This window comes from Loxodonta africana, chromosome 13, assembly GCF_030014295.1.
Source record: "Loxodonta africana isolate mLoxAfr1 chromosome 13, mLoxAfr1.hap2, whole genome shotgun sequence".
Lineage (NCBI taxonomy): Eukaryota > Metazoa > Chordata > Mammalia > Proboscidea > Elephantidae > Loxodonta > Loxodonta africana.
This window is the reverse complement of record NC_087354.1, coordinates 66350426-66422514: the sequence shown is the minus strand read 5'-3', so window position 1 is coordinate 66422514 and position 72089 is coordinate 66350426. Positions and strand designations below refer to the sequence as shown.

Sequence of the window (72089 nt, the reverse complement as noted above, 5' to 3'; positions counted from 1 at the left end):
TTTGGGTTTTTACTGCTTACATTCTTAAGCTTTATGCAACTAAAAGCAGTACCTACATACATTATACTTACGTGTATGAGGTTATTGGTGGTTCAGTGGTTAGAATTCTCACCTTCCATTCTGAAGTCCTAGGTTTGATTCTCAGCCAAATACCACCCATCTGTCAGTAGAGGTTTACGTGTTGCTATGGTGTTGAAAAAGTTTCCACAGAGCTTCCAGATTAAGTGATCTACTTCCCAAAATTAGCCAATGAATACCACTAATTACAAGAGTCCCATCCACAACCAATCATGGGGACGGTACAGGCCCAGGCAGAGTTTCATTCAGTTATGCATGGGGTCTCCATGAGTTGGGGGCCAACTTGAGGGCAGCTAACAACATACATGTGTGTGTCCATCAGCGTTTTTTAGTCTCTTGCTCTTTCCATTTAGTGGCATGGAGCCATGATCTTTCTCTGTATGTTACTTCTGCTCCTCATGTGGAATTAGGGTGACCCCGAGCAGTACAGAGTATAATGCCCTAGTCTAGCCCCTGAGTGTAAAGCTTGAGATTCCTCATGAAAGTAAAAGCAAGCCCAGAAATCCATCATTCCTCTTCTAATAAACCTCGTCATTAGGTATTCAAAGGCCCCATGGTGCATAGGAGTGTCTTGAGGAGGAAAGTCAAGTCCAACTGACACCAATGTCTCTGACATGACCGTGGCGAAGGGCCCCGACTACTGAATGGAAGCTCATTTTGGAGAGTCACAGCCAAGAGGCAGAGTTGGAGGAAGTTCCTATTTCTTCTCGTAGCCACAGGTGCCTGGAGGCCTTGGTCCTTTGGGTGTAGACTGCATCTCCTTGGTATTATTCTTTGTGAATAGGCTAGCGCCCATCCACTTGTAGCTCTTTTAATTCTCTATTGCTTTCTGGGGCTGAGTTTTTATAAGCTCTGGCTCTGGAGGAGCAAGTCACTGATGGCTGATATGTTCTGGGTGAGCGATGTCTATAATACTTGTGTTGAGTTTTCTGGGACAACACCAAGAAGATGAAGAGCAACCCACACCCTAGAAGCTATCTCCTCAAGTCTGTTCTGAAGCTCTCTGGAAGAGGCACTATTTTCTACCCTTGGTTCTACCACTGATGCCAAAGTGTAGCCCTTTTACTAGAGTTCTTTATGGGGAAAGGCCATCCCTCAGCATTTAACCTCGTCACAGGGCCCTCATGCCCGGATAGTCCTGACTCTTACTGAGATTAAATGGAAAGAGAAAGAGACTAAAGCATGCCCAGAGGAACACACACACACACACACACACACACACACACAGAGTTCACACACAGGGCCACTTCTCAGACTGCACCCTCGCCCTGGCAGTCCTTGATCAGGGAAGTTCCCAGTGATTGCCTCACAACTTTTTTTGAGGCACTTGAAACACCAAAAGTCTGGTTACACCGCTCTCCCAGAATAACGGCTGGCTCACCCTACACTTAAGTGACTAAGCAAGGCCATTTAAGTGACCCTTCCCAGAACAAGAAAATTTTTTTTCAAAGCGATGCTGTCCTCCAGGACAATGGAGTCTATTCACACCATATTTACGTAAGTGAGGAGACCACTTAAGTGATTCTTACCCAAACAAAAATGATCTGCTCTACTGCACTTCCTGCCCCATGCTCGTTATACACTGAAGCAACCGCAAACTTCTGTCTTTGAAAAAGAGAAAAAAAGGGAAAGAGACGCTTGAATTTAGTGGCAAGCGGAGCATCAGTTTGTGAGGGCAGCCCACAACAGATGCAATGATGCTTCACTGGTTTACTTCACTCGCATCCTGTGTGTTAGCATCTCACATTCTGCCCATTAAGTGCAAAGCTAAATCCACCTATGCCTTTGCACAGTTCTTGGGAATTATGATAACTATGAAAAAACATATATAATAGCATATATACCGTTGTTGTTGTTGTATGCTGTCGAATTGGTTCCGACTTATAGCAACCCTATAGGACAGAGTAGAACTGGTCCACAGTGTTTTCTAGGCTGCAGTCTTTACAGGAGCAGATTGCCAGGTCTTTTCTTTCACGGAGCAACTGGTAGGTTTGAGCTGCTGACCTTTTGGTTAGTAGCCGAGCACTTAACCATTGCGCCACCAGAGCTCCCAGGGAGCTCTTAACCAAAAAAAACCAAACCTGCTGCCGTCGAGTCAATTCCCACTCATAGTCACCCTATAGGTACGACAGAGTAGAACTGCCCCACAGAGTTACCAAAGAGAAGCTGGTGGATTTAAACTGGCGAACTTTAGGTTAGCAGCTGAGCTTTTAACCACCCTGCCACCAGAGAGCTCTTCATGTGATTTAAATCCGTCCAGGGCTCTGCTGCATTTTGGAGTCACCTGGTGAGCATTCTTCTTTACCCTCCTCCTACCCCAGCCTAAATATTGACGGAGATGATTCCGGGTCTCATGGTTTCTGAGTCAGCAAGAGTGACTCAGAAATCTCCTGCTCCGTTGAAAGCTGCTCTGTCAGCCCAACCTGGGAGATTGGACCAATTGGATATTGCAGACCTACATTCTGCCTCTCTGCTTCCCAGTTGCGATTGCCTGTCATTTCGCCGTCAAACTTCATGCTCCCCTCCATAGCCCCAGACCACTACCACACCATAAGAGCATTAACCCAGTCACATCTGAGAAAGGGGATTAAATCCAAATTTACATTATTGTGGGGTGTGTTATTATGGGTTTTACTCTACTATAGCCCTATAGGTGTGTCTCCTCTACCTTAATCCTAAGCCCCTACTTCATAAGAGCAGAGGCAAATGAATATTTTTAAATTAGTGTAGGGCTTCCTTTACTCCATATTATAGGTTAAGTAATAAAAGTAATCCCACAAAAAAGCCAAATAGCAGGGGCAAGAATGTAAGTCAAGTGTGTTGATCCCATGAGTGATAAATCATGTCTTCTGATGGCTGGTACAAACACTTAGCTTTAAAGAGGAATGGGTGGCACCCTGCTCTTCAAAAGCTCCTAAATTCACACAAGACTAAATGGATGGTTTCTTAGAAGCCAAAGACAATTATCAGAAAAGCCCTTCATGAAGGAAATCTTTGAGCTGTGGCTGGCAGTAAGGGGTTTTGTCTGGACAGAGATTGCATTACATTATCACAGTAATAATTAGGCACAAAAATGTCATTTCTGTGCCAGTATTGAGACTAAAAATGTCTGGATGTTAATATAAATAGACATCAGGTTACAATATAAGGGGTTAAAAATATCATTGAGTTTGTGGGTGTTTTGTTGGCCAAGTAAAGACACTGAGCAAACACATATGCTATTCCGGGAAGCCACGGGCTACAAGAAATCAAAGCTCAAGTACAGAAGTACATGTGTTCTCTTCAGCCAGGGCGTGAAGAACAAGCGTATTTCTAAGCTGGCAAACCAAGCTTTGTTTGTTGGGAACACCGGATCCATGTCAGTACAGGTGCAGTCACAATTTTCCTCCAGGGACAGGGGTGTGGGAAAGAAAACGTGTTCCAGAGTGAGGAGTAGGTAAATGGAATGTCTGCTTATCACAGACAGCCTGTTTAATTAAAAGACACTACAGCGCATCCTGGTTAAGAGCTCAGCTGCTAACTGAAAGGTTGGCAGTTCAAACCCAAGCTGGGGCTCTGTGGAAGAAAGACCAGGTAATCTTCTCAAAGGTTACAGCCTAGAAAAGCCTATGGGGCAGTTCTACTTTGTTACGTGGGGTCACCATGAGCCAAAATTGACCCAGGACACCTGACAACAATAGTCCGACCTAAGAGTGAGGTTTCACACTCAAGTGGGTTTTGTAGCCAGAGATGATGGCAAATAATTTATTACTTTGTGGACTTTTTGAAAAGAATTTAAAATGAGGGCATTTTTGAAAAGAATATCAAAATGACTTTGTTTTTTTTCTGGTGCTCTGAACCATACGCTAGGTCTTAAGACCCAGAAATGAGAACTGGGGAATGTATCCCTTCGTCACAGCAAAGGGCGTTCTCTGTGTATCTTCTGTGGAAGATTAAGGTTGTCCTGGGAGGTTTGGGATGCCTCCTCCTTATTTCTTTCACCTTCAGTTATTCAAAAAATGGTGTATGCGGCAGTCAACACTGCAGTTGCACCATCGTTAGCTTTGTAGCCACCAGCTCTGGATTCCCAAACCAACTCAGACGACAACAAGGAAGTAAGGAGGGTTTGGCCTGTTTCTCAAGGATGTGGAGATATTGTCCTATCCAAAACAAACAAACAAAAAACTTCCCACTCTTTTATAAAAATTTAAATATATTATCTGCAAATAATTCCCACTAACTTCCAATTTAAACCACCACTTCAAAGTAATTGTCAACCAAGTCTACCAGCAAATGGCCTCCTGTGGCCTTCCAAAGGAAACATGACAAAGCTTTATCAAGCTCCCGTCAGGGTTCTGAAGCCAACCAAGGGCATTCTCTAGAGTGCCCCAAGAAAACTGGAAAATCAAAATAAACCCCATAAGTTATGATAAACAAATCTCAATACTCTAACTGCCTGTGAATAAGTAACCCAATCCACGTAACCATATTCCACTTTACGAACTCTTTTAGCCGTGCTGTTCAATTCAGCAGACTCAGCAACAAAACTCTGGGCCAGGTACTATGCTTGGTGAACAAGGCCCAGTATTAAAAAGGTATGTAACTTACTTTCAGGAGCCCTAGTGATGCAGTGGTTGAGAAGCTCGGCTGCTAACCCAAAGGTCAGCAGTTCAAATCCACCAGCCACTCCTTGGAAACTCTATGGGCAGTTCTGCTCTGTCCTATACGGTCACTACAAATTGGAATCGACTCAACAGCAAAGGGTTTGGTTTTCTCAGTTAACTTGCTCTAAAATATTTTTATGTTAAGCTACAGCATTTTAATTATGTTCTAATAGAAACCTGAATTCCAGAGGGAACAACTAGAGTTTATTTTGTTTTTTATACATTGAGATCAACAACCTACATCCTGCTAATGAGCATAAATGTCAGAAACACCAGAAGATCTCTGGTGTGTCATAGTGTTGATTGGCATGATGAATGTTAGATATCGGATCTCACCAGTGAAATTAAAAGTATTGAGGAAAACTACAAGACACACTATTGCAAGAGACCTACATAAGTGGAAATACATACCTTGCTCATGGATAGGGAGACTTAACATTGCTAAAATGTCTATTCTACCAAAAGCAATCTATGTTGTTGTTGTTGTTCGGTGCCATCGAGTTGGTTCTGACTCATAGCGACCCTATGCACAACAGAACGAAACACTGCCCGGTCCTGCGCCATCCTTACAATCGTTGTTATGCTTGAGCTCATTGTTGCAGCCACTGTGTCAATCCACCTTGTTGAGGGTCTTCCTCTTTTCCACTGACCCTGTACTCTGCCAAGCATGATGTCCTTCTCCAGGGACTGATCCCTGCTGACAACATGTCCAAAGTATGTAAGACGCAGTCTAGCCATCCTTGCCTCTAAGGAGCCTTCTGGCTGCACTTCTTCCAAGACAGATTTATTCATTCTTTTGGCAGTCCATGGTATATTCAATATTCTTTGCCAACACCACAATTCAAAGGCATCAATTCTTCTGCAGTCTTCCTTATTCATTGTCCAGCTTTCACATGCATAAGATGTGATTGAAAATACCATGGCTTGGGTCAGGCACACCTTAGTCTTCGGGGTGACATCTTTGCTCTTCAACACTGTGAAGAGGTCCTTTGCAGCAGATTTGCCCAATGCAATGCGTCTTTTGATTTCTCGACTGCTGCTTCCATGGCTGTTGATTGTGGATCCAAGTAAAATGAAATCCTTGACAACTTCAATCTTTTCTCCGTTTATCGTGATGTTGCTCATTAGTCCAGTTGTGAGGATTTTTGTTTTCTTTATGTTGAGGTGTAATCCATACTGAAGGCTGTGGTCTTTGATCTTCATTAGTAAGTGCTTCAAGTCCTCTTCACTTTCAGCAAGCAAGGTTGTGTCATCTGCATAATGCAGGTTGTTAATGAGTCTTCCTCCAATCCTGATGCCCCGTTCTTCTTCATATAGTCCAGCTTCTCGTATTTTTTGTTCAGCATACGGATTAAATAGGTATGGTGAAAGAATACAACCCTGACGCACACCTCTCCTGACTTTAAACCAATCAGTGTCCTCTTGTTCTGTCCTAACAACTGCCTCTTGATCTATGTAAAGGTTCCTCTTGAGCACAATTAAGTGTTCTGGAATTTCCATTCTTCGCAATATTATCCATAGTTTCTTATGATCCACCCAGTCAAATACCTTTGCATAGTCATTAAAATACAGGTAAACATCCTTCTGGTATTCTCTGCTTTCAGCCAGGATCCATCTGACATCAGCAATGATATCCCTGGTTCCACCTCCTCTTCTGAAACCAGCCTGAATTTCTGGCAGTTCCCTGTCGATACACTGCTGTAGCCGTTTTTGAATGATCTTCAGCAGAATTTTGCTTGTGTGTGATATTAATGATATTGTTCTATAATTTCCACATTCGGTTGGATCACCTTTCTTGGGAATAGGCATAAATATGGATCTCTTCCAGTCAGTTGGCCAGGAAGCTCTCTTTCATATTTCTTGGCATAGACAAGTGAGCACCTCCAGCCCTGCATCTCTTTGTTGAAACATCTCAATTGATATTCCATCAATTCCTGGAGCCTTGTTTTTCACCAATGCCTTCAGAGCAGCTTCGACTTCTTCCTTCAGTACCGTCAGTTCCCGATCATATGCCACCTCTTGAAATGGTTGAACATCGACTAATTATTTTTGGTATAATGACTCTGTGTATTCCTTCCATCTTCTTTTGATGCTTCCCGCATCGTTTAATATTTTCCCCCATGGAATCCTTCACTATTGCAACTCGAAGCTTGAATTTTTTCTTCAGTTCTTGAAGAAATGCCGAGCGTGTTCTTCCCTTTTGGTTTTCCATCTCCAGCTCTTAGCATATGTCATTATAATACTTTACTTTGTCTTCTCGAGACGCCCTTTGAAATCTTCTGTTCAGTTCTTTTACTTCATCAATTCTTCCTTTTGCTTTAGCTGCTCGACACTCAAGAGCAAGTTTCAGAGTCTCCTCTGACATCCATCTTGGTCTTTTCTTTCTTTCCTGTCTTTTCAGTGACCTCTTGCTTTCTTCGTGGATGATGTCCTGGATGTCCTTCCACAACTCGTCTGGTCTTTGGTCACTAGTGTTCGACACATCAAATCTATTCTTGAGATGGTCTCTAAATTCAGGTGGGATATACTCAAGGTCATATTTTGGCTCTCGTGGACTTGCTCTGATTTTCTTCAGTTTCAGCTTGAACTTGCATATGAGCAATTGATGGTCTATTCTACAGTCGGCCCCTGGCCTTCTTCTAACTGATGATATTGAGCTTTTCCATCATCTCTTTCCACAGATGTAGTCAATTTGATTTCTGTGTGTCCCATCTGGCGAGGTCTATGTGTATAGTCGCTGTTTACGATGGTGAAAGAAAGTATTTGCAATGAAGAAGTCGTTGGTCTTGCAAAATTCTATCATTCGCTCTCAGCATTGTTTCTATCACCAAGGCCATATTTTCTAACTACTGATCCTTCTTTGTTTCCAACTTTTGCATTCCAATCACCAGTAATTGTCAATGCATCTTCATTGCATGTTCGATCAATTTCAGATTGCAGAGGCTGATAAAAACCTTCTATTTCTTCATCTTTGCCCCTAGTGTTTGGTGTGTAAATTGGAATAATAGTCGTATTAACTGGTCTTCCTCGTAGGCGTGTGGATAGTATCCTATCACTGACAGCGTTGTACTTCAGGATAGAGCTTGAAATGTTCTTTTTGACAATGAATGCAACACCATTCCTCTTCAAGTTATCATTCCCAGCATAGTAGACTATATGATTGTCTGATTCAAAATGACAATACCAGTCCATTTCAGCTCACTAATGCCTAGAATATCGATGTTTATGCGTTCCATTTCATTTTTGATGATTTCCAATTTTCCTAGATTCATATTTCGTACATTCCAGGCTCCCATTATTAATGAATGTTTGTAGCTGTTTTTTCTCATTTTGAGTCGTGCCACATCAGCAAATGAAGGTCCCGAATGCTTTACTCCGTGCATGTCATTAAGGTCGACTCTACTTTGAGGAGGCAGGTCTTCCCCAGTCATCTTTTGAGTGCCTTCCGACCTGGGGGACTCATCTTCCAGCACTATATCAGACAATGTTCCACTGCTATTCATAAGGTTTTCACTGGCTAATGCTTTTCAGAAGTAGACTGCCAGGTCCTTCTTCCCAGTCTGTCTTAGTCTGGGAGCTCAGCTGAAACCTGTCCTCCATGGGTGACCCTGCTGGTACCTGAATACCAGTGGCATAGCTTCCAGCATCACAGCAACACACAAGGCCCCACAGTATGACAAACTGACAGACATGTGGGGGATTTATAAAGTGATCTATAAAAATATACAGTGTAATTCTGATCCAAATTTCAAGGACATTTTTTAATGAGATGGAGAAACAAATCACCAACTTTGTATGGAATGGAAAGAGGCCCCAGATAAGTAAAGCATTACTGAATAAGAACAAAGTGGGAAGCCTCACTCTACCAGATTTTGGAGCCAATTATACTGCCACAGTAGTCAAAACAGCCTGATACTGGTACAATAACAGACACATAGACCAAGGGAATAGAATTGAGAATCCAGACATAAATCCAACCTCATATGAGCAGCTGATACTTGACAAAGGCCCGAAGTCAGTTCAATGGGGAAAAGATAGTCTGTTTAACAAATGGTGCTGGCATAACTGGATATCCATCTGCAAAAAAATGAAACAAGACCCATACCTCACTCCATGCACAAAAACTAACTCAAAATGGATCAAAGACCTAAATATAAAATCTAAAATGATAAAGATCGTGGAAGAAAAAATAGGGACAATGCTAGGAGCCCTAATACATGGCATAAACAGCATACAAAACATTACTAACAATGCAGAAGAGAAACCAGACAACTGGAAGCTCCTAAAAATGAAACACCTATGCTCATTCAAAGACTTCACCAAAAGTGTAAAAAGATTATCTACAGACTGGGAAAAAGTTTTTAGCTATGACACCTTTGATCAGCGTCTGATCTCTAAAATCTACATGATACTGTAAAAACTCAACCACAAAAAGACAAATAACCCAATTTAGAAATGGGCAAAGGATATGAACAGGCACTTCATTAAAGAGGACATTCAGGTAGCTAACAGATACATGAGGAAATGCTCATGATCATTAACCATTAGAGAAATGCAAATCAAAACTACAATAGGATTCCATCTCACTCCAACAAGGCTGGCATTAATCCAAAAAACACAAAAGAATAAATGTTGGAGAGGTTGTGGAAAGACTGGAACGCTTATATACTGCTGGTGGGAATGTAAAATGGTACAACCACTTTGGAAATCAATTTGGTGCTTCCTTAAAAAACTAGAAATAGAACTATCATACAATCCAGCAATCCCACTCCTTGGAATATATCCTAGAGAAATAAGAGCCTTTTCACGAACAGATATATGCACGTCCATGTTCATTGCAGCACTGTTTACAATAGCAAAAAGATGGAAGCAACCAAAGTGCCCATCAATGGATGAATGGATGAATAAACTATGGTATATTCATACAGTGGAATACTACACATCAATAAAGAACAATGATGAATCCGTGAAACATTTCATAACACGGAGGAATCTGGAAGGCATTATGCTGAGTGAAATTAGTCAGTTGCAAAAGGACAAATATTGTATGAGACCACTATTATAAGAACTCAAAAAATAGTTTAAACATAGAAGAAAATAGTTACAAGAGTGGGAGAGTAGGGAGGGAAGGAGAGGAGTTTTCACTAATTAGATAGTAGATAAGAACTATATTAAGTGAAGGGAAAGACACACAATACAGTAGAGGTTAGCACAACTGGGCTTAATCAAAAGCAAAGAAGTTTCCTGAATAAACTGAACTCTTCGAAGGCCAGTGTAGCAGGGGTGGAGGGTTTGGGGACCATGGTTTCAGGGGACATCTAAGTCAATTGGCATAATAAAATCTATTAAGAAAACATTCTGCATCCCACTTTGGAGAGTGTTGCCTGGGATCTTAAATGTTAGCAAGCAGCCATCTAAGATGCATTAACTGGTCTCAACCCACCTGGAGCAAAGGAGAATGAAGAACACCAAAGACACAAGGTAATTGTGAGCCCGAGAGACAGAAAAGGCCACATAAACTAGAGACTACATTAGCCTGAGACCAGAAGAACTAGTTGGTGTCCGGCTACAACCGATGACTGCCCTGACAGGGAACACAACAGAGAACCCCTGAGGGAACAGGAGAGCAGTGGCATGCAGACCTCAAATTCTCCTAAAAAGACCAGATTTAATTTTTTTTTTTAGAAGGACCCCAGAGGTCATGGTCCCCAGACCTTATGTTAGCCCAAGACAGGAACCATTCCCAAAGCCAACTCTTCAGACAGAGATTGGACTAGACTATGGGATAGAAAATGATACTGGTGACGAATGAGCTTCTTGGATCAAGGAGACTATTGTGGGCAGCTCCTGTCTAAAGGAGAGATGAGAGGGCAGAAGGTGTCAGAAGCTGGCCGAATGGACACGAAAATAGAGAGTGGAGGGAGGGAGTGCACTGTCTCATTAGAGGGAGAGCAACTAGGAGTATATAGCAAGGTGTTTATAAATTTTTGTATGAGAGACTGACTTGATTTGTAAACTTTTGCTTAAAGCACAATAAAAAATTTTTAAAAAGTATTGACCATGCATGGATTAGTTACAAATATTTTAGAGACTGTCTCCACTCTTGCACGACAGGGGTATGAGAAGCAAAGACTTAGCCTTGACCATTAGAGGTAGAGTCCGAGCTTTGATCCCTAGACAGCCTCAGCCTAGCTCTTGAGTATGAAGACTCTTGGTGGCCTGATGAATATCACAGGAGTGAAAGATTTCTGCCTCTGGAGTGCTGTCAGTCCGCCAATGGTTTTCACAGCACCTACAATGACAGGAAGCTGGGATCACGTTAAGCTGCATAAGCAGCTTTGGACCTGCTTCATAATCAATATTTGTCTAATAAATGTTTGTATATGTGGCAGAATTGGGTTTAAGACTTGCTTTCATTATGACCTAGTGGTATGTTTGAAGAGTAACTAACCTTCACCCACCTCAGTCTTCTTTAATGGTTACTGCTATTTTCCAGAAGGAAACTAAGAAATGTATATGGCCAATTGCCTCAGACTAGTTGCAACACATAGACCCTACTTTCAAGGAATTCACAGAGAAGTTTCTACCGGCCTAGGTGCCACTCAGTTCAAGGCTGGGGAGCCCAGAGACCACCAGAGTTCCAAGAGACTGACCAACAAATGGCCACAGCCCTGGTGACGTGTGTGTGTGTGTGTGTGTGTGTGTGTGTGTAGAGATAGATAGATTAAAAAAAAAAAAAAAGTAGCTGCTATTGAGTCAACTCTGACTCATGAGAACAGAAGAAAATATTGCCCAGTCCTGCTTCATCCTCAGGATCTCCGACATGTTGTGGGTATTGTACCCATCCCATTTCACTGAGGGCCTCCCCCTACTTCCCCAACTGTGATGTAATTTTCTAGCAATTGATCCCTCCTGATGTTGTGTCCAAAGCAAGCAAGTCAGACAATATTCTGCTGGGATCCATAAGGTTTTTATTGGCTAATTTTCAGACGTATATCGCCAGGTCTTTCCTCCTAGACTGTCTTAGTTTGTAAGCTCTGCTGAAGTCTGTCCACCACAGGTGACCCTGCTGGTATTTGAAATAGCAGTGGCATAGCTTCCAGCATCACAGCAACAGTACAACAAACTGACAGATGTGTGTGTATAAAATATACATATACGTATATATAATGCATACAGGTATATACAATACATGTACATTTAAATGTATATCTACACATATGTAAGTAAAATATATAAATTTATGTAAATAGAAATAGAAATATACGTGCATATATATACACATAGACACAGACATAATTTTTTTTTAAGGTCAGTCCACTAAGCTTCCTTTAGTCAATAACTTACTAAAAACCATTTACTCAGCTTTTGTGGATCAGAAACATATATGTTGAAGAAAGCCATATATTTCCATATTCACTAAGAGATAATACACCGTTGTTTTAAAAATCCTTAGGGAGGGGGCCAAATGTTCAAGTATCAGAGGGGATTTCTCGGTGTCTAACAAATTTTGCTTCTGACTGGTAAAGAAATAATTCTGAATGGCAAGGGTAAAGGTAGAATGTCTTGTATCTCAATGTCTAATTCTCCTAAGAAACTCTTGGTCTTAAGTTATATTTTTGTTTGTTCACTTTTTTCCCCAACTGTAGGCTTGGGTGACTATATTTGCATTATGGTTGCCATCCAGGAAGTTGTCTCTTGGAATAAATTGCCTTTTGGCATGAGCGTTAATAAAGAAATGCAAGCCAAAATGCAAGCCTTTTTATTACACCAAAGATGCAAGCTTAATTATATAAGAGCCAGTAACCGCCCTTTGGCTGACTCGCCCTCTGGCTGAGATTGGTGGGGCATCATGGTCCTGCTACAAGCTGTAATTTACAGACTGTAAACTCCACTTCCCTCCATTTCCTTCTTCTTCTCCCACCCCATCAACCACCACAGTTTTAAATATAGAGGCTATCCTTTTTGGTCTTGCTTCTTAGCTTTTTTTTTTTTTTTTTCTTAGCTAGTTATAGCAAGACTCTCTTGATACCCAGCCAGACTTTGATGATTTTTTAAAGGTACCAGTTAAGAATACCATAAGTTAAGGCTAAATTTCTCCACCAGATGAGTGTAAAATTCTGCTGTTCCCTTTCCCATAAGTACTAAAATAAAGTCAAGAAGTCCCTTACTTCCCATCCCTAAAAACTACGTTTTGCTTCAAGTTGTTCTTTTTCCTAATGTAGTAGGAAGCCTATATTCACTTATCATGCAGTTTTCTGAACACGTATTCTATGGTGGGTGTTATATGGAGTGAACTAAAAAAAGAATGGTCCAGTTGCCATAGAGGAAATTCTGACTCATCGCGACCTCCTGTGTGTCAGAGTACAACTGTGCTCCATAGGGTTTTCAATGGCTGAGTTATTGGAAGTAGATTGCCAGGTCTTTTTTCCACGGTGCAACCAAGAGCTTAACCATTTGTACCACAAAGACACACACACAGACATGTATATGTGTGTATGTCTCCTCAAGAAGCTCACAAGTCTAGCAGAGGGAGCAGACCAGTTCATAAATAACTACCTTTGAATGAAACAATGTGATGAGTGATTATGACGTTATAGGTTGGAGCTTCCCAAGCCCTGGGACATCCAGTTTCTTCCCTTTAATGCAGCATAATATGGTAACTAAAATCATTAGCTTTGGAGACAGACCACCTGCCTTCAAATCTGAGCCTCAGTCTCCTCATTGCAAAATGAAGCTAATAGTAGTTTCTTTTTCACAGTGAATAAAAAGCTGTTAGCACAGCGTATGGCACATAATAATCTCTCAGTAAATGTTAGCTGTTATTTATTATTACTCATCTTTCAAGGTCCAATTCAAATGTGAAGAACTTGATGTTCCAGCCACATCTTAACGCTCCAACTTTATTTTTTGTAAATAAAAAATAAACAGTATGAATATATGCATAAAACACATTTAACTGTATTATATTATTTAATTATTTTAAGTTATTTCTTAAATACAAATATCCCAACCTTCTAAGTGCGTGGGCTGCAGTAGAAAGATGTATGAGAATACGAACTGACCAAGCTAAAAGAGGCCAACTGTCCATAAAAACAGGGCTGGATACTTAGTGAAATATGGTGGATTGGAAGTTACTTTCTCTCCCAAATGCTGCTACAATGATAACAAATGCATTTTAAAGTGAAAGAAACTCGAGAACAAATATAAACAACATAGACCTGAAGGGGGAGCTATTGCACACGAGAGAGTTGGAGAAATTTTGGGAAGACAAAGTAGATACAGGAATGGTGACTGACTTAGCTACAGTCTAGAGTGTCTATAGAAGGGAAAACTGATGAAAAGCAAGTCAAAGCTCTTAAAGGCTCAAAAGGACTTGGAAATGCTTGGTATCACAGATGGCAAGGAGGAGAAATGGCTGAAAATAGGGATATGGTTTAAAAGTTTGAAAATGGAGCAGTTGAGCCCTTGTGCAGACAGGCCACTAGCTCTTGGCACTCCCATCTGCTGAAAGGAGAACCAGGCCAAGGACCGAATGTGGGAGTTGCTCTAACTGCCAAGAATGTCAATCTCAACTTTATATTTGGGTATGGGAGAAATGACCACCAGGTGGGTCTATGGACCTAGTGGTCCCACTGTAAGCCAGACTTTGGCCGGGACTCCGTTTATTACTTGACTTCCCGAGTGCCCTCTCTCTAACAGGGGGCCATGATGATGCTTTGGGTCTCTGGTACCAATATCAACTTTAGCCCTATGTCCAATGAGACCTCATAATGCCTGGCTATTCCCTTGCAAGTTCATAAGGTTCAGAATAGTCTGTTTTTGTTGTTAGGTGCTGTCAAGTCAGTTCTGACTCATAGTGACCCTAGGTACAACAGAACGAAACACTGGCCAGTCTTGCACCATACTCACAAATCGTTGTTATGCTTGAGCCCATTGTTGCAGCCATTGTGTCAATCTATCTCATTGAGGATCTTTCTCTTTTTGGCTGACCCTCTACTTTACCAAGCATGATGGCCTTCTCCAGGGACTGGTCCTTCCTGACAACATGTCCAAATTATGAGAGACAAAGTCTCTCCATGCTTGCCTCTAAGGAGCACTCTGGCTGTATTTCTTCCAAGACAAATTTGTTCATTCTTTTGGAAGTCTACGGTATATTCAATATTCTTCACCAACACAGTAATTCAAAGGTGTCAATTCTTCTTTGGTCTTCCTTATTCATTGTCCAGCTTTCACATGCATATGAGGTAGTAAAAATCTTCAGGGACATCTACCCAGATGTCATCACCTCAGTGGCCAGAGAATCGAATTTTCCCAAACAGTGTTGTGACTGCCTTGGTTGAGTTTTCAACTATCTTTGACTTTTAGCCAGTCCGAATATCAAATCCTGGGCTTGATCTTCACTTTTATTTTGTGAACCCATTGCATGAAATGAGAGCCTCTTTGGAAGCTACCAAAGAGAGTCTGGTTTTTACACTTAATTTTCATTTGTTAAGTGCCTTCGGCTTTTCATTATCCATCTGTAGAGTTTCAGTGCAGTTTAGAAACAACCACCCAATTCCACTACCATTGTGCTTCTTGTTCTCCCAACACATTTCAAATGCCTGAATCATCTCATTGACCAGTGCATTTTCCTTTACTGGATATACCAGCTCACCACCTATGAAAGTCTGATCATTTGGACTTTAATCTTTTTCCAGAAGCTGTCTGTACACCAGATAACAGCAGGAATTGGCTCCTCATTACCAGCTAGATAGTAAGAGAACAGGCTCTGAAATCCATCTTACTGCCTGTTTTCTTGGATCACTTCTGGCATCAACTGTCACAGATGTCAGATGGACTTGGGGGTACAGAAATTTATCGGGGAGGAAAAATTGTGAAAGAAAAGGGGAAGAAGCCGAATTGGACAGGGAAAATATCAGACCACAGTGCAGGTATGAAAAAAATCTCTGCCAGCCCACCAGAAGCTCAGAACCAGAGATTACCTATTAGAGGAGTCCTGCATTGGGAGGAAATGGCTAGGTCCTTTTACCACCTCCTTACTGTACCACCTCCTTACTTGGTCATAAGGGAGCCCTGGTGGCACAATGGTTAAGCGCTTGACTGCTAACCAAAAGGTTGGCAGTCAACACCACACAGTGGCTCCACAGAAGGAAGACCTGGTGATGTGCTTCCATAAAGATGACAGCTTAGAAAACACTATGGGGCACATGGGGTCACTAGGAGTCCAAAATCGACTTGACAGCATCCAACAACAACAATTACTTGGTCATAAGCTAGGAGCCGCCCAAGAAGAATGTGAGCTCATTCACCCTGCTTTGCTCAATCATTGTCTGGAAGCTGCCCCAAGAAAAGCATTGACCTTGGCTTCAACGCTGAGCTGGATCCTGAAGGAGCTAGCTGCAGTGAGTCCTTTCTTGAAGGGGGATCTAAGCCATACTTTACTTTGTCTGCCACTATGCAGTCCTTATCCTGAGTGTATATTCTAGTGAGGGAAACAGATACACAGGCATATGATTTCTCTTCATTACGGTATGCACAATGCACAGGGTCAACTCGGCAGAGCTAAGTGGAAGAGTGAATGGGTGGGATAGGCTGGGAGTGAAAAAATGCTCCCAAAAGACTCTTACCTGCACTGAATACCAACCACTAGGGTCTTAATCATCTTCTCATCCACCTTAGTTCGCATGTCGACTTGAAAGACTGAAATAAGACCATTCTGTATGGAATATGTGTATTCACAGAGGGTCAATTTATCTTTTGATCCCCAAATGAAAATAACTAAAATGATGCTTGGCATCTTCCAACCACAAACGGTGAAGTATTTAGCCAAAGTGGAAACTAATTTGATTTTTCATGGAGTTATAAAAGAAAGCCAAGAAAATGTCTTCGTGCTGGATGCTGTGCCCTTACTCAATTTTGAGGGTTTAATAGATTTCTAACAATCATCAAAGAAGTATTTACTGAGTGCCTATGCTTGGCATAGTCTTTACAACAGAAAGACACTTTAACAAGGGATGTATTTTGAGTTTGGAATAGTCAATAAATCACTCTAACTTCTAGATAAACTATCAACTATAAAAACTCTTGATCCATTCCTTCAAAACACAACTGTTAGAATTACTATAAATTTACTTGACCTTTTCCGTTCATTGGAATTTTTAAATTTCAGAGATAGATAGAACATAATTTAGTTAGAAAAAAAAAAAGAATAGTACAGAAATAGTAACATATTATCTCTTCTTTAGATGGAGAGTACCAGTTTTGTGATTTCCCAGATTTTTCTGGATAACTGTTCTGAATATCATCATTTCAATCTAAGCACAAATTCAGCAATTTGCTTCACCTAATGCTTGTGAAAAAATCACCAGGCTTAAGCATTAAAATCTATTTTACCTGTAGATCACAATTCTGTTCAATGACATGTTTTATCATTGAATAATTACAATATAATCCACCAAGATAAAAGACAACTAAACTCTACTATGTGTCTAACCTTAAGTAGCTACTATCAAGATCTCTTTGGATTGAACTCTTAAATGACCTTGAAGGATTCCTCCTAGAATATGCTGTGAAGAAATCATTCTCATGATTCCCAGATTTATTTTCTCTCCCAATTTACTATATAGAATATATATTTTATATAATATATTAATATATACATATGTGTACATATAATAAATTATATGTATGTATATATACTGTACAGAATTTTTTCTAATCTATTGTACAGAATATATATTCGTATATTATATATATACATATATTATATATTACATAAAATATATATTTATAAATATAAAAATATATGTGGCTATGAATACTCATTCCTTAAAGATTATGGATAATTTTATAAAATCTTAATGGATTCCAGGCTCCAAAAAAAGGTCTAAAATGTTTGACTCTTGACCTTTCTACAGTAACAATACTTTCTCTAAGTCAGCCAGGGTACCACAGCGAGTTTCTTCCCAGAACCTCTGAGAAAATGCCTCTAAGAGTCAGCCAGTGCAATGGAAACCAGCTATTATTTTCTTAATCATATAGTCAACAATAAGAATTCCTTGGCTTTGAAGCTTCTACTTGACTTTAAATGGTGTGGCCTTTGTCAAATGGTGTGCAAGAAAACTACTGCAATTCTGTAGGGCCACATGTCCATCTGGGTTTGATTTAGTTAATCTATCAAGTACTTGTGAGCAATTTTTTCAGTCTCATGGTTTTGCTTCTCTTACTTTTCAAGTAACTTTTGTTTACTTAGGCAGATGTTGCAAATTAGCTCTAAAAATATTGCAAATGAGGGAAAGAAATCCTTTAAAGTAGATCTGAGTCTAATGTGAATTTTATTACTGACTCACAAAGACAGACCGATCTCAGGATTCTGTGCAAGTCCCCAAGAAAAGATTTTCTTTTTAATTTAAGGATTTTCCCTTCTCCCTCTCTTCCCTCTCTTGCTATGCAGTGTTGCCGCTTCACCTTTGGGCACCCAGGAAATATAGATTTTGAGCTCAGATTGGCCACAGAAAATGTGAGCACCCTTATCCTTTCCCAGTCTCTCCAGTTGCTCCATGTCTTAGTTACCTTGTGTTACTTTAACAGGAATACTGCAAATGGATTTTTTTTTTTTTCCAGAAATTTATTTTCTCACAGTTTAGGAAGCTAGAAGTCTGAAATCAGTACACCAGCTCTAGGGGAAAACTTTCTGTCTCTGTTGGCTCTGGGGGAAAGCTTGTGTCTTCAGCTTCTGTTTCCTGGTTCTTTGGAGATCTCCCTGTGGCTTGGCATCTATCTTCCCCCATCTCAGTTTGCTTAATCTGTTTCTTTTATATTTTGTAACAGACTGACTCAAGACAAACCCTACCCTAATCCTCTCTTATTAACAATGAAAACCCGTTCTCAAATGTGAGCCACAGGAATAGAGGTTAGGATTTACAACACATATTTTTGGGGGACACGATTCAATCCATAACACTCCATTAAACAAAAACTCTACTCTGAAAGAAATACTACTAAAACATTCACTTAAACTTCCAGGAGTATTTCATTAATTAGGTGTGTGGATCAGCTCATTAAATTCACCGCAAGGAGACATCAATTTATAACACTTAAACCTAGCCAGTTAAGACATTTTAAAATACTGCTTTGAGAATGCACTTTTGAACAGAAAATATTTTTTAATCATTATGCAGAGAATATCTTAGATGTTCTTTTCGTTTTAGTCAGGAATGAACTATGAAAATAACAAACAGAATACATTGTTTCTCAGTAACCTCATCATTCACATATTTTCAACCATCTACATTTTGCTGATGATTCTTAAACCTTCCCCTCATTTCCTAAAGCTCAACACTTATTTCTGCAAAACAGTCCAGCCCCATATTTTCAACTGTTTGCACTACAACTCCACCTGAATAGAACTCATAATAAGTACTCTAACATGCATCTTTATACCATTTATCAATTATACCATGTCCAAGAATGTACAAGGTATTGTGGCATTCTGGAGTTATAAAGTGGAATGTATTGGATAGTGACATTTATATGAAAATATACACAGAAAATGCTTTATAATGGTAACAGTGAAAAAATGGTAATAGTGGTTGTAATTGCTGTGATGGAGTTAGTGGCTAACTCTAAGTCTGCCCCCTTCAATTTTTTAGAATAACCACATATTAAAATTGAAATTAGCATAGCAGCACTTATGAAAATACCTTACGAGGCGAGGGCTTAGTTACCAAACAAACTTAGAAGGCGCATATTATTTTATTAAAAACACGGTACACCTTCCAATTTCGAAACATGCTGTAAAGCTACATTAATCAACACAGTATGATACTGTTATAAGAATAGACATCTAGACTAATGGGTAGAATTGAGAGTCCAGAAGTAAACCCATACGTCTATGGTCAATTGATTTTTGACAATGATGCTATGTCCACTCAATGGAAAACAAATAGTATCTTCAACACGTGGTGCTAGGACAACTGTATTTCCACATGCAAAAGAATAAATTTGGACCCATACCTCACACCATATACAAAAATTAACTCCAAATGGATCAACAACCTAAGTATAAGAGCTAAAACCATAAAACTTTTAGAAGAAAACAGGAGTAAATCTTCAGGACCCTGTATTGGCAATGGATTCTTAAATTCTACACCAGAAGTATGAGCAACAAAAGAAAAAAAATTGATGAATTGGACTTTATCAAAATGAACAAATATATATTTGTGCATCAAAAAACTTCCTTATCAAAGTGAAGAGACAACCTACAGAATAGGAGAGGATATTTAGGAACCACATATCTGATATGTGTTTAATATGCAGAATATATAAAGAAATTCTACTACTCAAAAACAAAGAGACAAACTAGCTAATCAAAAAATGGGCAAAGGACTTGAATAGACATTTCATCAAAGAAGATATACAAATGACCAATAGCGCATGAAAAGATGATCAATGCCATTAGTCACTGGGCAAATACAAATGAAAACCACAATGCAATAACACCTCACATCCATTAGAATGATTATTACAGGGGTGGGGGGAGGGGAGCCCCAGAAAACAACAAGTGTTGGTGAGGATGTGAAGAAATTGGAACACTTGTGCATTGCTGGTAAGAGTGTAAAAATGGTGCAGCTGCTATAGAAAAGAAGTTTAGTGATTTCTCAAAAAGTTAAACATAGCATTACCGTATGACCCAGAATTTCCACTCCTAGGTAAAGCAGGGATTCAAACAGATACTTGTACATCACTGTTCATTGTAGCGTTATTTACAATAGCCAAAAGATGGAAATAACCGAAGCGTCCATCAACAGATGAAGGGATAAACAAAATGTGGTATAGGCATACAATGGAATATTACTCAGTCATAAGGAGAAATGAAGTCCTGATACATGCTACGATGTGGATGAACCCTGATACATGCTACGTTATTCTGAGTGAAATACGTCAGTCGTGAAAGGACAAATATTGTATGACCCCACTTTTATGAAATATCTAGACTAGGCAAACGCATAGACCAAAGTTTATTAATGGTTACTGGGGTTCAGGGGGCGGGGAAATGGGGAGTTATAGCTTAAGGGGTACTGAGTTTCTGTTTGGGGTGATGAAAAACCTTTGGAAGTAAATGGTGGTGGTGTTTGCACAACTTGGTGAATGTAATTAATGTCACTAAATTTTACTCTTAAGAAAAATGCTGAAATGGCAGCATTTTTATTATAATATTTTTTTTAATTATAATATTTTAAGCACAATAAAATTACTTTTTAAATAAAAACAATTAGTGAAAGGATAAATTATCTAACAAATGAAGTTGAGCCAATAGGCTGATTGGAACAATAAGCACTTGGCTGCTAACTGAAAGGTTGGTGGTTCAAACCCACCAGCCACTCCATGGGAAAAAGATGTGGCAGTCTGCTTCTGTAAGGATTACAGCCTTGAATACCCCATGGGGCAGTTCTACCCCATCCTACAGGGTCACTATGAGTTGAAATCAACTTGATGGCAAGAAGTTTGAAGCTAAATCCCTACCTCATAAAATTCTAGATATAAAAACAATTAAATACAAGAAATGTCACTTTAAAAATTTAGAAGAAAATGTAGGCATTTTTACCTATATTGTGCTATTTAACAAACCAACCCAAAATTTCGTGTCTTAAGACTACAACAACCATTGACTGTCTTCCACGACTGAGAATGGTATCAGCTAGGTGGCTCTTATTGACTAGAGCTACAGAAATCTGGAGTTTCAGCAGTGTCAGACATCTAACATGTCTCTCGTATATGGCTTGCAGTTGGCGATTGCTGTCATCTGGGAGGTCAGCTAAGGTCGTCTACTGAAGTGCCTCAGTCTCTCCTCTATGGTGCTTCTCCATGTGGCTTGGGTTTCTCACAACATGGCAGCTGGGTTCCAAGGAATCAAGGAAGGTAAAAATTGCAGATCTTTTAAGGCCCAGCTTTGAAAATTATACAATATCATGGATTGAATTGTGTCCCACCAAAACATGTGTCAAATTGGTTAGGCCATGATTACCAGTATTGCGTGGTTCTCCTCAGTTTTGTGATTTTCTTATGTGTTATAAATAATAATCTCTGCCTGTGATTAAAGAGGATTAGGGTGGGATGTAACACCCTTGCTCAGGTTACATCCCTGACCCAATGTAAAGGGAGTTTCCCTGGGGTGTGTCCTACACCACCTTTTATCTGACAAGAGATAAAGGAAAGGGAAGCGAGCAGAGAATTGGGGACCTCATATCACCAAGAAAAAGGCACTGAGAGAAGAGCATGTCTTTTGGACCCAGGGTTCCTGCACAGAGAAGTTCCTAGTCCAGGGGAAGATTGATGACAAGGACTTTCCTCCAGAGTGGCTGGAGAGAGAAAGTCTTCCCTTGGAACTGAAGCCCTGAATTTGGACTTCCACCCTACTACACCATGAGAAAATAAATTTCTTTGTTAAAGCCATCCACTTGTGGTATTTCTATTACAGCAGCACTAGATAACTAAGATATATATCATTTCTTATATTCTATATTTTATATGTCAAAATTAGTCATAGGGCCAGCCCAAATTCAAGAGGAAGAGAAAGAGAAATAGACATCGTTAATGAGGTAGGATATAATCTATAGGATTCATTTGTATCTTGAGTCAATCTCTTTTGAGATATAAGAGAGAGAAGTGAACAGAGAGAGAGAGGGACTCCCTATCAAACCAACAAAGAAGAGCCCGAAGCAGAGCACGTCCTTTGGACCTGGGGTTCCTGTGCTGAGAAACTCCTAGACCCAAGGGAGGATTGATGCCAAAGACTTTCCCCCAGAGCTGACAGAGAAAGAAAGCCTTCCCCTGGAGCTGGCACACTGAATTTGGACTTCTAGCCTCCTAAACTGTGAGAGCATAAATTTCTATCTGTTAAAGCCATCCACTTGTGGTATTTCTGTTATAGCAGCAGAAGATGACTAAGACAGACACTAACTCTCAATAGGAGTGGTGTCTTTAATCCACCACTAGCAGAAATAAGGAAGGAAAAGAGCAATACAATGACAGAAAAAAATTCTTAATGCCAAATACTTCATAAAAGTATTGAAAGACAAGAAGCTTACTTTAGAAACCTCAAGTGTAGAGATTCAAGTTATACGCCTTGATTAATAGCACATTTTTCTTTCCATCTTTCAATGGCCTCTCTCTTATTTTCTTGCCCTTCTTTTTAATTCTCGTTTCTGTTTCTCTCGTTAGCATAGGCAACACCAGGCCTACTACTATGTTGTACAAATCCAGGAATTGTGCTGTATGCAGCAGTCTTGGTACCAATTCTGATACATAATATCTATATCTTAAAATACGTGTGCAACCTCTTAAATACGTGGTGCTGCTTTGTGTATGGTTTTAAATGTTCGTAAGTGGAGTTATGCTTTAAATCTCATGCTTTTTCCTATTTTTTTCCTCAACACTATGAGATTTATCCATGTTGCTTACTTACATGTAGTTTTTCGCTTCTATTATTTCATACTATAGTATTTCATACTATGCTTTCAAACATTTTATTTGTTATTCCTAGCAATGGAAGCCTAGTTTGGCTCCAATCTCCTGTTACCGTAAACGATGTTGCTGTTTAGGTGCCATGAAGTTGATTTTTGATTCATAGAAACCCAATGTGGCAGAGTAGAACTGCCCCATAGGGTTTCCTAGGCTGTAATCTTTACAGGAGAATATCTCCAAGTCTTTCTCCCTTGAAGTTGCTTGGTGAATTTGAACTGTCAACCTTTTGGTTAGCAGCCAAACGCTTAACCATTATGCCACCAGGGACACTGTACCATAAACAATACTGTAATGTAAATCTCTTACTTACTGTCTCTCAGACTCTAGCCAACTCTTCTGAAGGTTGGGTTCTCCAAAATGCATCTCCCAGATTCTCTTGCCTTGTCACTTCTAGTTACTTGCTTCCAATAGAAGGTATTCGTAGGGGATTACAAGGTATGAGGAGGGGAAAAGGGCTCTCTTCCTGCTTACAGCTTCTACTGGCATTCTGCTATCAGCAGCAGGCAGCTGTAGCTCCATCTCAAAGCTTCTTTTAGAGCTCCCAGCACCAGCAGCATCACACCTCCTCTGACATAGTAGCACAAATGAGCTGTCCCCTCAGCAGCCTGAGTGCCAGCTGTGTTGCACCCTTTCAGTGGTCCCTAGCCCCTGGGCTGTGGTAACAACACACTTTTCCTTTCATTTCCCCAATTCTACAGGTGGTAGCTGCTACCTACAGTTACAAATCTCTGAGTTACCCCCGTGTTTCTTCTTAGCTCTTTCTTTCTTCAAACAGCAATTTAATCATCCCCCTGTATTAAATATTCCCATTCGAAATACCTTGCATGATTTTTATTTTCCTGTCTAGACCCTGATTTATTCATCTACTTATATCCCTCTGCAATCATTTGGGGGAGAGGAAAATTATACTTAGGAATGAGATCACTGATTTATTGGAAATATGAATATATATGTATTTTTTTTAAAAAACTGCTGTGTTCTTGTCAGCATGGCTATAACACTTAAACTCCAAGGAATGAGATGTCCATTCCCTCATATTTGCATTGTTATTTGGTATTATCCACTTTCCTAATTTGGAGGCAGAAAGTGGTATTTCATCTTGGTTTTAATTTTTTTTTTTCTGATTACTATTGATTTTTGTTTCCTTCATGAAGTTGTTAGTCATCCAAGCTTTAAATTTTTTTTTAAACAGTATACCTTATTTTTTAGAGCAGTTTTAAATTTACAAAAAAATTGAGTGTAAAATACGGAGCGTTTCCATATGCCTCTTTCCACCCCCTCCACACACACACACACACACACACACACACACACACGGTTTCCCCAATTATTAACAGCTTGCATTAGATTAGTATCTTTCTTACAATATTGATACATTCCTGTTAACTAAAGTCCATTGTTTACATTATGGTTCATTCTTTGTGTTGTGTACAGTTCCATGAGTTTTGACAAAGGCATAATATCATGTATCCACCATTACAGTCCCCCACGTGTCTGTCAGTTTGTCATACTGTGGGGGCTTGCATGTTGCTGTGATGCTGGAACCTATGCCACAAGTATTCAGATACTAGCAAGGTCACCCATGGAGGACAAGTTTCAGCTGAGCTTCCAGGCTAAGACATACTAGGAAGAAGGACCCAGCGGTCTACTTCTGAAAAGCATTAGCCAGTGAAAAACTTATGAATAGCAGTGGAGCATTGTCTGATATAGTGCTGGAAGATGAGCCCCCCAGGTTGGAAGGCACTCAAAAGATAACTGGGGAAGAGCTGCCTCCTCAAAGTAGAGTAGACCTTAATGACATGGATGGAGTAAAGCTTTTGGGACCTTCATTTGCTGATGTGCCACGACTCAAAATGAGAAGAAACAGCTACAAACATCCATTAATAATCGGAACCTGGAATGTATGAAATATGAATCTAGGAAAATTGGAAATTGTCCAAAATGAAATGGAACGCATAAACATCAATATCCTAGGCATTAGTGAGCTGAAATGGACTGGCACCGGCCATTTTTAACCAGACAATCATATAGTCTACTATGCTGGGAATGACAACTCAAAGGAATGGTGTTGCATTCATTGTCAAAAAGAATATTTCAAGATCTATCCTGAAGTGCAACGCTGTCACTGATAGGATAATATCCATACGCCTACAAGGAAGACCAGTTCATATGGCTATAATTCAAATTTACGCACCAACCACTAGGGGCAAAGATGAAGAAAAAGAAGATTTTTATCAGCTGCTGCAGTCTGAAATTGATCGAACATGCAATCAAGATGCATTGATAATTACTAGTGATTGGAATGCAAAAGTTGGAAGCAAAAAAGAAGGATCAGTAGTTGGAAAATATGCCCTTAGTGATAGAAACAATGCCAGAGATCGAATGATAGAATTTTGCAAGACCAACTACTTCTTCATCGCAAATGCCTTCTTTCACCAACATAAACGGCAACTATATGGACCTCTCCAGATGGAACACACAGAAATCAAATTGACTACATCTGTGGAAAGAGACGATGGAAAGGCTCAATATCATTACTCAGAACAAGGCCAGGGGCCAACTGTGGAACAGAGCATCAGTTGCTCATATGCAAGTTCAAGCTGAAACTGAGGAAAATCAGAGCGAGTCCACTAGAGCCAAAATATGACCTTGAGTATATGCCACCTGAATTTAGAGACCATCTCAAGAATAGATTCGACGCATTGAACACTAGTGACCGAAGACCAGACGAATTGTGGAATGACATCAAGGACATCATCCATGAAGAAAGCAAGAAGTCGTTGAATAGACAGGAAAGAAAGAAAAGACCAAGATGGATGTCAGAGGAGACTCTGAAACTTGCTCTTGAGTGTCAAGCAGCTAAAGCAAAAGGAAGAATTGATGAAGTAAAAGAACTAAACAGGAGATTTCAAAGGGCTTCTCAAGGAGACAAAGTAGAGTATTATAATGACATGTGCAAAGAGCTGGAGATGGAAAACCAAAAGGGAAGAGCATGCTCAGCATTTCTCAAGCTGAAAGAACTGGAGAAAAAATTCAAGCCTCGAGTTGCAATAGTGAAGGGTTCCAGGGGGGGAAATATTAAACGATGCAGGAAGCATCAAAAGAAGATGGAAGGAATACACAGAGTCATTATACCAAAAAGAATTAGTCGATGTTCAACCATTTCAAGAGGTGGTATATGATCAGGAACTGATGATACTGAAGGAAGTAGTCCAAGCTTCTCTGAAGGCATTGGCAAAAAACAAGGCTCCAGGAATTGATGGAATATCAATTGAGATGTTTCAACAAACAGATGCAGCGCTGGAGGTGCTCACTTGTCTATGCCAAGAAATATGGAAGACAGCTTTCTGGCCAGTTGACTGGAAAAGATCCATATTTATGCCTATTCCCAAGAAAGGTGATCCAACCGAATGTGGAAATTATAGAACAATATCATTAATATCACACACAAGCAAAATTTTGCTGAAGATCATTCAAAAATGGCTGCAGGGGGTATATTGACAGAGAACTGCCAGAAATTCAGGCCAGTTTCAGAAGACGAGGTGGAACCAGGGATATCATTGCTGATGTCAGATGGATCTTGGCTGAAAGCAGAGAATACCAGAAGGATATTTACCTGTGTTTCATTGACTATGCAATGGCATTTGACTGTGTGGATCATAACAAACTATGGATAACATTGCGAAGAATGGGAATTCCAGAACACTTGTGCTCATGAGGAATATTTGCATAGATCAAGAGGCAGTTGTTCGGACAGAACAAGGGGATACTGATTGGTTTAAAGTCAGGAAAGGTGTGCGTCGGGGTTGTATTCTTTCACCACACTTATTTAATCTGTATGCTAAGCAAATAATCCGAGAAGCTGGGCTACATGAAGAAGAACAGGGCATCAGGATTGGAGGAAGACTCATTAACAACCTGCGTTATGCAGATGACACAACCTTGCTTGCTGAAAGTGAAGAGGACTTGAAGCACTTACTAATGAAGATCAAAGACCACAGCCTTCAGTATGGATTGCACCTCAACATAAAGAAAACAAAAATCCTCACAACTGGACCAATGAGCAACATCATGATAAACGGAGAAAAGATTGAAGTTGTCAAGGATTTCATTTTACTTGATCTGCAATCAACAGCCATGGAAGCAGCAGTCGAGAAATCAAAAGATGCATTGCATTGGGCAAATCTGCTGCAAAGGACCTCTTCAAAGTGTTGAAGAGCAAAGATGTCACCCTGAAGACTAAGGTGCGCCTGACCCAAGGCACGGTATTTTCTATTGCATCATATGCATGTGAAAGCTGGACAATGAATAAAGAAGACTGAAGAAGAGTTGACGCCTTTGAATTGTGGTGTTGGTGAAGAATATTAAATATACCACGGACTGCCAAAAGAATGAACAAGTCTGTCTTGAAAGAAGTGCAGCCAGAATGCTTCTTAGAGGCTAGGATGGTGAGACTGCATCTTATATACTCTGGACGTGTTGTGAAGAAGGATCAATCCCTGGGGAAGGACATCATGCCTGGCAGAGTACAGGGTCAGCGGAAAAGAGGAAGACCCTCAACGAGGTGGACTGACACAGTGGCTGCAACAATGAGTTCAAGCATAACAGTGATTGTAAGGATGGCACAGGACCAGGCAGTGTTTCATTCTGTTGTGCATAGGGTCGCTATGAGTTGGAACCAACTTGACGGCAACTAACAACAACAACAACAACCATTACAGTGTTACCCAGAACAGTTTCACTGCCCTAAAAATCCCATCCTTCTCCTAGTCACCCCTTCCTGCCTCCCGGCCCCTGGCAACCACTGATCATTTTATTGTCCCTACAGTTTTGCCTTTTCTGGAATGGCATATAGTTGGAATCATACAGTACGTAGCCTTATCAGACTGTTTTTTTTTTTTTTTTTCCCACTTAGTAGTGCATTTAAGGAAACCCTGACAGCGTAGTGGTTAAGAGCTATGGCTGCTAACCAAAAGTTCAGCAGTTCGAATTCACCAGGCTCTCCTTGGAAACTCTATGGGGCAGTTCTACTCTGTCCTATAGGATCGCTGTAGGGTCGCTATGAGTCGGAATCCACTCGACAGCAACAGGTTTGGTTTTTTATTTTAGTGCATTTAAGATTCCTCCTTTTTTTTTTTTTTTTGTAGCTCATTTTCTTTTATCACTGAATAATATTCCATTATATGGCTCTACCACAGTTACCTATTGGGAGACATCTTGGTTGCTTCCAATCTTTGGCAATTATGAATAAAGTACCTGTGGAGGGTATATCTACTACTCAGCTACAGTGGAGCTATAAGTTATTGCCATTTTATCTCCTTTGTCATTTTTAAATTGTGTCTTCTGTATTTTTTACTGGTTTATAGAAGTTGACTATATAGTCTATATGTTAAACATTTGTCAATTTTGGACTTCACAGACATTTTCTCCCAGCCTGTTAACTTTGTTGGATGTACTTCTTTGAACAGAAATCCTTAACATTATGCAGTCAAATCCAATGATTTTCTGCTGCATGGTTTTGCTTTTTAAATCAGATTCATTTGGATCTAATTTTTATTTCCTTTAATAGAGCTCACTTTTTTTCTATAAATACTTTGTGCATTCTTTGGTAGGTTGATTCTAGTTATTTCTAGTTATTATCCTTATTCCAAATATTTTATATTTTCAATTTAGTTGTTGCTGACATAGAGGAACATGCTTTATATTTGCCAGTTTGATATGTGCTCTGGTTATTTTCCTGCAAAACAAGTGACTCCAAAGTTAGAGGCATAACACAAGCATTTTATTTTGCTCATGGATTGTGTGAGTCAGAAATTCAGATTATAACAGTGGGGATGTTTTGTTTCTGCTCCATGATGTCTGGAGCCTCAGCTGAGAAGATTCAAAGGCTGCAGGTGACTTGACAGCTGAGAGCTAGAATTATCTGGAGTTGACTTCACTCATATGTCTAGCAGATGATATCAGCTGTTAATTGGAACCTCAGCTGAACTTTCAGTCAGGACGCCTACACATGGCCTCTCTATTGGGTCTCTCCACATAGGCTAGTTGGGCTTCCTCACAATATGGTGTCTGGGTTCCAAAAGTGAGGTCCTGAGAAGCCAACGTGGAAGTGGTAAGATTTTTATGACCAAGTATTGAATGTCACATAGCATCATTTCTATCATACTGTATTAGTCAAGGCAGCCATAAAGGCCCATCCCAGCATAAGAGTAGAGGGCATAGATCCCACCCCCTGATGAGAAGAGTATCAAAACTTTGCAGGAATGTTTCAAAGCAACCAAATTCAGTCCTTTGACTTTAAATTATTTGTATTTCTCCCACAAACAATATACTTTCGCTCTCTCCCAAGAACTTCCAAGAGTTTTATCCCCTTACCAATCAGGCTCAGGATCCCATCATCTAAATCAGGCCCCGGTATACTTAAGGCCCTTGGGTGTTCGTTCTTTGAATGCAACTCCTTGACTATGTTCTTATTGATCTGAAGAGTGGATAAGCACCAGTTCTTTGGCTTCTAGGTACTTTCTTAGAATAAGGAATATAATACCCTTGAAAGGGCCCCAGGGATGGGAAAAACTCACTAGTAGGGTGGTCTCTAGTAGCGTGGGGAAATCAGTTGCCCACCCTGAGAATACCTGAGATGGCTGAACTGCTTTTACAGACAATACAAGAAGGAATAAAAAGGCTGAGGGAAGTGGTTGCTGGAGTGGTGACAGATAACGTGAGGCCAAAACACCCACCAGAGGACTATGTTGCACAAGATGGTCCAGAGAACACACCATTCAACAAGGCTATCAGGAATGTCCTCGTGAGAGAGAAACCAGCACCACTAAGAGGTTCAGTGAGGGCTGTCTTTTGCAGCCTAGGGCTGATAGTTTTAGAGATATCACAGCAGTCACAGATCTTGGCTCTTTAATAGCAATGGGGACCCCAAAGCCCCTGAAGGAATAGAGGCCATGTGGTGGTACTTCATCACCAGAAGCCAGTTTGGAGGGGTAGCCTAAGGCCTATGACTCACAGGGAGTTGTAGAGATGGTTAATTGAATATGATGTCTCCAAACATGGAGTTTCTGGGTGGCTCAATCGGTTAAGCACTCAACTACTAACCAAAAGGCTGGAAGTTTGAACACACGCAGAGGCATTTCAGAAGGAAGTCCTGATGACCTGCTTCTGGACGATCACAGCCGTGAAAACCCTCTGGAGTGCAGTCCTACTCTGCACACATGGGATTGCTGTGCGTCAGAATCGACTCAATAGCAGCTGAAAAGAAAGTGAGGAGGGCCAAATAGACAGGCAGCCAACGAGGGTGCTCCTTAACATCTATAATCAGCAGAAAGAACAATGGAGAAGCAGGAGGCTGGCAATGGAGTATGGGGGTACTCTGGCCACATGAATGGAAACATGCAGCAAGCCTGGTGCTATGGATGGAATTGTGTCCCCCTAAAATACGTGCTGCAAATCCTACTATACCTGTGGTCATAATCCCATTTGGGAATAGGGTTTTCTTCTTAGGTTAATGAGACAGCATTAGTACAGAGTGTGTCTAAGTCAACCTCTTTTGAGATATAAAAAGAGCAGATTAGTCATAGAGGAGCAAGCAGGGATGGGGGAAGAGAGTTGCCAAGTCACATGAAGATCGTCCAGGAGCAAAAGCTCAAAAGAGACAAATGACCTCCCTCCAGAGTCAACAGAGAGAAAATGCCTTCCCCTAGAGCCAGCACCCTGAATTTGGACTTCTAGCTTCCTAAACTGTGAAAAAATTAATTTATGTTTGTTAAAGCCACCCATTTATGCTATTTGTGTTATAGCAGCACTGGGTAGCTAGGACTTCTGGCCAGAGGAGTGTATGTTTAATAGGGAATCAGACTCTTCAGAAAAGCTGCCAAGAGCAGCGTAGGAGGTATTTGAAGGTGAAGGCAATTTAGAATGTATAGTGGAGACGGGAGGTGATGAGTACCAGTTGAGGGCTCTACTTCGTCACACCTACCTGCCTCTATGTAAATTTCCCCTCAGGAAGAGAGGTCCACCTGAGCCTTTGAAATGTTTTCAAATATGCATAGATAAGTGGTTCTGTATGACCCAAGAGATGGTCTATAGCAGGCATGGAGATGTGTTGCTCAAATCCCCCTTCAAGAGAGCACTTGCAGCCCAGGAGGAGCAGTTGGTTACCTGCCAGCCTCCAGCTGTTGGCTTCTTCAAGCTTTACCTCAGCATTCAAGACAAGTGATGCTCTTCTTGGAGAAGACCTTGGTTAAGGACTGAGCAAGGCAATGGCAGCAGAGGTCATGCTCTTTTTGGAGTGGCCCCCAGCCAGTACTGAGCATAGCAATGGTACAAGGGCTAGCCGTTTCTTAGCATGAGGGATTTCTCCAATGGGCAGCCTTTGCTCTGGAATTTCCAGCTGGCTGGCAGAAACACTGTCAGGTCTTCATTGTGTTCTGATGATTCCCTCTGCTTGATCCTGCTTCTTCCCCTTTTCTTTCACAGGAGTTACTCACCAATAATACTTTTGCACTCTTATCCCCACGTCAATTTCCAAAGAACCCAACCTGTGACACATGTTTTATTCGTTTTTGTAACCAGACTACCTAACATAGTGCCTGGATCATAATGTTGTTGTTGTTTGCCGTAGGTCAGCCTCTGACTCATGACAACCTCATGTGCACCAGAAAGAAACGCTGCCCAGTCCTGCACCATCCCCGTGATCAAGTCACCTGAAGATTGTCCGGGAGCAGAAGCTTAAAAAAGACAATGACCTTCCTCCAGAGCTGACAGAGAGAGAAAGGCTTCCCTAGAGCTGGCGCCCTGAATTTGGACTTCTAGCTTCCTAAACTGTGAAAAAATAAATTTCTGTTTGTTAAAACCACCCAAACCAAACCTAGTGCCGTCAAGTCGATTCCAACTCATAGCAACCCAATAGGACAGAGTAGAAGTGCCCCATAGAGTTTCCAAGGAGCGCGTGGCAGATTCAAACTGCCGATCCTTTGGTTAGCAGCCATAGGACTTAACCACTACGCCACCAGGGTTTCCATTAAAACCACCCATTTGCGGTATTTCTGTTCTAGCAGCACTAGATAACTAAGACGTGCACGACAGAATGCAACTCTGCCCAGTCCTGCGCCATCCCCCGATCAAGTCACCTTAAAGATCGGATCATTGTGATCCATAGGGTTTTCACTGGCTGATTTTCAGAAGTAGATTGCCAGGCCTTTCTTCCTAGTCCATCTTAGTCTGGAAGTCTGTTCAGCATCATAGCAACACACAAGCCTCTACTGACAGACAGGTGGTGGCTACACATGAGGTGCGTTGGCCTCAAGTCTGGGTGTCCTGCATGGGAGGTGAGAATTCTGCCACTGAACCACCTGCCCCCAGAGGAAAATAATAGTCCTCGATGAATATTTGGTAAACAGAGCTGAACTGTCTACCGTACTGTATGTCAAGCTATGTGCTTAGTCAAGGCCAAGGAACACAGCAGATGCAAACAAAATCTCTTTTCTCCTTTTTTACTGTTTATCTTCTACTTCATAAAACTTTCAGCAATGTGAAAGCATCAAGGATGATGATGTTTGGGCTGGCTTTTGTTTATTAAAATGAGATGCAATCTAATTCTTCCAAGTCTTTTGCAATTTTCTGTGGTGGAAAATTTTCCATGCTGAGAAAAGAAGACAAATTTGTGTTTACATCACAAGGAATTTTCACTAAATATTTTTCTCAAATGTCTCAAGATGTGCTCATCACAGCCAGCCAAATCTGAGATGCTACCCATAAGGACAAGGCAATTGAAATAGCCCATCAGCCAAAAAAACCACATAAAAGCCTTCAGTGCAAGGCTGAAGCCACCCACACAGCCGCCTGAGCAATCAGTCAAGGCACAGAGACAGGAATTCAACTCATGTGGTGGCTAAAAGACTATTTGAAGAGCTTGGCAAAAGCTCGGGGATTTTATGAGGGGGGCTTTAAGATGAGAAAGGAAAAGTGATTAGATCAGCTGCCCCCACCATGAATCAAATTTCCTGTGTCACTTTGTAGATGGTTTTGCAGCTACAGATAATGCTTTGCTCCAGAGAACTAACATAAATAACACCACCCAAAGGTACTCCATAGAATGGGAGTAATTCTCTCTGTACAGATAAGAATTGTCTCCCCCCACGAAAAAGAGATATTTAAAAGGAAAGAACGTGGGTCATTTTTTTTTTAACCTCAGGGATGAGAAGAAATACCCCCAACAAATTTTCTTTCAGCATACTGGTGACTAAATGAGTGACAAGCTGACCTCTCTCCTAAAACGACTGACTCCTTCTCCACCACAGTGTTTCTCTGGGGTCTAGACTCGGTTTCACAGAATCAAAATTTGAGAAGTCTTAAAGCACTGTTGTAAATTCCCACTACCAGTTGTCCAGTGAATTCTGGCTCCTGGAGACCCCATGTGTGTGACAGAGTGGAACCGTGCTCCGTAGGGTTTCAGGGGCAGAGCACAAGGCTTTTCTTCCAAGGTGTCTCTGGGTGGACTCAAACCTCCAACCCTTTGGTTGGCAGTGGAGCACTGTCCAAGGACTCCTAGTTCCCACTATACTCTTTATATTGCCTCTAAAAGTCTCAAAGTCATTTTTTAGTATATATTTTGAAATGACTTGTAGCAATAATCCAAGCCAAGTGTTATGCAAAACCCCATGCAGTCTGCTAATACATATACCTGGCTCTTAGCTTAATTTCTATGCCAAGCTTGTACTTCCTCTTGGAAAGAGGTTGTCCTTTATTATAAGTTGTGCTGAAGCCTGCTGTTGTTTTGTGATTGAAAATAAATGTAGGTGAAGATCAGGATTATAAACTTCTTTTCACTTGAGACATGAAATAAGGGCCTGGTAGGTATATGGGTAAGCTCAGTTCTTTATTACACCCTTCTAAGAGAGATGGAATAATTTGATATCCTTCTACTGCTCAATTTATATTCAAGTTAAAATACAACAGTTTTCTTTGTGTGCAATTTCCTCACCCCTTTATTTTGTCAAGGCACGTGAAACTCATTTAACAGAAGGGTCCCTTAAACATACAAGGCACAAGTGACTTTATCTAAAGAGAATTTTTTTCACATGTTCATGTGGATGTGCGTGATTTGTTTATACTAAATACAAACAAACACCCTGGTTTGCTGGCACGTTAAACAACTGTTACCATATGTCTGACATAATTCTGAGGATAGAGAGTGAATTTTAAAAGTAAATTCTATTTCATGTACTAAATACTTCTCTTTTAAAAGGAAAATGAATTGCCTTCAATTTAAGCTTCTAATATAAGCCTTTTAAATGCAAATTGCTAGAGGAACCTTGCAAATCCCTTACCAATGATATACTGTATTTCTCTTTAACTACTAGCCTCAAAGACAGTATGTTTTTTAACGTCATATCGCAAGTTATTAAAATATACGTGTGCAATAAAACCAAAACCAAAAAACCCGTTGCCATTGAGTCAATTCTGACTCATGGCAACCCCATATTTTACAGAGTAGAACTGTTCCATAGGGTTTTCTTGGCTGTAATCTTTACGGAAGCGTATCGACAGGCCTTTCTTCCAAAGCACCACAGGGTGAGTTGCAGCCCTCAACCTTTAGATTAACAGCTGAGTGCAAATTGTTTATGCCACCCAGGGACCCAATATACTCATAACCCGTTAACCAAATCGATTCCCATCGAGTTGATTCTGACTCATAGCAGCCTTATAGGACAGAGCTGTCCCATAGGGTTTCTAAGGCTATAATCTTTATGGAAGCAGAGTGCCACATCTTTCTCCCACAGAGAAACTGGTGGGTTCGAACTGCCAATCTTTTGGTTAGCGGCCAAGTGCTTTACCACTGTGCCACCAGGGCTCCTTAATATACTGGTCCCATGACTTGCTATTCTGAGGCAGTGCTTGATTCAAACAACTCAGAGAATATTACCCGTGGACATTAGAGTATTTGTCACTACAAAGCACATGTTTTGCTCTTGAGGGCTTCCTGGAGTGGTGAGAACATCCATAAAGGGGAGAGTGAAGCACATCCCTGGGGACAATGGAAACCTCATGCTGGAACTTCTCCGAGAGCTTGCCTGATGTGTCTCTTCACTTGTATTCCTTTCCGGTTATAATAAATAGGTAACTCAAGCCACCATTTTGTGAATAGCCCCGTGGAGGGGCTCACATGGCAAAAAAAATTGAAGCCTCTGACTAACAGCCAGTGAAGAACTGAGGCCTGCCAACAACCATGTGAATGATCTTGGGAGTGGATTCTCCGGCCCCAGCCAAGCCTTGAGATGACTGCAGACCGGCTGACAGCTCACCTGCAACCTTGTGAGTGACTTTGGTGTGATGGATTGCTTTTGTGTGGCCTTTCTAGCCATGGTCTTGTTATTCTCACCCAAGTGATCGGACCTGACTGTGTGATAGGGTAATTGTGGCCCATCAAAGGGATTGGTCGATTTTGCCATCTTACTGGGCTTGAAATAAGCAACCCCAGAGGTGGGAAAGAGAAGACACCACTACCACCAAGAAAGAACAGCCAAGAGTCAGCATGTCCTTTGGACCCGGGATTCCTGCGCTGAGAAGCTCCTGGAAGCAGGAGACAGAGAGAGAGAGACATGAAGCTGTACCCCTGAAGACCATGAGAAGCAGTGGCAGGAGAGACCCAGCAGCAGGAGACAGTGCGGTGGGCCTCCTGGCCCATGGAGAGAGAAAGCCGAGTGCCTTTGGGCAGAGCCTTAGGGCCAGGGAGAGGTGTGCCTGTGAGCATGGCTGAGAAGAGGCTATCCTGATGGAAGAGTTGTATCCTTGAGTGCTCCTCAGCCTGAATTGTAACTTGATACTTCTTAGTAAACCCCATAATTGTGAATATTGTCTGTGAGTTCTGTGTGGCCATTGCAATGAATTATCCAACCCAGTGGAGATATAGAGAGTGCCGTGGGAGGAACAGTCGGTGTCAGAATTGGTAAAGATGGTCAGAGAGGAGGCATGTCTGACCCCCAACTCATAGGAATCAGCCTTGGGCTGTTGATCTCAATTCTCCTTCCCACTTATGAAGTTAGAGGAGGTCAGATACCGCCCAAAACCGTTTTTACAGTGACCCTGGGCCAGAACCACCCAGCTAAGCCACTACTGGATTTTTGATCTTCAGAAACTATGTGAGATAATAAAAGTCTGTTTTAAATTGCTTAAAAAAAAATTCTAAAAGCATTTTTTATTCTATGCAACTTTCATCAAATCAGTTCATAAACGTGCCTGCATGGCAAGGAACTATAAAGTACTATTTACATCTGACTGGATGGGAGCCTATTTTCCTCGCCTAACTGATAGGTTTATATCTTATTACTCTTGGTAAGTGGGTTACACTTCATTGCACGACTGCTGTGAATTTTGTGGGTGTACCTTTTATTAATAAAATGGACACTTTTTTTTGCCTGAATGATAAATACATTTTATTTTATAACAAATTCCATGCCATTCAGACTAGCACCATTAACTTTGCAGTGTACTTTTTATACATAAATCACAAAATCATCTCAACTTCTAACACACGGAGACCAATTTCAAGGACACATATCAATCCGAAAGGTCTCTTATAATATGCTACAAATTTTAAGACTTCAACAAGTAGCTTTTTTGAGAATGTGTGAGTAAATTATTTTCTTTACCCTTTTTTGAGATCTAAAATCAGCCGAATTTTTACATTTAAATTTGTTAGTCTGGTAATCTGATCATAGAATAAACAAAGTTGGGCAGACTGATTTGCATAAAGACTATTGTTTTTTTTTTTTTTTAACCCAAATATTGGTCATCATCAGGGCTAAAAACCTTTCCTTTTCTACTTCAAGCTAGGAAATAAGATCAAAAAAAAAAAAAAAAAAAAAGCAAAGTGAATAGATGCAGCACTTAGCTATTCGAGTTAATGTTTTTTATCTTGAGTGGAGTGTTAACACTTAGCTTGGTAAAGACATTATACTGTGTTCTGTTATATTTAAGAGCTCGGTGATTGTTAAGGTTGTATGTCAATTTGGCTGGGCCATGATTCTCAGTGGTTTGGCAGTTATGGTATAGTTTGGCAGTCATTTAATGATATAATCACCTCTGTGTTGAGATCTGATATAATGTGATCACTTCCATGATGGGATCTGCTGTGGGTAGCCAATCAGTTGAAAGGGAGTTTCCTTGAGGATGTGGCCTGAATCCAATAGAGATGGACTTTCTGGCAAGGTTTGCAGGCTTTTGTTTGTTCTGCATCCTGCAGCTGGCTCCTGTTCATCTGACCTCCAGTTCTTGGGACTTGAGCTAGTAACTTGCCTGCGGATCTAGCGATTCAGCAGCCTCCACAGTCTGGATCTTGGATTCGCCAGCCCCTGCAGCTACATGAGTCAGAAGAAGCCTCCATCCTGACCCATAGACTTGGGACTTTCCAGCCTTTACAACCAGGTAAGCCATTTCCTTGATAAAATCTCTCTATTTATCTATCTATATATGTGTGTTATGCAGATGACACAACCTTGCTTGCTGAAAGTGAGGAGGACTTGAAACATTTACTGATGAAGACCAAAGACCACAGTCTTCAGTATGGATTACACCTTAATATAAAGAAAACAAAAATCCTCACAAATAGACCAATAAGCAACATCATGATAAATGGAGAAAAGACTGAAGTTGTCAAGGATTTCATTTTGCTGGGATCCACAATCAACACCCATGGAAGCAGCAGTCAAGCAATAAAAAGATGCATTGCATTGGACAAATCGGATGCAAAAAACCTCTTTAAAGTGTTGAAAAGCAAAGATGTCACCTTGAGGACTAAGGTGTGCCTGACCCAAGCCATGGTGTTTTCAATTGCCTCCTGTGTATGCAAAAGCTGGACAATGAATAAGGAAGACCAAAGAAGAACTGATGCCTTTGAATTGTGGTGTTGGTGAAGAATATTGAATATACCATAGACTGCAAAAAGAATGAACCAATCTATCTTGGAAGAAGTACAACCAGAATGCTCCTTAGAAGCAAGGATGGCGAGACTGCATCTTACATACTTTGGGCATGTTGTCAGGGTGGATCAGTCCCCAGAGCAGGACATCATGCTTAGTAAAGTACAGGGGTCAGCAGAAAAGAGGAACACCCTCAAGGAGGTGGATTGACACAGTGGCTGCAACAGTGGGCCCAAGCATGACAACGACTGTAGAGATGGCACAGGACTGGGCAGTGTTTCATTCTGTTGTGCTTAGGGTCGCTATGAGTCAGAACTGACTCAATGGCATCTAACGACACCAACGATAGATCAGGTATTGGTGAGAGGAAAGGCTCTGGATGATTGCATGTTTGACACCTTTCTATAATTTTGTCATAATGAGAAGTATAAGGAAGTTGGTTGGTAGGTCCTACTTTCACTAGATAAAGTGGTGAAGGGAAGAAATGAGCTCAGGACTTCAGAGTCAACACTCAAGCACCACATAAATGACCTTGATGTTTCCACTTGTGCCTTGAAAGAAAGCCTTATTTCTTACAGTAACAGAGTTGATTTTGCTGAAAACCAAACCCAGAATCTTATTGTAAGAGTGGCTGAATTACAATGCCAACTGTATCCCTAGCCTCAAGTCGTGCCTGAATTTAAAGGAGGGCATTGATTGAAAGAAAATGGAATCCTGAAACTCGGGATGGGCACATATGGGCAGATAATCAGGAAACTGGGGACACTGAGCCTGCTTCTAAATTCCATTGAGTTACTTCTGCCAACAGAACCAGCTCTCTCACTCTCATCAGAAGAGATTACCCCATCTTTGTCTGCTAAGCCACCCTCCCCAGTAAAATCATTAGCCCCTCCACACCCATCTGGTGAGATTAACCCAGCTGTGTCTGAAGAGTGTTCCTCTGAGTCATTGCCTGGGGCATCACCTGAGCAGATGCCTTACAAGACAAAGTTGAACACTCTCAAAACACGTCCCTATCACCCATTTTACGTTCCAGACCTATAACTAGATTTAAGTCCCAGTGAGCCCAAAAAGGTGAAGAATGAAGTGTGACCTAGGAGGAGGTACGTTACATTCCAAAAGAACTGCTTGACTTTTCTAACATGTACAAACAGAAACCTGGGGAATATGTGTGGGAAAGGCTATTAAGGATGTGAGATAATGGTGCAAGGAACATAAAAATGGATCGGTCTGAGTTTATTGATGTGGGAGTCCACTAAGCACAGATTCTTCTTTCAACATTTCAGCTCGAGATGTTAGGAAAGGATCTAATAGTTTATTTTGTTGGGCCACTGAAGCATAGATTACGTGGTGGTCAACACTAAATCAATGTGAAGTACCAGACCTGTCTTGCTATACTGTAAAAGAAGGTAGCCAAAGGCTTAGGAAAATTGGCATGCTGGAGTGGATTTTCAGGTTAGACCACAGACCCCACACATGGAGTGCCCAGAGGACACCCACTTTACCAATGGTGCAGAACAAATTTATGAAGGGAGCCCCAGCATCCTTGAAGACTGCTCTGATTACTATTTTATCTAAGTCAGGTATGACAGCAGGAACTGCCCTAACTGAATTAAGACACCTACCTACAATGGGGCTGATTGGACCCCTTGATGGTAGGGGCCAAGTGGCAGCACTCAATCAACAAAGACAAGGTGGGCGTGATTACAGTAATGGACAGTGGAATCAAAGAAGTAATCAGAATAGCCTGACTCATATGGACTTGTGGTGTTGGCTACTTAGTCACGGTATCCCTAGGGGTGAAACAGATAGGAAATCTACTAAATATTTCCTTGATCATTTCCTTGGTATAAATCTCTCTCTCTGTCTCTATTTATTTCTATATACATATATAGACACTCCACTGGTTTTGCTTCTCTAGAGAACCCAGCCTAAGACAGTAGTCACTATGAGTTGAAGCCGGCTTGACAGCAACTAACAACAACTAACACTACTTTCTAAAGATGAACTGCACAACTGTTTTAGTTATTGAAGCAAGTATACTAGCAAAAGTTCTTATGTGAAAGTCAAGGACACTGCTATGATTAGCTTTGCAAATTCCAGCTACACTGCTTACACATCTTTGAGACTTATTCTTTGATATAAGAGGGAATGATCAGACAGCCTCTAACTTCCCTTTTAGCTTTTAAGTTCTTTTTTTAAAAAAATTTTTTAGATAGAAACATATGAGACTCTAATAATTTAGAATCTCTTAGTTTTACCCTATCCTAAAATAATGAATTATTATTAATTATCCTAAAATTATCCTCTAAGTTTATAAAGGGATTTCTGTGGTAAACTGTTTGCTACCCATTCAACATCCATTTTCCCCTTCTTCCTTACTAAGAGAATTCTGATTTAATGTGTGACAACACTGTGCCCAACTTAATTAAACACCATATTTTCAGAAGCCCTAGCTGATGAGGCAATCACGAGATGGAAGCAGAAGTTGCTACATGTCATAGGTTGAATTGTGTCCCCAAAAGGATATGTTGAAGTCCTAACCCTCGATATCTGTGGCTGTGACCTCCTCTGGAAATAGGGTCTTTGAAAATGTTACTGGTTAAGTTAACATGAAGTCTTACTGGAGAAAAGTGGGCCCCAATTCAATATGAGTGTTGGCCTTATAAAAAGAAGAAACAAAGAAACACAGAGGGCAAATGGTTACGTAAAGACCTAGGCAAACACTGAAATGATGCGTCTACAAGCCAAGGATTGCCAGGAACCCCTGGAAGCTAGGAAGAGTCTTCACAGAAAGCATGGTCTTGGAGACACCTTGAATTTGAACTTCCAACCTCTAGAACTGTTAGACAATAAATTCCTGTTGTCTTAAGCCATCCAGTTTGTGGTACTCTGTTACAGCAGCCCTAAGAAACTATGACACTAAAAAAAAAAAAAAAAATGACACTAAATGAGGCCTATTATAGATTGAATCGTGTGCCCAAAAATGGCTATCAACTTGGCTAGGCCATAATTCCCAGTATTGTGTGGTTGTCCTTCATTTTGTGATCTGATGTGATCCTCCTATGTGTTGTAAATCCTAACCTCTATGATGTTAATGAGACAGATTAGAGACAGTTATGTTAGTGAAGCAGGACTCAATCTACAGGATTAGTTTGTATCTTGAGTCAATCTCTTTTGAGATATAAAACAAAGAATCCAGCAGAGAGATGGAAGGACCTTGTGCCAGCAAGCAAGAGGAATCAGGAGCAGAGTGCATCCTTTGCATGCAACAGGCATTCCTGCACTGAGAAGCTCCTAGAGCAGGGGAAGATTGATGACAAGGACTTTCCCCAGAGCCAACAGAGAGAGAAAGCCCTCCCTTGGAGCTGGCACCCTGAATTCAGACTTCTGGTCTCCTAAACTGAGAAAATAAATTTCTGTTTGTTAAAGTCATCTACTTGTGGTATTTCTTTTATAGCAGCACTAGATAACTAAGCAAGACCTCCAGTAAAATTCTTTAAAAGAGGGTAGATTCTCCTGGCAGGTATCCTTTGGCCTTTGGTCTTTCTCTTCTCCCTGATCCCTGCCTGGAACTTGGACAAGATGCTAGAAGCAAAGCAGGAATCCTGTGACTACCAAGTAACAAGCACAGCTGAGCAGAAAAGTGTGAGACTCTGAAGCTGCTCCACCAGCTCTGAGTTTTCTACCTTGAATTTCTCACTGCATGAGAAAAACAAAGCAGTTTTTTTAAGCCTCCATTTATTATTCAGGGATTTTTTTTTATTCATAGCAAAATTCAATTTTTCTGTTACAGTAACTTTTAAGTGAGGGTCCTAGCAATTTAAAAATTATCTCTCATGTAAAACCTATCTACCCAGAGCATAGTTTCTGATTTTTTAAAGACAGGGACCATTATTTTCTGATTTGGAGGGTGGAGGTTGGGGAGATACCTCTACTCAGCTAAGATTTTTCTAGTCATAACTTCAAGAACAAACCTGTTTTCAAAATAAGCTTGCCAGGTTCTCAAAAAGTTAGTGGACACATATTCAGCAGCCAAATTTAGGTCCTAAACTCACACTCGTCTCAGCTATGTCTTCATTAGTCACCACTACATACCACCATGAATGAGAATATAAATGCACCTTTTGTGGTTGTATTACCAGAAGTACAGTTTGCTTGTCCAACACAATCAGGTTCAGTTTTATGATACTATCCTTCTGCCAGGTGTGGTGCTCAAAAATACATGTGCCAGAAAACACTTTAAGCAGCCAACACTGAAATTTGTCTTAATTTTGGGAGAGTTGCCAGGAGTCCTTAGACCATTTTCGTGGCATTCATGGCAGGAACATAGCCATGATTCATTCAACATATTTATGGGTTCCAGCAGTGGGGACAAGCAATTATTTCCATCATCTCTGTTAGTCAGAGAGCCCTGAATTGTTCACTTTATGGCTCAGTGCACTCTATAAAGGCTGACATCGGAGTAAATAGACATTACCATCACTTTTTCTTAAGAAAGGCGAGAGTTAGTATGATTCGTCAAGACTTTTCATCCTTCCTTTCTCCATCAAATATTTATTGAGCGCTCCCCTTGTGCCGGATGAATGCCAGGCACTGAAAACTAAGCAAATGAGGAATAATCCCTACCTTCAAGAGGCCTCCAGTTTAGCAAGATAGACAAGTCAACACATCACCACAGCACATTTTAAGTGCTGAGGTAGGTTGAAGAACAGAGTATTAAGGAAGCACAGAGACTAGGCATTCAATTCCTTTTTGGGTAGTCAGGGAAAAGGTCCTGCTTAAACTTGTGTCTAAAGAGAGACTTGAGAGTACTCGAGGAGTAAGCCAGGTGAGAGGGAACAGCATATGCAAACAACCAGAAGTAAGAGCACGGGGAATATTTGGAAACCTGTGAAGAGTTTGGTATGGCGGAGTATGAGGTGAGGCATGTCGATAAAGCCAAATGAAATGTGATCCATATTTGGAAAGTGTTGGGGAGCCACTGAAGAGTGGTGAGTCAGACAGTTACATGATCAGGTGTGTGTATATAAAAATATCCTTCTGGCTACAGTAAACAGAATGGGTTAGAACAGAGCCAGTCCAGACCTACAGAAATGAGTGAGTAGTCTTCTGGATACTCGGAGGGAGAATGGATTTGAGATATATTTAAGGGATAGAATTGATAGCATTTTATGATTTATCACATTTGGGGTACATGTGAGAATAGCAGGCTCCCAAGCATGACACTAAAATTTATGCTTTAGTTAACTGGTGTGTGTGTGGAGGGGGAGGGGTTGGGATTCTCATTGGTTGAAAATTAGAAAAAAAAATGTTAATTCTGTAGCATTGACACTAAAAAGCTCTATTCAAATATTTAATACAAGTAGCTGAATTCTGCCTCTAATGAAATTTTTAATATAATAACTTATTGAATTTTTTACAATATGAAAAGCAATTGTTCTTGAGAAACTATATATTGACTGGGATGAATGATGAAACAAAATATCTAGAGTATGAACCATAATACATGAATCAATAGTTCTCAATTATCCTCGTCTCACAGCTCAGTTCCACCCCTTCCCACACCTCAGATTCAGTAAATGGTACGTATAACCCTGAACCACTAATATAAGGCATAGAAATGAAAAAGTGGTATATTGGGACCAAAAAGAGCTTCAGGAATAATAAAATAGTTTCTTTATATGGGAACTACTGTATGACAACATTAAAACATTTTTAAGATAACAGTATTTTCTGGAGTCCCTTTGTGGCACAAACTGTTAAGTGCTCAATTACTAGGTGAAAAGTTGATGATTCAAACCCACCTCGTAGATGCTGTAGAAGAAAGGCCCGATAAGCTGCTTTCACAGCCTACTCTGCACACATGGGGCCGCCATGAGTCAGAATCAACTCAATGGCCATGGGTTTGGTTTTTGTGGTTTTATACCATTATTCTGAAAGACAGTAGGTGCAATGCAAAGAGCACAAGTTTGGTGACTATTACAAGCTTGGAGGTCCTTGACATAGAGTTATGTGCAGTATTCATTGATCACCACACACAGTTCTCAATGACTGATAGCTACAAAGGCAGAGACTATCAACCAAACTCCACTGTCTCTTTTGCTCAGGGCACAAGGCTGCCCACCTAGACTGTATTTCCTAGCCTTCTTTGCTTGCAGTTAATTGTAGCCACATGGCAATGTTTTCACCAAGAGAATGTGAGCAGAAATGAGTCCTGCTTCCAGGACTGGACCCTATGATGTTGCACACACTCTGCCCCACTTCTTTTAGCTGGACACAGGCATGCCTGCAACCCAGCAGATAAGTACAATGCCCTAGAAAATGGCATGGGAATAAGATGGAAGGAGCTTGGGTCCCTGGATGGTCACATGGAGCCGAATTGCCTGCCTCTGTGCTCTGGACTGTTATATAAAGAAAAACAAACATCTTTTTCATTTAAGCTTATTGTTGGGTGTCTTTGTCACAGTGGCTTTGCTTTTTGCCCAAACTAACAGAGTTTCTTTCTCTTCCCTGCTCTTCTCCAACACAACTCTTTCATTTTTGTAATATTGTCTTCCACAGTTATATTTTAAATAGCTGCCTCACAGTGTACATATTATTTTGTACTGTTATTTTAAATTCTCATATAACAACCATGTTCCAGGATTCAAAACTACCTTAAATTTTTTATCTTACGACAAACACATGGATTAAATCGTTGAGAGAAGATTGGTACAATGCAAAAAAAAGTTTGAGTATTTTGAGATTCTCCCATTACGTGATGGCTGTTGTATGCCACAGGAGCATGTAGTGATTAGAGAAGGTTGCAGCTGAGGATTGTTTGCCAAGCAGAAAAATTTCTAAGTGTCAATTTTTAAATAATTGACCTTTTCTGTCAGACCACTAGAAAACCTGACTCTTCCTCTGCCCGCAATTACTCTCTTCCTAAAACAGACTGACTTCCTCGGTGGAAGCTGAGATCATCCTAAAAGCATCGAGAACTTTCCTGAAGAGCAAATGCCCCATTGTGGTTCTTCCCTTTATGGGAGAACAGTGTGTACTTTTGTTTTCTGACATCTGTAAGTTGGTGGTTTTGCTCTTCTTCGAGAACCTTAGCAAGAGATTAGCTCAATTTAGTATTATTTAAAAAATGTCACACGTTATTAAAATATTCTGAATAATATGATAATTAGAGGAAGAAAATGGAGTGCAGACCGGATTAGACTGGATCTTGGTTGGCTCTTGTAAAAAGGAAATCAGCTAAATAAATAATTTTCAAATCAATTAAACAAGCATGCATTAAGCACCTACACTATGCAAAGCACTGTCTCAAGTTGTCCCTTGCACCATGAGCAGTTTATAGTTACTGTCCTTGCAATCTAGTGAGGACAACAACTAGACATACAACTAGCCAAAAAAAAAAAATTCATGGTAGAATAAAATGAGCTCCCTAACACTTGTACGGAGCCCTTGGGGCACTCTGGTGACTGCTAACCAAAAGCTCAGCAGTTCGAATCCACCAACTGCTCCTTGGAAGCCCTGGGGGGGTTCTACTCTGTCCTATAGGGCCACTTTGAGTCAGAACCAACTTGACAGCAACGGGTTTTTTTGGTTATAACAATTGTACAGTGAAATCTGTGAGAGCTGGAACTCAACGGAACTGCCTTGTTTTTCCAGGTCTTGCCCTTGACAAGGATGCAGTCTTACCACTTTTCTATTGCTCTCTATTCGTAGAAAATTTGGGTTTTCCTTCTCTGACAGGCTTCCGCCTTACACAGGTTCCCCGCTTTTGCAAGTTTTACTGTATAAGCAAAGAACAATTGAGCCATCCTGGAAGGAACAACTGATTTAATAAATTTTGAGAGAGAAAGAAAAAAGAGGAAAGACTAATTGCAGAGAATAAAATCAGTCTCCGCCTTCCTCCACCCTTCCCATGCCTCAACCCAAGAGTCACCTTCCTCTAGGGTGTTTGAGAAAAGGATGTTTGCCTCACTTTTGCTCCTGAGTCACCCTCTTTGCAGCTGCTTCTATGAGTCACTTGCTCCTTTCTTTTGCTCTCAGCTCTATCTTGATTCTCCATCCTGGTCCCCACCTGGATGATCTGGGATTCCTTTTCTCATTATATGGTAATGGTCTTTGTGGAAGGACATAGGTCACATTTCCTTCTCTTTAATTCCCCACAACATTGCCAACATGTGCATATCTAATGAACTTTGGAAACCCTGGTGGCATAGTGGTTAAGTGCTAGAGCTGCTAACCAAAGGGTCGGCAGTTCAAATCTGCCAGGCGCTCCTTGGAAATTCTATGGGGCAGTTCTACTCTGCCCTATAGGGTCGCTATGAGCCGGAATCGACTCAACGGCACGGGTTTGTTTTTTTTTAATGAACTTAATTAGAGCATTGGAGAAAACTAGGGGAACTTATAGGAAAAGAAAACTTAAAATTGGATGATATATATGACAATTCTCATAGCCCAAGAAGGAAAACCTGTGAGTACTTTACAGGTGTCCTATCACGAAGACATTCCAGTTCCTAGCCTTGCTCCCATACTTGAAGTCCAGCTTCCTCTTGCCCCTTCTGAGAATGGTTTAATTCTTCAGTCCTCCAAATGCAAATCTTTACTCCTGTTGCCTAAACCTCACTCCTAGCCCTGGCTGCTTTCCTGCACAATTCAAGAACACAGAAGCCTCAATAGTACCTTTTTTAATGCAGAGACTGGGAGGACAGCCAAGGTGGGCTTTGCACCGCAAGTTCAGCTTCTCTTTTGCAGTCTCTGTGCCAGTCCAACATGAACTTATGTACTGTCATTATTCTTGCAGTCTTCCCAGTAGGTAATAGGTGGACTAAGCACATTCCCACACACCTTTTCTAGCACAAACGATCCTTTTCAAAGGGAGTATATTCTAACCAGTTGCCATTGAGTCGAGCCCAACTCATGGCAACCCCATGTATGTCAGAGTAGAACTGTGCTCCATCAGGTTTTTTTTTTTAGTGGCTGATTTTTTGGAAGTAGATCACTGGGACTTTCTTCTGAGATGCCTCTGGGTAGACTTGAACTTCCAACCTTTCAGTTAGCAACCAAAGGTGTTAACTATTTGCACCACCCAGGGACCCCTAAAAACCAAACACCAGTTGCCATCGAGTCGATTCCAACTCATAGCAACCCTGTAGGACAGAGTAGAATTGCCCCATAGGGTTTCCAAGGAGCAGCTGGTGAATTCGACTTGCTAACCTTTTGATTAGCAGCTGAGCCCTTAACCACTGTGCACCAGGGACTTCTAGTATACTCGAAATCTATATTTAAAAAGATAAACTGTTTTCTAAGTGTAAAGTTATCTGCCTAAATTTCCCAGCCCACAATGGAAATAGCACTATAAATGTTATGACAAGAAGTTTGGAGTTCTTTATCCTCCTCCCAAGCAATTCCCAAAGGCCTACCTGTGCTTTAGAAATTAAGGCTACCTAGCCAAGCAATGGAACCATCTACTCTGATGGTCAACTTTAGTTACCTTAAGATGAAGAAACTCTGGAAGTTCTTTCTCTGAGCCAGGTTCATTTTGTGGGCAGGTCTCCTCTCACTGATCTCTGTTAGGGCGAGAGAGGCAGCGTAAGAATGGCAACAGACACAAACAGATATGGCTGCCTGACCCAAAATGACCCCATACACTTCCCTAGGTTACCGGAAGCCACACCCTTAATCTCAGGATTGGACATGTGAGCAGTCTGAGCCAATCATGGTGTTTCATATTCTTAGCCACAGGAATTCATCCAAGAGCTGAAAACATGATTTTAACCAGGCCCATCAGAGTTTTTTAACCTCAGGTTGGATGAATTACATCTAGGAAGGATGCAAGCCCAAGAGGGACTAAAACCCTGTTTTGCACCATGAAGAAAGAGCTACTACTCCACAGTAAAAGAGAATAAAACCAACATGCAGAGGAAAGCAGAAATGAGCTTCAGAATCAGGTATGCTATTCAGTGTTTGAGGCCCTGGTTCCAGTCACTGAAATCTTTGACATTGCTATAGTTCCTGAGATCCCACCTTCAGTTCTCTGAGCTATCCAGTATTCTTTCAATTAAGATCAAGTTTTACCTAAACTGGATTGAGTTGAGTTTCCCTTATTGCAAACAAAGTGATCCTGGGATTATACCCTGTCCAGACCAAATCACCTTCCCTGTGGGTGGGGATGAAGATAGGAAAAGTTGCTCTTCTAGTAAACATAAGCAAATCCTACATATATAATTGGAAATTCCTTCTCTGACTTGTGGAATTATGCTTTATATAGGCAAATGTGACCCTTAGGAAAACAAGCATATCACAGATTCCACACATCCTAGTCAAGCAGTTGTTAAATAGTGTTCTGTGGGTGGCCCTGGCCAGTCCTGCTGCTCCCAGCCCCTCCAAAGTATTAACCCAATTGCACATGCCACAGGCTTGTCTTCAGAATGTAATCGCAATGCATCTACGCATCTGTGATGTCTAGCAGTTACTGGGTCACCTGTGGTCAATGAAGAAAAATGGAGACAGAGCCTGCCAAGAAATTGTACTTAGAATCAGGTCTTAGATCCAAGTGATAAAGATTATTAAAGGCTTTTTTTTATTCTGACTTTAGAAAAATTATTATAAAGGTTTAGGGTAGCATGGTTGATGATAGGCTTTGTAAGTTTCATGCCTGGGCTTCCCTTGATCTCAGAAAACACACCATGGTCAGGCAGAATGCCACTGCCATTAGCCCAGGCCCATCTCTCACGAAGAATTGGGGAGACTCAAGAAGCCTCATTCAACAAGTATCACCCCAGCTGATATTTCCAGATGCTTTGCTGAGAGTGTTTTTTGTTTTTGAAGGGGGGGCATAGCACTGTAGACTATAGCTTTTACAAAATTGATGTATCAATTCACAAGTCCTCTAATCCAGTCCTGTATACGACTATTTTTCCTTGGAACTCAAAAAATGTTGGGAAATTCAGGTTCTAGTGAAGTCTTTACTGGCCTGAGAGTACTAAGTAACCTTTAGACTTTTGGCCCAAGGACCAGGCTGTAATCGGGAAGTGAGAAACCTCACATGTCTGTGCTTTATACTTTTATATGCTTCAAAAACAAAATGAGAAACACAAAACAACTCACTCAATTTTAATTTTTTCTTTCTTTTTTTGCTTTAAGTGAAAGTTTACAAATCAAGTCAGTCTCGCATATAAAAACTTATACACACCTTGCTATGTAACCCTAGCTGCTCTCCCCCTAATGTAACAGCACACTCCTTCACTCCACCCTGTATTCCCTCTGTCAATTCAGCCAGCTCCTGTCCCCCTCTGCCTTCTCATCTCGTCTCCAGACAGGAGCTGCCCGCATAGTCTCATGTGTCTACTTGATCCTAGAAGCTCACTCCTCACCAGTATCATTTTCTGTCTTATACTCCAGTCCAATCCCTGTCTGAAGAGTTGGCTTTGGGAACGGTTCCTGTCTTGGGTTAACAGAAGGTCTGGGGACCATGACCTCCAGGGTCCTTCTAGTCTCAATCAGACCATTAAGTCTAATCTTTTTACTAGAGTGTGAGGTCTGCATTCCACTGTTCTCCCACTCCTTCAGGGATTCTCTGTTGTGTTCCCTGTCATGGCAGTCATTGGTTGTAGCTGGGCACCGTCTAGTTCTTCTGGTCTCGGGCTGATGTAGTCTCCTATTTATGTGGCCCTTTCTGTCTATTGGGTTCATAATTGCCTAGTGTGTTTGGTGTTCTTTATTCTGTCCTGCTCCACATGGGTTGAGGCCAATTGATGCATCTTAGATGGCTCCTTGCTAGCGTTTAAGACCCCAGACACCACTCACCAAAGTGGGATGCTGATCAATTTCAAATTTTTATTAATGAAATCCAGATGTCAGATGACCTCCCTTGCTTCTTAAGATGGCTCAAACTCCATTCCATATTTCCCCAGTGAAAGGCCAGCACTCATTCCCAATTTCTGGGGAACTCCCAAGGCATTTTCACTCTCATTGTTATCTCTCGCTCTGAATATTACTTCCACGGAATAGTTTAATTGATGGATTGTCTTGTCATACAGCTCATGATATTCCTATTCTGTATCACATTAGCCTGAACAGAACTCAGCCCCTCAGTTCTAACATGACACACACTCACACATGCTCTCCATTCACACAAGGCATGTGTACATATGGCCACCTTTACTAAAGATTTGGAATGATGGAGATGGAGTTTACATCCTAGAAATGAAAAAAATCATAAAACTGAATATTATATAGTCTTCACCTTAAAAGACTTAAAGATATTTCCAAATAGTGTTCGTCCAGTTGCTCTCCAACATTTCTCCTCCCCTCAGTTTTCCCTACCTCCAGATGTTTATGGTAGAGCAGTTTCACTATCACAGTATCTTTCTTTGTTTCTAGCTACCCAAACCCTCAAGATTCGCCTTCCTTCCCAACCAGTTTATGGAATATTTCCTTAGCACAGATTCTGATTCTAGCTTTTAAGTTTTTTCCCCCTCGTACACATATGTAACCACCATGCATCATTCAGTTTGCCATACTGTGGTGGCTTGTGTGTTGCTGTGATACTGGAAGCTATGCCACCGACATTTCAAATACCAGCCAGGTCACCCATGGTGGACAGGTTTCAGTGGAGCTTCTAGACTAAGACTAGGAAAAAGGACCTGACGGTCTACTTCTGAAAAAATTGGCCAGTGAAAACCTTATGAGTAGCAGGAGTACGTTGTCTGGTATAGTGCCAGAAGATGAGCCCCCTCAGGTTGGAAGGCACTCAAAATACGACTGTGGAAGAGCTGCCTCCTCAAAGTAGAGTCAACCTTAGTGATGTGGGTTGGGAAAAGCTTTTGGGACCTTCATTTGCTAATGTGGCACGACTAAAAATGAGAAGAAACAACTGCAAACATCCATTAATACTCAGAACATGGAATGTATGAAGTATGAATCAAGGAAAATTGGAAGTTGTTAAAAATGAAATGGAATGCATAAAGATCGATATCCCAGGGATTCCTGAGATGAAATGGACTGGCATGGACTTTTTTTTTTTTAATTGTACTTTAGATGAAGGCTTACAGAACAAACTAGTTTCTCATTAAACAGTTAGTACACATATTGTTTTATGATATTGGTTAACAACCCCATGACATGTCAACTTTCTCCCTTCTCGACCTTGGGTTCCCTGTTACCAGCTTTCCTGTCCCCTCCTGCCTTCTAGTCCTTACCATTGGCTGTTGTGCCCCTTTAATCTTGTTTTGTTTTATGGGCCTGTCTAATCTATTGCTGAAGGGTAAACCTTGGTAGTGATTTCATTACTGAGCTAAATGGGTGTCCACAGGGCCATACACTCAGGGTTTCTCCAGCTCTCAAGTCAGTAAGTCTGGTCTTTTTTTGTGAGTTAGAATTTTGTTCTACATTTTTCTCCAGCTCTGTCCGAGACCCTCTACTGTGACTCCTGTCAGAATAGTCAGTGGTGTTAACCGGGGACCATCTAGTTGTACTGGACTCAGTCTGGTGGAGGTCATGGTAGTTGTGGTCCATTAGTCCTTTGGACTAAACTTTCCCTTGTATCTTTAGTTCTCATTCTCTCTTGCTCCTGAAGGGGTGAGACCAGTGAAGTATCTTAGAAGGCTGCTCACAGGCTTTTAAGACCCCAGACACTACTCACAAAAGTAGAGTGTAGAACAGTTTCTTCATCAACTATATTATGTCAATTGAGCTAGATGTTCCCTGAGACCATGGTTCCCACAGCCCTCAGCCCAGCAATTCAGTTCCTCAGGGCATTTGGATGTGTCTATGGAGCTTCCATGACCTCTGGCATGGGCCGTTTTGAATTGAACAATCACATGGACTACTATGCCTGGAATGACAAATTGAAGAGTAATGACATCACATGCATTGTCAAAAAGAACATTTCAAGACCTATGCTGAAATACAATGCTGTCAGGAAGAGGAAAATATCTATATGCCAAAACGAAGACCAGCTAATATGACTAGTGCTCAAATTTATGCACCAACCACTATTGCCAAATATAAGGAAGACTTTTACCAACTTCGACAGTCTGAAATTGGTCAAATGTGCAATCAAGATGCATTGATAATTACTGGTGATTGGAATACAAAAGTTGGAAACAAAGAAGAAGGATCAGTAGTTGGAAAATATGGCCTCAGTGATAGAAAAGACACTGGAGATCTCATGAAAGAATTTTGCAAGACCAACAACAATTCATTGCAAATACCTATTTTCAGACAACATAAGCATTGACTCTAAAAGTGGATCTCACTGGATGGAAAGCACAGGAATCAAATTGACTACATCTGTGGAAAGAGACGATGGAAAAGCTCAAAATCATCAGTCAGAACAAGGCCAGGGTCCGACTGTGGAACAGACCATCAATTGTTCATATGCAAGTTCAGGATGAAGCTGAAGGAAATTAAAACAAGTCCGCTAGAACCAAAATATGACATTGAGTGTAACCTACCTGAATTTGGAAACCATCTCAAGAATAGATTTGACCCATTAAACACTAATGACCAAAGACCAGACAAGTCATGGGATGACACCAAGGACATCACACATGAAAAAAGCAAAGGGTCGTTGAAAAGACAAGGAAAGAAAGAAAAGACCAAAATGGGTGTCAGAAGAGATTCTGAAACTTGCTCTTGAACTTAGAGTACCTAAAGCAAATGGAAGGAATGATGAAGGAAAAAAGCTGAAGAGAAGATTTTAAAGGGTGGTTCGAGAGGACAAAATATTATAAGAAAATGTGAAAAGACTTGGAGTTAGAAAACCAAAAGGGAAGATCACACTCAGCATTTCTTAAGCTGAAAAAAATATCTAAGCCTCAAGTTGCAATACTGAAGGATTCTGTGGGCAAAATATTGAACGACACAGGAAGCGTTAAGAGAGGATGGAAGGAATATACAGTCACTGTACCAAAAAGAATTGGTAGACATTCAACCATTTCAGAAGATAGCATATGATCAAGGATGGATGGTATTGAAGGAAGAAGTCCAAGCTGCACCAAAGGCATTGGTGAAAAACAAGACTCCAGGAATTGACGGAATACCAATTAAGATGTTTCATCAAATAGATGTAGCACTGGAGGTTCTCACTCTTCTATGCCAAGAAATTTGAAAGACAGTTATCTGGCCAAGTCACTGGAAGAGATTCATATTTGTGCCCATTTCAAATAAAGGTGATCCCAGAGAATGCAGAAATTATCAAACAATACCATTAATATCACACGTAAGTAAAATTATGCTGAAGATAATTAAAAAATGGTTGCAACAGTTTATATCAACAGGGAACTGCCAGAAATCCAAGCTAGATTCAGAAAGGGACGTGGGATGAGGGATATCATTACTGATGTCTTATGGATCTTGGCTGAAAGGAGAGAATACCAGAAAGATGTTTAAGTGTGTTTTATGGACTATGCAAAGGTATTTGACTGTGTGGATGATAACAAATTATGGATAACATTGCAAAGAAAGGAAATCCCAAAATGCTTAATTGTGCTCATGGGGATCCTGTACATAGGCCACGAGGCAATCATTCAAACAGAACAAGGGGATACTGTGTGGTTTAAAATCAGGAAACGTATGCCTAAGAGTTTTATCCTTTCTCCATACTTATTCAGTCTTTATGCTGAGCAAATAATCTGAGAAGCTGGACTATATGCAGAAGACCGCAGCATCAGGATTGGAGGAAGAATTATTAACCACCTGTGATATGCAAATGACACAACCTCGCTTGCTGAAAGTGAAGGGGACTTGAAGCACTTACTGACTGTGGTGTGATGGGTCGCTTTTTTGTGGCCTTTCTTGCCATGGTCTTATAACTCCCCCCTAAGTGGGACTGTGCAAATAAGATAATTGTGGCCCACCAAGGGGCTTGATCAGTTTTGCTATTCTGCTGGGCTTGAAGTGAGCCATCCCAGAGGCAGGAGAGGGAGGATTCCACCACCACCAAGGAAGGAGAGCCAAGAGCAGAATGTGTCCTTTGGACCCAGCATCCCTGAGCTAAGAAGCTCCTGGAACCAAGAGAACAAAAGAGAGGGAGAGCTGTAACACTGAAGATGGCAAGAAGCAGTGGCAGAGAAACAGCAGCAGGAGAGACCACCAGGAGACAGTGCAGTGGGCTTCCTAGCCCACAGAGTGAGAAAGCTGAGTGAGTGCCTTTGGGCTGAGGATTACTGGTGGAGCGGGGTGCCTCTAGGCACTTATTGGCAGAGCTAAAAGTGCTTCGCAACACTTGCTCAAACAGGGCAGAGGCTGAGGGGCCAGGGAGAGGTGTGCCTGCGAGCACTGCTAGAAAGATGCTGCCCTGCTGGAGAGTTCCTGAGCCTGAACTGTTAACCTGTTACTTCCTAATAAGCCTCATAATCGTGTGTATTGTCTGTAAGTTCTGTGTGGCCATCGCAATGAGTCATCAAACCCAGAAGAGAAGTAGAGAGTGCTGCGGGAGGGACGGTTGGTGTCAGAAATGGTAAAAAGGCTGGAGGGTGGAGGCGTGTCTGACTTCTGCCTTGGGCTGTTGATCTTGATTCTCCTCACCCTTTGTGAAGTTAGAGGAGGTCAGATGCCTCCCTCATGCCATTTTTACACTGATGAAGGTGAAAGACTACAGCCTTCAGTATAGATTACACCTCAACATAAAGAAAACAAAAATCCTCAAAACTGGACCAATAAGCAACAACATAATAAACAGAGAACAGATTGATGTTATCAAGGATTTCATCTTACTTTGATCCACAATCTATGCCCATGGAAGCAGCAGTCAAGAAATCAAATGACCTATTGCACTGGGCAAATCTGCTGCAAAAGACCTCCTTAAAGTGTTGAAAAGTAAAGATGTTACTTTGAGGACTAAGTTGTGCTGGACCCAAGCCATGGTGTTTTCAATTGTCTCATACGCGTGTAAAAGCTGGACGACGAATAAGAAGACTGAAGAAGAATTGATGCCTTTGAATTATGGTGTTGGTGAAGGATATTTAATATATTATGGATTGCCAGAAGAAAGAACAAGTCTGTCTTGGAAGAAGTATAGCCAGAGTGCTCCTTGGGAGCAAGGATGGCAAGACTTTGTCTGGCACACTTTGGACATGTTATCAGGAGGGACCAGTCTCTGGAGAAGGACATCATGCTTGGTAATGTAGGGGGTCAGCAAAAAAGATGAAGACCCTCAATGAGATAGATTGGCACAGTGGCTGCAACAATGAGCTCAAACATAGCAATGATTGTGAGGATGGCACAAGACCAAGTACTGTTTCGTACTTAAGGTCGCTATGGGTCGGAACCAACTCAATGGCACATAACAACAACATACATATGTAAAAATGGCATGGTGGCAGGGGCATCTGACCTCCTCTAAAGGGGAGAGAGAATTGCCATCAGCATCAGCCCAAAGTTGATTCCTGTGAAGTGGAAGTCAGACATACCTCCTCTCTCTAACCTTTTCTACCAGTTCTGATACCAGTTCTGACATGTCCTTCCCACAGCACTCTCTACTTCTCTGCTGAGTTTGATAGTTCAGTTCATTGCAATAGCCACATAGAGCTGACAGATAATACCAAAGATTATGGGGTTTGTTAGGAAAGTAACTGGTTAAAATTCAGGATCAGAATCAACTCAGGATACAGTTCTTCGTTCAGGGCAGCCTCTTCTCAGCTGTGCCTGCAGGCCGGCCTCTCTCTGGCTCTCAGGCTCTTGGCTTTCCAGCCTCTTGGGTCAGCCAAGCCTCTGCCCAGCTTGGGCAAGTGTTACAAAGCTCTTTAGCTTCACTGATAAGTGCCCAGAGGCAACCCACTCCACCAGGAAGTATAGGCCCGAAGGCGCTCAGCTCTCTAGTTCCATGGGTTGGCAAGCCTAGCTCACCAAGTGCCCAGAGGCACCCCACTCTGCCAGCAAGCCCCCTACCCAAAGGCACTCTTCTTTGTCACTCCTTGGGCCAAGAAGCCCACTACACCATTCACCTGGTTTCTGCCACCTTGCACCATCGCTCTTGCTACTGCTACACTGCCATCTCTCTCTGTCTTCCGTGTTACAGCTCCTCTCTCTGTCTCCTGGGTCTAGGAGGCTCTCGGCGCAGGAATCCTATGTCCAAAGATGTGCTCCACTCCTAGTTATTCTTTCTTGGTGGTAATGAGGTCCCCCCTTCCGCCTCTGGAATGGCTCATTTTAAGCCTAGCAGAATGGCAAAACTGACCAATCCTGTCATTATGGTTCCATACAGGTTATTTGCATGGTCCTGCCAGGCACCTTATATGCATTATTAGCAAGCTGTCCAATCCCCTTCTTAGGCCACAAGCACCTTGTTTGCATAGTCCCACTCAATCACTCCATCATTTTGTGGAAGTTATAAAACCATGACAAGAAATGCCATGTAAAATCGATCCATCACACTGTAACATACAATAAATTTAATTCTGAAACTGGAATTTTCTAAAGCCCCTGTATGGATTGAATGTATCCCTCAAAAATTCATGTTGAAGTCCTAACCCCTGGTTCCTGTGAACATAGCCTTGCTTGGAAATAGGGTCTTTGAACATGTTAGCAGTAAAATTAACATGAGTTCATACTGGAGAAGGGTGGATCCTTATCTAATCTGAGTGGTGTCCTATAAAAAGGAGAAGGGACACAGAGAGAGAGAGGGAATACAGTCATGTGACTATAGAGTTATGCTGCAACTGTGAGCCAAGGAATGCCGGGGGCTACCAGAAGCTGAGAGAACACAGCCCTGCCAACTCCCTGAATTCGGACTTCCAGCCTCTAGAGCTGTGAGACAATAAATTCAGGTTGTTTAAAGCTATCCACTTGGTGGTACTTTATAACGGCAGCCCTAGGAAATGAATACAGCACTCTGTTTTTTTCTTGCATTGCATTTCATGGGTTCTTCCATTGGAACAATAAAACTCTCAGCTTACTTCACATCTCTTTCTTCTGAAGGGCATTTGGTGCAGGTAACTCCCACCAAGCAATGATGTGTTACTATACTCTTAGAAAATGGCCTATGAAAACATTTTGGTTCCCAGTAACGTAAAAAATTAACTTAGCCCCAAATTTAATTGAAAAAGACACATTCACGAGAATGGCTAGGAAGCTTAATTTCTTCCTGTAGCAGAATATATGGGATTTAAGAATTTAAATGACATCAGGAAACAGCTGGCCTCCGGATAGATGTGCTTGTCCTCGAAAGTGATTAACAACCACATCATTTTGAACTTTAAAACGTTTGTTCTCCCAAATGTGCAAGACGATTTCGGTCACAGAAATTGTTTCCGATTTTGATAGCAGCAGTGGCTTAGAGAGCTGTCATTGCTCCTCCTTGGAAAGGGTGGGGAATTAATTTGGCTGAATAATCTATGGATTTGAATTCTTCCCTTTGTGTCAAGAAAGATGCTTCCATGTGTTTTTCCTGGACTTGGAGGTCTGGACTTCTAATGCTGTGGACTACGCTCCGCCCACCTGAGGTCAGTTCAAGGCCAGGAGAATTAGGGCAAGTGTGGTTAGCCATCCTTCCTCTCAGAACAGCAGAGGCAATGTCCATTGTCGACCAGTCGGCTGCCCAGTGTTCACCTGTATCTCTGATATTTAACTCCCTCTGCCTCTGGAATACGCTTGGACTGACTCAGAGACTCAGTGTAAACCTGCTCTCCCCACTGCACTCCAGCCCCACCGACTTCTGAGCAGCCCTCAGACATGGAAGAGCTCTTGTACTGCTGCTTCTCTGACTGTACATCTGTCCTTTCTGTCGCCCTGGCAGCTTCATATATTTCATCCACTCAGAAAGGCCTTCTCTGACCACCCTCCCTAAAATAGCATCCTTGTCATATTTTGTTTTATTTTTCTTCGTCAAACTCACTGCTACCTGTGTATTATAAACTTATTGTCTGTCTCCCCACTGGGATGTAAGCTTGTTGAGGCCAGAGACTTTGGTTGGCTTACCACTGAATCTCAGTGTTTAGAACAGTGACTCCCACCTAGTATATTCAATGAATGAATGAATAAATGATAGCCCTGGAAGAAAACAGTGTAGCTTGGTAGCTCAGAGCATGAAGTTTTGGGTTAGCTATCCTAGGTTCAAATTCTGGCTCCCCTAGTTACAAGTTGTCTCAACTTCACCAAGTCACTTAGCAAACCTCAAAGGACAGCTGTAAGCATTAAATGAGATAACATACACAAGTCCTTTAGCAGGATAAGCAGAGTTGTTTTCCCATTGTTTCAGCCCTCTCATTTTATACATATGGGCTGAGGTGGAGGGACTAGGACAGCATCTTCCAGCCTTGGAGATAACCCTGGGCAAAAAGGAAGCAAATTTCTCAGTCCTTCATAAAGCCATCCTCAACAGTTATTAAAATCTTTAAAAATGTACGTATTAAGTCAGCAATTGTCTTTTTGTAAACTTATCCTGAGTAAATAATCTTCTTTGTGTGCAAAGCTTTAGCTACAAAAATTTCTGTCACAGCCTTGTGTATAATAGCAAGAAATTAGAAGCATATTAAATACCCAGTAGGGAATTGATCTGATAAAATTATGGTACAGCCATATGATGTAATATTGCATGGCCATTTAGAATGATGTCATAGAAGAATAGTTAATGACATGGGGTTATGGATTGAATTGTGTCACCCCAAAATGTGTGTCAACTTGGCTAGGCCACGATTCCCAGTATTGTATGGTGGTCCATCATTTTGTGACCTGATATGATTATTCTATGTGTTATAAAGCCTATCTCTATGATGTTAATGAGGCAGGATTAGAGGCAGTTATGTTAATGAGGCAGGTCTCAGTCTCCAGGATTAGGTTGTATCTTGAGTCAATCTCTTTTGAGATATAAAAGACAGAAGTAAGCAGAGAGGAGAGGGACCTCGTACCACCAAGAAAGGAGTGCTGGGAGCAGAGCAAGTCCTTTGGACCCACGGTCCCTGAGCTGAGAAGCTCCTAGAATGGGAAGATTGATGGTAAGGACCTCAGAACCAAAAGAGAGAGAGAAAACCTTCTCCTGGAGCTGGTGCCCTGAATTCGGACTTCTAGCCTCCTAGACTGTGAAAGAATAAATTTCTGTTTGTTAAAGCCACCCCCTTGTAGTATTTCTGTTACAGCAGCAATAGATAACTAAGACACATGGGAAAATGCTTATATACAAATAGCAAGACTGACTACACAAATTAAAATAACTGATTAATATACCAGCAAAGGTCTGATTGGCTAGAATCTGGGCAAATTGTATTTTCTTCTTTGTACTTCTCTGAATTTCATATATTTTCCCCAATAGGTAAGCATTATTTTCATCATCAGTTTTTAAAATAAAAAATTGTGTTAGCTTCTTTGTGTCTTTACATTCCTACAGGGAGAACAATGAGAGGAGCCAAAACTTAAGGCAGTTTCCCTAGTCCTGGTGGAAAGAAATTCTTATCTCCTTTTCTAAATGCCATGATTTGAAGGGAGCAACTGCCTTACAAACTTTGGCACACAGCAGATTCCAGAGTATTCTTGCTTCATGACCGTTAGTACTGACTGTGTGTGTGTTTCTGGACATCTCCATTACTCTGAATTAGCACATTTAACTGATGACCTTAGCTATGTTGCATTTTTAAAACTCAATTGACTTATAGCATTACTCATTAGATTTAAATACTAGGATGATTCATCATTTACAGTAAATCTATTAGATAGATTACACTGCAAAATTCAGTAGAGCAGGTCTGCCTGGAAATTAAGAATGGGAAGGGAAATTGAAGGAGAGAGATTCCTCTCCATGATTTGAAATTTAAACTTAGAGAGCTATGACAAGCATCCCAGCCTCAGCCAAAGAAGACCAAGGCATCTGTCACATGTTTCAGATATTCCACTCTAAGAATAGCTGAGGATCCCTTTTGGAAAACGTTAATGCCTTGCTTCGTAAGGAAAAATTTTGCTTGTTACAATACTTTAAGGAGTAGTAGTCCCTTACTTCTTAAACGTTCACCCCTTAGCTGGGCTGCATGTGTGAGCCATATAACTATCCTGGGATGGCAGCTGGTTAAATATAGCCCCAAACCAATAGCATGTTCAGCTGGGGGCCCAGGCTCACCAGATGTGATTCCACTAATAGTCAGTGAGCTCATCCTTGGTGTGGAAGGTTATTCATTTGGGACAGAATAATGAAAGTGAGACAACCATTACGTCACCTTTTCCTCTACATTATTCTCCCCTGCAGCTAACAAGGAAAACGTGCTGCCCTGTCAGCTGTGAGCTAACTCATGTTCTCGCTTTTAGAGATCTACACAAAGTGAATCACGGGTAACCGTAGTCTAAATTCATTTTTAATATTTTATCGGAGAGTTTACATTTGAAGAGTTCGATGTTGGATGGCGTTTGTCTCTGACTCCAGCACATGGCTCTTCGAGGTGTGATTGTCAGGTCTTTCCTCCCAGATGCACGGTCCTCTCTTAGCTCCCTGGCAGGGGTTATCTCATTTTCCTCAGCTGGCCGTTTGGGAGGCAGGCACTGCTGTTTCTAGAAACATGAGGACTTCTGAATAATGGAGTAAACTTTTAAAATAATGCTCATGAGATCAGGAGGTTTTCTTTGTTTGAATGACTCATTTGAAGTTCAAGTTCAGAGTAAAATTAATTTATAAATAAGACAGCAAAGAGGGGCAAGACACACACATAATACATACATATATGTATGTATATATTTTTTATAAAAAGCAATCTTTACGTATAAAACTTTTTTTAAATAACACTCATTTATCAATTAAGAACTTTAGCTCATTACCAAATTTTATTTGCTGAATTTTATTGCCAAAACCAAACTCAAATCCATCACCATCAAGTCGGTTCCAGCTCATAGCAACCCTATAGGACAAAGTAGAACTGCCCCATAGGGCTTCCAAGGAGTGGCTGGTGGATTTGAACTGCCGACCTTTTGTTACAGCCTTCCTTAAATACAGTAGCAATAAGCAATTCCACTAAAATTTTTTAAAAGGCTTTACATTTCTGCCAAGAGTTTCAACTGACCTTGTTTTTTCTAGTGTCTTATTCATATTTATCAAACATCATTACGAAGGAAAGTGAAGCATCTAATGACAGCCAACTTTCTGAACTTGTCTTTAGGTGAGCACCCAGCACTGTCTCCACACTTACCCTTATACTTTCTGGAGCTGCCTAATTAATCATTTCAGCACCTAAGTGTCATCTCAGGAAGAAAATCTGGTGCCAGGGGAAATACTCTGGCCAATCATAAAACCTTCCATGTTTCTAATTTCTACTATTTTCTTTCTCATATCAGTCTTTCCCCCATATCTGCTGCCTCACGTGGTACAGTGCAAAGAGCATTGAGCTAAAAATCTGGACTTCTGAGGGTCCCAACTGTACCACTGCCACCCTCCCCACTTTGTTCCAGGTTTCAGAGTTCTCATTTGAAAAATCGGAATGATAATCGCATAGACAGCAAAAAAAAAAAAAAAAACATGACATAGATATGCTTAATAAATTTGAATAGGTTGGGACATATCACTGCATCTAGGGACCCACTGTGACTTTCATGGACCCTAGGCAAGCCCCTTCCTCTGTTAAAAGATATTGGAATTTATATTAATGCATTGGTATAAAGGTAGATATATTCATATTATATATTAAGAATTTTTCTTTGACTTAAAAGTTCTCTTTTTCCTTCTGATTTAAAAAGAAATTAAAACATTTTGTGGAGTCTCTGGCTGGTGCAAATCCTTTAACACACTCAGTGGCTAACTGAAAGGTTGGAGGTTTGAGTCCACGCACAGGCATGTTGGAAGAATGTCTTGGCAATCTTCTAAAAAATCAGCCATTGAAAACCTTGTGGAGCCAGGTCTACACTGACACATGTGGAGTCGCCATGAATTAGAATCAACTCCACAGCAACTGATAAGAGTATTAGGGGTCCTCAGCACTGTATCTACTGTTCCTGCTAGAGAAGTCAGCCCTGAGTGCACCCCAAAATCTCCACTGGAGCCTCATATTTACTCTCTCCCCTCCACCCTGGAGAGCTTCTGTAGTTGTTCCTTTTCTCTCCTCTTCCTTTCTCGGTGAGTTTCTGGTGGGTATGGGTTACCTCATCCCCTGTTCTCCAACCTCTCTTGGGCTCTCCATCTCTGATGAGTCAAGGCACCCTCCAAACACACACAGTTCACAGGATTAAAAGTATCACAGCTGTTCTAGGAGAGGAGATGAGTGGTTCACTATCAGTTCAGACTGCTGTCCTCTACCACCGCTGGAGACCCTTCTGAGTAGAACCTGTGCAGAGGTATATATGCAGAGAGCTTTCTGAAATGATATGCACCATATTTTAAAGAACTTTTTTTTTTGAGTAGTGGGCTTTGGGGTGACTTTTCTCTTCTTCGTACTGTTTTTTTTTTTTTTCATTTTTAAGATGAGCATCATTTTAATAAAAATGATAAAGATATTGAAATTTAATTTTAATTAACAAGGGTAAACTTATATATTTTTTCCAAAACAGAAGCCGATTCTAGTCACTCATTCATTCTGGTAACCCTGGTGGTGTACTGGTTAAGAGCTACGGCTGCTAACCAAAAGGTCGGCAGTTCAAATTCATCAGGCGCTCCTTGGAAACTCTATGGGGCAATTCTACTCTGTCCTATAGGGTCGCTAGGAGTCAGAATCGACTCTACAGCGATGGGTTTATACCCACACCCTTTGGTGGCCCACTTCCAGGCTAATTCTGGGCTTGGCCGTGTGACTTGCTTTGGCCAATGGAATAATAGCAAAGGTGTTGCTATCAGGGGTTTAAATAACTGTTTTTCTGAGAGTATGTTTTGGGTTGAAATTAAGACGTATCTTCTAAAAGACTTTCATGTTTCTCTTAGTTTGCAAGAGAGAGAGAGTTGTTTGTATTTTTCTTTAATACTTTTCTTCTTTATATGCTATCACCTGAAAGTACAAAAGAACTTCCAGTGACTCAGAAATTAAATGGGAACTGTTAATATGCTGAGACACAATAAGCTGAATATTTTTCTCAGTGGGTGGCCTTGCAAATACACACACACACACACACACACACACACACACTTGCTCTGACCCGGCCAGCCATATGGTCCTCATTTTCTGTATCTATTCCTATTTATGTTACTGTAAGGGTTCTGCCACTGTAAGACAGCTTTCTAAACCTTTTGTTTCTATTTCCTCCTTTTATTAAACAGAGGGCTTAGCTTGAAACATTTCTTGGGTGCTGCTTTCAGTTTTCCTCATTTGAGAGAAAGAATTCAAGGCTAACTTTCTTAATAAGAAATTGCATCCTCATTCATAATTTCTTCTAAATTGCTCTCCTATCTCTGAGTACTCTCCTATCTCTGTATTGTCTAAACCATTTGCCTTTTGAATTTCATTTATTTAAGGCCACAGTTTTACTGCTTCCTTTCCACTAAGGAAGAAAGTATATTAACCGTATTTTCTAGGTTCTGTAATACGATGTTTTAACGTCCACACCAAGTAACGCTTCTCAGCCGTGTCTGCCATACCTAGATAAGGAGCTCCCTCCATCTCCCCTTTGGTAAATGCCCCAAGCCCCAAAGTACAAGTTTCAAATATAGCTGACCAAATAAGCTCCTGTGTGCTCTGACTGCTCCCTGTCACATTTCCCCTAAACATCACAATAAAGATGCTTGCCCACAGTCCAGCTCCATCTCTGCCTTATCCCAGTGTGGCCCTGCCAGGCGTGCTGTGAACACCAGGGATGGTGGGCATAATAAACCTTTAAATGTTTCCGGCCTCCCTCTCTTGATTCATGTTTGACCTTACCAGAGTTCAAACACTACTATTGTATCAAGTTAACCCTTTTGTGACTCATACAACATACGGTATCCCATCTGCTTATGACTCTTGAGTTCTTTGGGAGTATACCTCCCGCTGAAAGTATTTGCCTCCCTCCAGTGGGGGCTTGTGTAATGGTGAAAGGCAAAAGGAATGTCTGTTGAAGCAAAATAGCTGGGGTATCAGGCAAAACCAGAGGTGGCCCACGTACCCAAACAGAAGGTGCCCCGCAATAAAGCCTGCTACCCAAGACCAGTGGGCCAGACGGTCTCCCACAAATCATGCATTTTCATGTATTTTTCAAAATCTATGTTAAACCAAAACCAAATCTACTGCTGTCAAGCCAATTCCGACTCATAGCGACCCTATAGGACCGGGTAGAACTGCCCCATAGAGTTTCCAAGGAGCACCTGGTGGAATCGAACTGCTGACCTTTTGGTTTGCAGCCATAGCTCTGAACCACTACCAGGGTTTCCAAATCTATATTACCAACCAAAATTTAAACACACTCAATGAATCAGCACACATTTCACTACTGAAAACACATAGTATCAACAGAAAATTCAAAGCAGAAAATAACTGGGTCTTGAAAGGGTTAAAACAAAAAACAAAAGATCCTGAATGATTTTAGCATATGGAGAATCAGAATCGATAAACAAGCAAGCAATGACTGAGAGCCCACTTTGTTTGGGCCTTGTGCTCTATTGGACTTTACAGGAGGTTATAAGAGGTTCCTGGCAAAGCTGAGAAGTCTGCTGTGGGTGTCCACAAACTCCAGTCTCAGGGTGTGGTGGGGACCGTGGAGAACTGGACAGCACGAGCTCACGCTAAAAGGGCAGCTGCTACTCAGCTCCAGCCAACTGTCGCCATGTGGGAATGTAGGCCCAGTCTTGCCAGGTCAGCTAGTTTTTCCAAAAAAAGCTAGAAATCAAGGATTTTTTGCATGAAATCTTGCCATTAAAAAAGTTGTCAACTAATTCAAATTTTTAAAAAGCACTGTGTGTGCCAACAAATATACAAGCCAAATTAAATAAATCTGCAGGCCAGCTTTGACCTGTGGCCTGCCAGTTTGCGCCTTCTGCTTTACGTTATAAATTCCCTCCGAATTTAAAAATGCTTGCTACTCACAATGACTTGGTGACAAATGGTTAATGTACTCTGCTGCTACCAAAAGGTTGGATGCGAGTCCACCCAGAGACACTTCAGAAGAAGAGCCTGGCAATCTACTTCAAAAAAATCACCCATTGAAAACCCAGTGGAGCACAGTTCTCCTCTGACACACGTGGGGCTACCGTGATTCCGAATCGACTCCACGGCAACTGGTAAGTAGTTTGTGGAGAAATGACTAATTCTAAACAACAAAACCTGCCATTCTTGTCATTTAGCACTACAGGACAAAGTAACTCGCTGACTTAATTTTTCATGTCTAAATAATTGTGGTAATATATAGATTCGACCAAAATTCTGTATATATCAAGTGTTATCATTATTTTCTAATGTCATGGATGGAATTGTGTCCCCCCAAAAATATGTGTCAACTTGGTTAGGCCATGACTCCAAGTGTTCTGTGGTTGTCCTCCATTTTGTGATCGTAATTTTATGTTGAAAGGATTAGGGTGGGATTGTTGCACCACCCTTACTCAGGTCGCCTCCCTGATCCAAGGTAAAGGGAGTTTCCCTGGGGTGTGGACTATACCACCTTTAATCTCTGAAGGAAAGGGAAGCAAGCAGAGAGCTGGGGACCTCATACCACCAAGAAAGCAGCACCAGGAGCAGAGCACATCCTCCGGACCCGGGATCCCTGTGCCTGAGACACTCCTCAACCAGGAGAAGATTGAGGAAAAGGACCTTCTTCCAGAGCCAACAGAGAGAGAAATGTTTCCCCTGGAGCTGACGCCCTGAATTTGGACTTTTAGCCTACTTTACTGAGGAAATAAATTTCTCTTTGTTAAAGTCATCCACTTATGGTATTTCTGTTACGGCAGCACTAAATAACTAAGACATCTAGGATCCAGTCTGTATCAGCACCGCCCCCCCACAAACAAAATACTGTCTCATAGCAAAAATGACCCTTCGAGAAGATTGCTTTGGATCCCTGCAGAATTATTATTGCAGGAAACATCATTTTCAGTCTGACAATCATCATTAAAGGATCGTTTGTCTTTGTATCATAATAAATTTTTACCAGCTGTATACTATAGAATGAATTGTATCCACTCAATATATGTGTTGAAGTCCTAACCCCTATCCCTGAGGATATAATCTCCTTTGGATATAGGGTTTTCTTTGTTACGTTAATGAGGCCCAATCAGCGTGGAGCGTCTCCCAAACCTAGTCACTTCTGAGTTACGTTGTTAGTTGCCATGGAGTCAATTCCCACTCAAGGCGGCCAACTGTGGCCCCATGTGTGCAGAGTAGAACGGCACTCCATAAGGTTTTCAAGGCTGTGACCTTTCGGAAGCAGATCACCAGGATTACTTCCGAGGCGTCTCTGGGTGGGTTCAAACCACCAACCATTTGTGCCACCCAGGGATTCCTTTCTAAGTTATAAGCAGCAGCATAGACACAGAAAAAAGCAAGCAAGATGGAGGACAGAAACCAAGGAACGGTGGGGGCTACAGAAGCTGAAAGAAACAAAGATCTTCCCCCAGAGCCAACAGGCAGAGACAGAGAGCCTTCCCGTAGAGCCAGGGCCCTGAATTCAGACTTCTAGCCTCCTGAACTGTGAGAAAACACATTTCTGTTCCTTAAAGCCACCCACTTGTGGTATTTTTCCTACAGCAGCACTAGAAATCCAAGACGCTATATATAGTTATCACCTGCTTTTCTGTATATTTTTGAAATAGATAGTAAAATGTGCATGAATCATAAGGGCACTGCTAGATGAATTTTCACAGGTAAGCATACTCCAAAAATCAGCACTCAAATCAACAAAGAGAACATCATCAGCACTCCAGATTCCTTTGTATCTTCTTCCAATCACCCCACCCCCCCTCCAAGGAAACTATTATCCTGACTTATACATGATAAACTAATTTTGCTTGCTTTTGAATTTCATGTAAATGGGAGCATAGAATATTTTTATGTCTGACTGCTTTTGCTCATATTGTGAATACCATTAATATTACTGCTTGTGGTTGTTGTCCATTGTTTTCATCGCTGTATAGTATTCTATCATCTCCATATACCACAATACATTTTTATGCATTCTATATATTGATGGACATTTGGGTTGCTTCCAATTTGGGGATGTAGTTTTGTTTTTTAAGGTCAGTTTTCCTTTTGATCCAGTAGTGAGCCAGGAATGCAAATTTGGAATATTATGTAACTGTTAAGTAGCTAGAAATGGTATTCTTTTTGGCATATCTTGACTTTGTAAGAAGGAGTCATTCTTTGTGAAATGATTAAGTCAAAGTATATATTTATTACTTTCTTTAATTTCCCAACCTTATTACACTATTTTTTTTTTTTTAAGAGAGGCAGATTCCTAACTGGGAAAGCTCGTCTCCTCAGGGATATTGCAATCATCAGTGCCCTTCCAATGAAAAGAAAAGAAAAGGTACAGGCAGATAGCACTGGCTTTGTAATTCCCTCACTAATACTGAATCCTTTTCTCCTCTATCACCTCAAGTGGAAATTAGACAGATAAAAAAGCAAATTTAAAGCCTATTTTTAAAATAAGCTTATTCGAAGAATGATTAAAAAATGCCTTTTTCCTAACTTGAAAACAAAGTGATGATTTATTAATTATACAACAGACTTTGGAAAATATCCATGCTAGAAGGTTTTTGAGTTATGATGACAGATATGTGTGTCTACGTGTTAGTATTATGGCTATAGTATTTATATATGATTTATAAACAGAGTCATTAAAAATAGTGAAGCTCCTTTGGAATTAGGAAATGAAACTTTCAGTGGAAAACATGTATCAATCTTGCAGAAATGACAAGTTATAAATCATTCAAAAAGATAAAAGGAAAAAGGCATGCTCAGACCTTGAGATGAGTTAGTCTTCTTATATGGAAATAAATTTGAGTTCCCTGAAAGACCAGGTACAAACGGAACCAGGTTAGGCTATTGTTGCTTCTCAGCTAGTAAAGCAAAGACTAAAAGTATACTACAGAAAACATGTTAAGTGCCTCTGTTCTGCCTCCTAGTCAGAAGCATAGTGCCTGGGGTCTGAAAGCTTGCAAGTGGCCATTCAAAGCACAACGATTGGGCTCTATTCGCCTGGAGGAAGAGAATAAGAAGGAGAGTTAGTAACAGGAAGAGGGAATAGAATGTGTGGCTAATTGCCTCCATGAACAACTGCCTCCTTTGGCATGACACCAGAAGAACTGGATGGTGCCTGATGTTACTGAACATTTTGATCAAAGATTCCATAGATGAATCCTGATCAAAAGGGGAAAAATATAGAACAGAATTCCAAATTCTCATGTTCTCCAGACTTCCTGGAGTCATGAAGGTTGGATGAACCCCTGAAACTATTGCTCTGAGATCATCTTTAAACCTTAAACCAAAAACATCCCCCGAAGTATTCTTAAAACCAAGCAATAGTTTAGCTTAACTAGTAAAAAAAACATCTGCCTTGAGCATTATGCTCTTTTAGGAACTATCTATGTGACAACATAAACTCAAAAGATTAGATAGGAAACTTAGGGCGCAGTAAATTTATGTTAATCAGAGAAGAAAAACTCACAAAAGGAGGATGAGAATAGTTACACAATTTGAAGAACATAATCAATGTCACTAAATGGTACGTGTAGAAAACAGTTGAATTGGTGTATGTTTTTGGTGGGTATATTCACAACAACAAAAAAATAAATAAAATTTTATATATACACATATATGTGTATATATAAAGTATATTCCCATTAGAGAAGAGAAAATTCTTTTCACTAAATATCAAAGGATATCTTTCTATGAGGTGCATTAGGGTAAAACTGGATTATATCTTTATCTTAAAGTTTTGGAAATTACACAAAAATATTCTTCGTATGTCAAAAGTTGGGAGGGCAAATTATTAAATTATAACTCAAAGAAACAATTTCTATGAGTAGTTAAGATTATGTAATCTAAGTGTATTGCTTTCTGGGAGTATAACTTTTCTCAGGAACAGGGCAGAGAGAATAAAAGAAATAACAGCTAATATGTTCCTTGATTGTTACTCTCAAATAACGAACTTTCAACTGAAGTATTCGTAATAGCAGTCAGTTTATGGCTAATCACATGACAAATGACTATAACTTTAGTATTTTGGTGGACAACGTACACAGGACGTAGAATTTGATCCATAGGATAACCAAATCCACGCTCCCAACACATTTAAAATAGATTTTCTAGAATTTTATGTTCATACATGGGAATTCTTTACTAGGTAAGCTGCTGTTGTTAGTTTCTGTCACGTTGGTGCCAACTTATGGTGACCTTATGTATAACAGAACACAATGTTGCCCAGTCCTGTGTCATCCTCGTGAGCATTAGTATGTTTGGGTCCATTGTGGTGACTATTGTGTCAATTCATCTCACTGAAGTTTTTCCTTGTTTTCAATGACCTTCTCAGCTTTACCAACCACGATGTCCTTTTCTAGCAATTGGTCTTTCCAATGATGTGTCCAAAGTAAGCAAGTCGAAGTGTTGCCATGCTTACATTTAGGGAGCATTCTGGTTATAGTTCTTCTAGGACTGATTCGTTTGTTCTTCTGGCAGTCTATGGTGTATTCAATATTCTTTGCCGACACCACAATTCAAATGCATCAATTCTTTTTCAGTCTTCCTTTTTCATTGTCCAGCTTTTGCATACATATGAGGTGGCTGAAAAGACCATGGCTTGGGTTGGCACATCTTAGTCATCGAAATGACATCTTTGTTTTTTAAACTTTAAAGAGATCTTTTGCAGCATACTTTCCCAATGGAACACATTGTTTGATTTCTTGACTGCAGCTTCCATGGCCATTGATTATTGATCCAAGTATAATGAAATTGTTGACAACTTCGATTTTTTCTCCATTCATCATTGTACTATTTATCAGTCCAGTTGTGAGGATTTTAGTTTTCTTCACATTTCAGGCATAATCCATATCGAAGGCTGTAGTTGTTGACCTTTATCAATAAGTGCTTCAAGTCACCTTCATTTGTGTCAAGCAAAGTTATGTCATCTGATATGGCAGGTTGTTAACAACTCTTCCCCCAATCCTGATGTTGCGTTTTTCATCTAGGCCAGTTTTTCAGATTATTTGTTCAGCATACATATCAAATAAGTAAAGTGAAATGATACAACCCTGCTGCACACCCCTAGGTCTTATCAAATGAGTGTTACTGTCATCTTAACTTGGAGACTATCAAATCATTTATTCACATTTCTGTATTCTAGAAGAAATCTTCTGAATGCAAGTTTCTTGAACTCAAACTTAGCAGATGTGACAAGAAGCCTCTCTTCTTCAGTCCTACTACATGCAGCCATTAGTTTGTCCCATTAGCAAGATTATATGAGGACTAATAATTCTGATCCTACCGTTGAGTGTCAAGTTATGTTCATGTTACTAAAATAATTACCAGTTATAATAAAAGAAGACAATATAAATTCTAGTTACTTTAATGCTTGTAGGAAAGGTAAATTTAACATTGTGCATTTTATTAACAGCTTCTAAAATGACTTTTTTTAAAAAAATCAAAGCTAAAGAAAGGATATTATTATTGATGAGGCAAGAAGTGAGTTTTCTTGCGCATAAGAAGATACTACTCATTTGGCAAGACTTCCAGTCACTTGTAAAGGCCCTGACTCTGTGAGAAGCTCATTTAGGCCTAAGTAGAGCAAGTCTGATGAGGTGATGACATAGATGCTGAGAAGATGCTAGCTGAGATGCTGAGCTCAGCCCACTACAATTTTAGATTTCTCTATTTTGAAAAGAAATTTATTATTTTCCTCCCTTTTTGCTTCCTTTTTTTAAATCCTCAACTATGAACACAAACTTGGCAAACCAGCAAATCATAAATATGAAGGAAATCTTTAAAGGCCACCTAGCATACTTCCCTGCTTCTGAGTAACTTAACTTCAAAAGTTAAGCCTAATTTTTAAAATATATCTCTAGATAAAGCTTTTCTCTAAGCCCCCCACCCCCATACTAGATTAAGTTCCTCTGGTGTACGCTTTCACAGCATTTTGTATTTCTCTTTCAAAACACTTACCACAAATAGACTCAAATAATTATTTGGACTTTGAGTTCAAAGTGGCTGACTAAGCTCACAGGTTTACCTTTCTTCCCTCCCAAAGCCCTAGTCGCTGATGGAAGAAATATAGAAGTAAAAATAAATTCATAACATCTCTGGAAATCCAAGAAGAGTTCTAATAGGTCAGGAGAGTAAGGAATTTCTAGAAGATTCAATCCCAGTAGTAAGAGAACACTCATTGAGCCAAGGAACCAAAAATCCCATATAGATGAAAGAGGAGACTTCTCTCACTGTTGTGGTTGTAAGCTGCCGTTGAGTCAGCCCTGGCTCATGGCAACCTCATGAATAGCCATTGGGAGCCATGGTTTTCACTGGCTGATTCTCAGAAGTAGATCAGCAGGCCTTTCTTCCCAGTCCATCTTAGTCTGGAAGCTCCACTGAAACATGTTCAGCATCACAGCAACACATATGACCCCACTGACAGGTGGGTGGTGGCCGTGCATGAAGTGCACTGGCCAGGAATTGAACCCAGGCTCCCAGCAAGGAAGGTGAGAATTCTACTGCTGAACCACCACTGCCCTCATAATTTTCCCACTAGAGAATGGAAATAAGCTCTGATCAGAAGTAACTTCAGCTGGAGGAGGCTGAGTCTGAGAGGCAGGCCCAGCACGTAATTAAGGGCCTAGCTTGACGCTCTCAGAGCCACGGACTTGGCCTCAGCTCTGGGGTGAAAAGTCATGAGTACAGCTTTTAGTAGCCAAATAAAATTAGAATTCTGATGAGTAAGACTCCCAGTGTGAGCACTGGGATTAAAGAGGATTGGCAGTGATCCCTACAACTGGCAACTAGCGTGAAGAACAGGAGCCCCCACATGCAGAAGACAAGGTACCCAGCTACCCTAAGAGCCCATTTGCCACACCAGTAACCGTAGCCCTCCCCTTCTCACGAAAGACCAGAGCTGACCCCTATAATTAAAA

At 40.9% G+C, this 72089-nt stretch overlaps 1 long non-coding RNA gene across 1 annotated transcript; it reads left to right on the top strand.

Annotated features, from left to right (window-relative positions):
- The first annotated feature begins 43257 nt into the window (after positions 1-43257).
- LOC135233049 (uncharacterized) lies at positions 43258-65739 on the top strand. The gene is made up of 3 exons (XR_010323736.1): positions 43258-43276; positions 65117-65264; positions 65657-65739. It is a non-coding gene; the product is annotated as an uncharacterized LOC135233049 (long non-coding RNA).
- Positions 65740-72089: the final 6350 nt, after the last annotated feature.